The sequence below is a fragment of the Parasteatoda tepidariorum genome, chromosome 6 (genome assembly GCF_982258835.1).
Source record: "Parasteatoda tepidariorum strain Cologne lab strain chromosome 6, Ptep-v5.0, whole genome shotgun sequence".
NCBI lineage: Eukaryota > Metazoa > Arthropoda > Arachnida > Araneae > Theridiidae > Parasteatoda > Parasteatoda tepidariorum.
In genome coordinates this window covers 83,723,852-83,785,688 of record NC_141760.1, presented here as the reverse complement: position 1 = coordinate 83,785,688, position 61,837 = coordinate 83,723,852, and the positions used below count along the sequence as shown (strand labels likewise).

General features: G+C 28.1%; 1 long non-coding RNA gene across 3 annotated transcripts; it reads right to left on the bottom strand.

The window, feature by feature from the left end:
* Positions 1 to 2,802: 2,802 nt before the first annotated feature.
* LOC122269321 (uncharacterized) lies at positions 2,803 to 46,876 on the bottom strand. 3 transcript variants are annotated; one of them, XR_011636367.2, is made up of 4 exons: positions 42,686 to 46,876; positions 41,190 to 41,475; positions 34,874 to 35,095; positions 2,803 to 5,579 (listed from the first exon to the last, which is right to left on the bottom strand). It is a non-coding gene; the product is annotated as an uncharacterized LOC122269321 (long non-coding RNA). The 3 variants fall into 3 exon arrangements; XR_015434762.1 differs by lacking the exon at positions 2,803 to 5,579 and having other exon boundaries at positions 34,332 to 35,095; positions 42,686 to 42,762; positions 44,769 to 46,876; XR_015434761.1 differs by lacking the exon at positions 2,803 to 5,579 and having other exon boundaries at positions 34,332 to 35,095.
* Positions 46,877 to 61,837: the final 14,961 nt, after the last annotated feature.

Genomic DNA, 61,837 nt, shown 5'->3' with positions numbered 1-61,837 from the left:
TTTTTTTTAAAAAAATAGCTTAATTTTTTAAAAAAATAAAAAGCATATTTTCGTTGCTGTAAGAATGCAAGAAATTTTCTTAAATAGATATTTTGTGAAATACTTGTTTGGTTGAAAATTACATTGTTTTGAATAAATGTTATAGTACCTGGCCAAGCAATAAATCTGAATTTTACCAGGTGCTAGGAAGTTGGCCATTTAACAAATAAAATTTTTGTTGGACACTCGGACTCGGCTGGTATAAGATTTGATTTACACCGGATACCGGGATCACGCAAAGTCTTAGAACCCGGTACATCTTTAATATGGATATGTACAATTTTTGGGCGATATTGTAATTTTATTATCTTTATCAGGAAAAATAAGTCTACACAATATATCTTGGTATTTTCTAACATAAAGAAAAAGTTATTTTATCGCTGGACAATATTTTCGCTACTCGAAGGAAATCTATCGACATTCTAATGATATCACGTTCAATAATTTTTGTTATTGGTAGTCATCTTTGATAGTTGACTATATCAATGATAATAACGATTTTAACGTATTCATTAATTACATTGGGGAATGCATTTTTTGTTGCATTTACACAAATGTATGATCTTGCCTGATACGGGGATAAATATTTCAAATCTGAAATTACTTTTGGCCCTAAAGCTACAGATTGGTTTTAATAAAACCATTCGACTATTTTTTGTCGAAATGTTCAATTTTAAAAACGTTATAAGTAAAACTTTCAGATAAATATTGCAACAAACTTCTAGAGTAGTTAGGGACATCATCAGGCAGCATAGAAACCCATGCCCGGTAAGGCCATCGTATGAGGCTAGGGGAGCTTCTCTATTATTACTTTTTGAGAAATACATGAAGAAACAGTTCAAAATGGGGAAGCGCCCCTAACGGCGTATGACAAGATTTCCGGGCATGGGTTTCTATACAGTTTTAATCCTGATGATGTGCCCTAACTCCCCTAGAAGTTCGTCACAACAGTTATGAATTACACTGTTTTAAATAATATTTTTAAATTTGTACATTTCGACAAAAAATGGACAAAAATGCTGTTTTAAAAATAATTTGTAGTTTGTAGAGAAAAATCGGTTATAGATTTGAATTTAGTGATACAAAAGTATCTAAGATTTGTTGAAAAAATATGCAACAGAAACCAAAAAGTAAAAAGAAAAAAGAAAGAAAGAAAAAAAAAAGAAAAAAAATGTTTCCTAGTGTTTCTTGTTGAATTTTGGATAACATTTGCATCGGAAATATTCCTGATATTATTTAGAATCAATATATTCAATTTTAATTAAATTCAATATTAAGTCATATTCAATTTCAAGTTGTTGTAGTTGTAGCTCCTTTGCGCCGCACTAGAGCTGCGCAATGGGCTATTGGCGACGGTTTGGGAAATATCCCTGAGGATGATCTGAAGACATGTCATTACAATTTTGATTCTCTGCAGAGGGAATGGCACCCCAGCTTCGGTAGCCCGACGACCTGCACGCGAAGTCGAGCACTTTACGGTAGAACAATTTAACGAGGAACAATACAGCACACCCTTAGTCCCTACTCAGACTGATGCACGTGGTCACCCACACACACACTGACCGCAGCCAGTGATGCTTGACTTCGGTGATTTGCTGGGTACCGTGACTTATCGATCAGTCCACTGCGGGACATATTCAATTTCAACGATAAATATCGAATCTTATCATATTAAAGTGCCATATATCGTGATATACTGTAATTTTGTAAAGATATGTCACGTTATCAAAATTCCGATATCACCCATACAAATAACAACAGTAATAATGAAATTTTCAGGAGTTTTCAGCTCCTCCCTTTTAAAGAATAATAAAAAACATCAGAGCAATTTAAGTATCAAGCTTCTTGAAAAATTTATCTCAAATGGTTATATGAAAGGAAAAAATTACAATAAATCCAGTTTTTGTTTTGGTTAAACAATATATATATCCAAATATAAGTCTATTAAAAAGTATTTTTGAACCCAATAATTATTTAAAGCAAAAGACATTGAGTTAGTTTAATGAAAGATCTACTAAATCCCAGACACTGAAAATCCATTTAACGCTTGAACAATTCTTTTAATTTTACTTAACGTTATTCCCTGAAAGTACCCGTCAAATAGTGAGCCGTTTATTTAGTTAGAACGTCGTTTCCCAATTTTTATTATCTTCTTTTTTATCACTGAACTTAGATTTTAAAGAGTCGAAAGAAAAAAATTATCTTAAAAATTCAATTAAAGTAGGAATTTTCGATATAAGTGTAAAAGAAAGAAGATTTATACTGAGAAATGCAATTTCGTATGTTAATCAGTTTTTTAAATCATTTTATAAATACAATTTATTCGTTATTCATTAATTCTTATTTTCGAAAATAAGAATACATTATTAGTGAAGGAATGGTTTATAATTTCTATGAAATAAATTTGTGGTACATTCGAATTTAAAATAAGCTTCAACAGTTTTTTTTACATTTAAATATCTTTTAATAATTTAAAATAAAGCTCAAGAGAGTATTAAATTCAAATTACTTTTAATAATTTAAAGTATGCCTCAAAAGTATATTACATTTTAAATCCTTACAATAATTTGAAATAAGTTTCAACAGTTAAATAAATTAAAATTCTTTTTAATAATTCAAAGTAATCCTCAACAATTGTATTTTCTTTTACTAAGATAGACAATTACATGTACATTTCTGCTGCAGGTAAGCTCTTGAAATTTCAGATAGATAATAGATGTGAATAAATTAATAAATGAACAATAACATTAAAAACTAGTCTATTGCATTAAAAATAATAAATAACATTTTTGTCCAAAGTTGTTTGTAATTTATTGTTAAAGCAATAGTAACTAAAACAGTTGTTACTAAAACATTGTTACAAAATCAATTATTTCTAAAATATCGTTATTAAAACACTTTTTACTAAAAAATTGTTATTGAAATAATTGTTACTAAAGCATTGCTTACTGATGCAATTTTTACTAAAATCAATGTTACTCAAACAATATTTATTAATTTAATATGTGTATTAAGAGGTTGCCCTTTTGATAACTAGAAAATAAATAAAAGAAATAGGTACAATATTTTAAATGGGATCTATAAGTTAAAAACGTGATTCGAAATCATTAAAATAAAGGTTATAAAGTGTCTTTTGTAATGATTTTATTTATATTCTTAAAATGCCGACCAGGTGGTCGAGTGGTTAGCGTGTCTGACTGCGGAGCCATTGGCCTCGGGTTCGAATCCTGCTCAGGGCATGGATGTTTCTTTCTCTCTCTGTGTTCTATGTCCTTTCCTCTTTGTGTGAATGTGACCGGCCCTTTAAACGGGTTGTGGTTGCGTGACGTGGGTGACGTTGCTCCACCGCCGTGGCTTCGCCGTGGCTTCGCCACAGGTGCCCACTGGGTAACGGGAAGAGAGTAGCACTTCTGGCATTCCTGTGGCCAATGGGACAAACCCCAAGTGCCCGCCATTGAAAAAAATATTCTAAAAATTCTTGCAAGAAAATGAAGAAGTAAAAACACACATATTAGAAGTAGTTAATTAATATTTAAGCGTGAGAAAAACTAACCGCTCCACCAGAATCTAAAAAAATCATCAAAGAGGGAGGTGGATCTGAAAAAATTAAAAACTTTTCGATCCCTGAAGAAAAGAGACAGGAGTACACTATCTGGCCATTAATGACCGGACACCCCTCATTTCGGATACATGAGGTGATAGTATCAAGTCAGTAGGGCGTAGGGCTGCCACGCGCCCGAATCACAGGCTTTAACCCTTCTAGGAAGGCTATCCACTAGGTGTTGGTACACGGAGGCAGGTATTGCCCGCCATTCCTCCTGTAACATGGCGAAGAGTTGAGTGGTGGATTTGGGGCGTTGTGGTCTGGCCCTCAACCGGCGCTCCAACTCATCTCAGAGATGCTCAATTGGATTGATATCGGGACTTTGGGATGGCCAGTCAAGCTCTTGCACCCCCATTTCATCAAACCATTCCGTGATGGCATGTGCTTTATGAATGGCAGCGTTATCGTATTGAAACACAAACGGGCCATTACCGAACTGTTGCCACAGGGTGGGAAGTGCCGAATTGTCCAGGATGTCTCTACACCTTTCTGCGTTCAGGGTTCCACGCACTAACTCCAAGGGTCCAAGGCCAAACCATGAGAAACAGGACCGCACCATAATTCCTCCACCGCCGAACTTCACAATGTCCGGTCATTAATGGCTAGATAGTGTATTAGCAGAGCAGCTATCCAACAGATCCACTATTCTGGCAAAAGAGTATGGTCAAAGCTATAACAGTATATGGCGAAATTTATAGTGTTTCTGGCTCTATGGGGTCACCAAAACGCTCGTTAATTTTTACTGAAGCACCAAGGCGGTGATTTTGGTAAGATTTGCAATAAAAAAATGTTCTATAACGTGTGATAAAATTTGGCGAATGTGGTAAAATGTGGTGATTTTGTCATGATACCTAAGAGCTAGGCATAACAATCATTTATGCAATTAAATTTAATTTTCAGCTTTGCATTTTTTACTAATTGTGGTGTAGTAAAAATTACAATTTTGAAAACCAGAACTTCTAATAAATCGTTATCGTGAATGATTTATTTACCGTCTATTTAAATATTTCTAACCGGAATTATGTTTTTTTTCTATTTTTTTATACCAGAAATATCATTACAATACGAAAATTTTGACATTCATTAATCAAACTATTTTTAATAATTTCATATCTCCTTCTTTAGCTGTGATTCGTTGGAATTTGCAACCCATAACGTGCATACTTTTTTACTAAATATTTTTCAATTCTTAAAATATATATTAAAAGTTTTCATTGTAAAATACTTTCAGTAATAAAAGTGCTTTTATTTCTCAGTGACTCTATGACGAAAGAAGTTTTTGTAAAATTATCGCACGATAAGATAAATATATTTCAGGTAAAAAGAACCATAATTCTGGTAAAAATAATCCAAAATATACGGTATTTAAAGCTATCATACGCTAACGATTTCCGTTTATATAGTAACGGCTTACCCGAAATTTTGGTTTTAAAAATCGTTCTAAGAATAAGAACTTAAAAATCCTGGTTTACCATGCAATTGGTCTACATATAAAATTGAAAAGTAAATTTTCCTCCATTCACTAAATTTTAATACATTTTATTATGAAATTTTACCAAAATAATTACCAAAGCACTTTGGTAAAAACTACCTGCTTTTAGGCGTTCTTTTAGAGCCAGAAACACGACAATTTTTACCATATTCAGGTAATTTTGACTACACTTTTTCTCTCAATGTACAACGATTGATATCGAAGACATTTTTCTGAGCAATTTTAATTCAAGTAAAACTTTGAATTTAGAATTCTGCATGCTACAAAAAATATAAATTTCCAAAACATTTTCTGAAGTATTTTCCATGTGAAATAAATATAAATATTCTTTTTCTATTTAGCACCACTAGAAAGTTTAGAAGATACTTTGAAGTTTAAGTGAACTCTTCGGTCTCCAAAGAATATATTCTGAATTCTTCAAACTTGGAATTTGAGCCAACCATCCTTAAAAAAAGGAAGGGATAAAATAGAAATATTCCATAAAATAATCTTCTTTGTGATGTCAAGTGTGCATAATGCTATTCAAAACAACTCGCGAAAGAATATTCTAAAATGAAATATAAAGTTTAGTAAACTAAGCAAATATAGTATATCATCTCTCTTTTCTATTTTATGCTACACTCACATAGGCACTCCAGATCTTAAGATATTTCATTTAAGGAATTGAGATAATTTAAGAGTTGGACATATTTCATTTCGAGTAATTAATTTCAAATAAAATTAAATGAAAATATGGTTTTACCAAATGTATTTGGTATTTCTGTTCAGGAAAATCATATCCTGTTATTCTTCTTGTTTTGTAATTTAAGTAAATCAAAAGTTACTTTAACTTTTTGGGTGTTAGTTTATGCATTGCGTAAGAACACTTTAAAGCATTACAAGTGGAATTAAGCTCTATAGGTGTGTACGGAGAAAAAGATTCTGGTAAAATTACCGTACTGCATGGTAAAGACATTTCTGATAAAAACAATTCTGGTCATTGAAACCAAAATATACAGTATTTAAGACCTTCGTTTGGCATTTTTTCTGTTCATATGATAACAGTTTACCAGAAATTCTGGATTCTACCACAAAAGTTTTCCTTACCACACATTTAGTAAAGGAGACTGAAAAATTAATTTAACCTAGTAAGCGGTTTTTATGCTATTCTCAAAGGTATCATGAAAAAATTACCAACTTTTGTTACAACTACCAAATTTTGTCACATATTATTAAACCCTATTTTTTTGCTATTTTTACCAAAATATTTCCCAAAGCACTTGAAAGTTTTAACCATACTTTTTCTACAGCGTGAATTGCACCATTTTAGCAATAAATATATTCCTGAACATAATTTATTTTATATTTATAAATTATCGTTGCTTATATTTTTACATGAAATATTTAATTTGTTACAACTGTAGCTGTTACTTTAATTATATATATTTTATTTTTTTACAATTCATTTTATTGCGCAGAAGCTATTATAATTAATACGGTAGGATGATTTGCAAAAAACTTAATTTAAATACATTAAAGAATAATATTATTTAAAACTATTTTGCTTAAAAAAATTTTCAAACTGAGTTTTTAGCAAGTTAAAATAATATCCAAAACCTACTGAGTTATTTTAAAACTTTAATTGCTCTTTTTTGGTTAGAAATAGTTCACCGAGTTTTCCAGTTTTTGCAATGTAAATATCTCCTTTTGATAAACCATAATTAGCATATTTCAACACATTGGTGAATATAAAAAGTTGAAAAAAATGTTCCTCTGTTAGTTTGAAGTAAAATATTTGAAGAAATATTGACTTATCTACTTACTTGATTATGTAAAAAGTTATCTGAAAATTTTTTAAAGTACCGCAAGAAAATTGTAAAAAGAAAAGAAAAACATTTGCTGTTGAAAAGTTGAGATCCATCGGGTTTACTTTAACAATTTGTTAATCCAGGAATTTCAAGCAGCATACTAAATACCGTTTCTTGAAGAAGAAAAAAAACGAAAAAAATATAATCAACATGAAAACCAAGAACTAAAAGAACTTTGATCCGAAAAATCGATGAAAAGAATTTCGAATGCATATACGCACTTTATGTATGTTATTTTTGTTTCTCCTCGTACTGTACCAAATTCTAATTGTATTAATTATAGATTTTTTTATACAATCAATTTTAGAGCTTTAATAAAAAAACATTTCCATTTGAAAATACAAAAGGAAATAGTTTACTTTCTTTTGTTAACGATATGTGATTTGTTTTTCTTTTACCTTTTCAACAAATCTATACGAAATACTTAATAAATAAAATATTTCATAAGCTCTTGTCCATAAAATGCCAATTTTGAGAAAAATAATCATTATCTTTGTTCCATATGTTACGTTTTGTTCCACTGCTAATGAATTATAAAGAAAATTTTATCTTATTACATAGCTTTTAACAACTCTTTTGAGCAACAGGAAGGGGTGTTCAAAAATATTAATTGATATATTCCCGCAAAAAATCGATCCGCCACTGAAGCTTGACATAGGTATCTTGAACATGTAGGGTGTAAATTTGCTGCAACTATACTGAGATGTTCAATTGAATCATAATGTTTCCTTTCAACCTGAACGTTGGTGTCCTATTATAGAGTTTAAAAAAATACAAGAACACGGTTAATCACAGTAAAGTAATTAATCACAGTGGTGAAACAATAGATATTGTGCAACAAAAAGAGGTATAAAAATAGCAAATGTATATACACTTTTAGAAAAATCAGTTCAACTTAGAGACATAATATCTTAATAATAAAATTTTAGGCATAAAATTTTAAGCGGTTTTCGTCTCAAGAGAAGAGTGGAGATGTTATTTCCTTCTCTTTTGTTATTAAAGAAAACGATTTTTTTTAAGAATTCAAACGTTTTGAAACTTACCCTACATTTTAATACAAAATATTTTCCAATGCTGTACCGACAATATTTTTTGTTCCTTTTTGATCAAAATAAAAATTCGTATAAAACAAACATTTAGAAATTGAGAGTTGGATCGCTTCATTTAAAGTAGAACAATCAAACCACATTCAGAAAGAATGTTCCATAAGTGTGAAAATCGCGAATTTTATTTTATTATTCTTTCAGATTTTAACTTAGTTTTGAGTTCAATTTTCTGAAAGAAATATTTAAAGTATCAATAAAAGAATTAGTATTAAACAAAGAATAATAAAGCCATGTGAAAATTTCGGATTATATCAATCGAAAGTTCAACAGTTAAACAATTAATAATCGTCAACCGTAAGGGATAAACTTCTCGAAAAACGTTAGGAATGATCTCATATCTTGGCTATCAACGATCATAGATCTTTGTATGCCAAGTCTCATAATGTAATATTTGAACGAGTTTCAAAACATTTAACAGTGTAGGATAAAAAAAGGTTGAACTAGGTACACTACTAGAAAAAAATATCTGTGATATACATATATTTCTTAGATTAGGGTCCTATTGCATTTACTCTTAACTTAGAAGGATTTTTTGGTAAGCCTTAATCAAACATTAACAATAAGTAATGTTTGACTGATTAATTCAATATATTGTCGAAAATAAGTCTTATTGTAATAATATTCCAGACATATTTAATTCATTTTTACTTAATTAATTCTAGCTACAGACATTTTAAATTTAATCTATAAATAAGATATTTTCTTTTAAATCTATTTGTAATTTCTCCAATTGTGTAAGCATCAACCGTTTTAATCCAAGTTTTCCAATCCTGGCTATTAGGTCACTATAGCAACAAAGATATTTCTAAATTTATTTTACATTGTTTTTAAACTACGGCGAGATTTACTAATGAAATCAATTAAGGACATAACTATTTCATTTAAGATGTGAAGTCTTCTAAAATAATCATGCCCTAAATACGATTTTTTTTTCTTTCTGGAAAAAAGTTCTGAAATCGACCTAGATTCTTCGAGCACTGATTTGAGCTTACTATAGGGAGAGAGGACAAATTGAGTCTAACAGAAAGAAAAAAAAATGATGAAATTGGTTGAAAGGTAGGAAAAACTTGTCTGCGGGTTGGTTTCGATGATTGCCTTAGATGGGGGAGTGTTGAGTCGGTTGATTGCTTTCACTTATCGTCTGCGAGAAAAAACATCTGCTGTTCGATCCTAAACATTTCTTTTATCATGATTGTTTTCTTCCATTTACCCACTACGCTCAATGCTATTTTATGTGGTAAACAATACGCGGTTTTTAATATACCGTTAACTTCACATGTAATAATAAGAATTTGATTGATACGGTAGTTTAATTAGTGGAATAGTTGAGATTATACTTACGCTAAAAAATGAATTTAATAAAGGGATTTTATTTGATCATAGTTCTTAATTTCTCGTAGTTTTTTTTAAGTATTAATTAGGTCTCTATTTAAATTTATTTCTTACCTTAAAATAGACAGGTACAAAAATAGATGAATTATAAACATAATAGATTTGATAATAAAATACTTAAACAATTTAATTAATTATAGATTAATATAATAATGAAGGATAAAGAAAAAAAAAACGAGCATTTGAAGTTTTTTCTCGCATTTAAAGAAATGTTTTGACAATCAAATTTACATTAAGAAAAAGAAAGAGTTTTTACGAGAAAACAGCTTTAGCTTTGCTTGGGAATTCTCAACTTTTATTAAAATTTTCATGTTTAGAGATATAACTGTTCAGTAGAAGTATCATAAATTCTGTAAAACAATTCCGATTAGAAGGAGTCATTTGAGTTATTTTTCCAGGAAACTACATTTCCATGTATATTTTAAATTTTGTAAAAATTAACTATTTATCAATTTTTTTACTAAGAACTTTGTAATGACTGATTGATTTTGATTAAAAGGATTTATTTCAGTTACTTTTACGAAAAACTACATATCCAGGCTTATTTTAAGCTCTTGAAAAATTATATTTTTTCTCAATTTATTTTCTAAAAACTTCATAAGTTTCCTTCAAATTTAAGTTTTAAAATAACCCTAGGGGCTGATAGTCAATGTTTAACACCAAGAATGAAAAAATAACAATCACTCGACACTTGGTAAAGGTATCATAACTACATTTTTGCGATTGAAATCGCAATCACAATTTCAACCAGTTTCCTACTTGATAGAGAACTTAAATCTCTACTGGATATTTAAACTTGGATGATGCAATTTTTAGTTATTACTTGACCGCTAAAAGCTAAATTCTCTGTGGTTGCGAATATAGACAGCAACAGTTATTCGTATTCATTCATCTATCAGTCCAAAACGCTTTATGCTGTGATTAAGCATGTAAATAAGTATTTCATATAACATAGAAATTAAGTTATGATAGTAAATATATTTTTCTTTTTGTACCTAAATTTAAACGTTAATTATCAGAAGTAAATATTAAATTTATTAAATTATACTCGAAGCGAAAATTTTTAATAAAATTATTAAATTAAATAAAATTATAATGAGAAATAAATAGAATTAAATAAAATTCTAATTTACTTTAGGTGATGATAAAAAAATGTACGTAATTTGCCAACGTTTTTGAAAGGGAAAGGAACAACCAAGAGTTTTAAAAATTACAATGAAGAACTTCCCAAAATTCACTTAAAAATGATAATCAAAAACAATAAATTTATCGTCCAAATTGTAGCTTTTAGTACAACTGCAGTGCATTGCATCCATTTGATCAGTAAAAGTCACTATTTTGACGCACTGCCCCCAAATTTGCTTTTGTACATATTTCTTTTTGTGCCTAAATTTAAACGTTAATTATCAGAAGTGAATATTAAATTTATTAAATTATAATCGAAACGAAAATTTTTAATAAAATTATTAAATTAAATAAAATTAAAATGAGAAATAAATAGAATTAAATAAAATTCTAATTAACTTTAGGTGATAATTAAAAAAATGTACGTAATTTGCCAACGTTCTTGAAAGGGAAAGGAACAACCAAGAGTTTTAAAAATTAAAATGAAGAACTTCCCAAAATTCACTTAAAAATAATAATCAAAAACAATAAATTTATCGTCCAAATTGTAGCTTTTAGTACAACTGCAGTGCATTGTATCCATTTGATCAGTAAAAGTCACTATTTTGACGCACTGCCGCCAAATTTGCTGCTTTTTACCCCCACTAACATTAGAGAGTTAACTCTTTTTATATTTATATATTTCTCTGTGGTTGTAACTATAAGCAGCAACAATTATATGTATATATTGTTCAGTTAGTTTAAAATATTTAATATGAATGGCAAGCATATATAAACATGCATTATGTTCAATATAGATATAAATTTTCTTACGATCAGGATTATGTTTCTTCGTGTTCTTAAATTTAAAAATAAAGTAATTAAATCAAATGATTGAATTATTAAAAAGTAATTAAATTATTAAACATATTAGTGAAAATAAAAAAAATATTTAAAAGAAATTTATATTTACATTAACACAATTAATTTTGGTGCTTTGAGAAATGTGCTTAAAAAAATCATTATATCTTTAAAAATCTATATCTTTTAAAAAATCAATTAAATCATATAGAATTAAAATAAAAAAAATTCATATAAAAATAAAGTAAAATAATTCATATAGAAAAATACAAAATAAATGAATTAATATACAATTAAATTAAAAGAATTCATACATAAGGAAACTAGAAGAATTAATAAAGAATTAAAATTAAATAATTGATATGAAATTATTTCATGAATTAATCAAATGATTGTAATAAGTTACGTAATTCAATTAATTATAAACTCATTTAAAGCGTTAAGTTTATTGATTAACTGGTAGTTACGTTTATTACCGCAGAGGTGCGCTGAATAAGTTAAATGGCAGGAAACATTGCCATTTTTCCAAGTTTTGTGAAAAAACTTGGTAAATTTTCTATATGTTCTAGTATTAAAGTGAAAACTCTTTAATTCTTCTCAGGAATATTGTCTTAGTATTTTCTTGTGTACTCTCATATGATAAGAAAATATTTTGAATTAAGAAAAAGAGAAGAACTTTCTTTCATTTTTACATTAATTCTTCTCAGGAATATTGTCTTAATATTTTCTTGTGTACTCTCATATGATAAGAAAATATTTTAAATTAAGAAAAAGAGAAGAACTTTCTTTCATTTTTACATGTATTTAAAAATTATTTCATGAATTCTCAAATCATTAAGTGCATAAAATGTCAGCAAGAAATTAAGTTTCTTTCTAATTTAATATCATTTAATTTCGAAATATTAATTATTAATATCATTGAAGCGTAAATTAAATAGAAATAAAATTTTTTTTAAGTTAAAGTAAAATTAAACTAACATCCACTTTAGAACTTTTAAGTTTTATACTTTTGTTTTTGTTTTTAAAACGCCGGATGACTTTAACATGAAAAAATAAGAATTACAGATTTATCATCTTATTTTAATGTCATCATGAACCTTTATTAATTTGTAATGTAATAGTGAATTACAATACAGTTCATTGTGTTCATGCTCTAAAATGCTTAAAGTTTTATTTAAAAGTTAAAGTTTACTTGAAAATGATTTTTTTAAGAAAAAAGAACCTAGAGCTCACTTCAACCAACACTGCAAGAAATTAAAGTTGTAGTAAACTTTTGATTTCTTTTTAGAATTCTTCTTTTTTTCTTCAGATCTCAAGGGGATAACAAAACATGGAACTCAATTTCCTCAACCTAAGTCCACTAATAGTAGTTGCTTTTACTCTTTTAAAGAAATGGTTTCTTTCATTCAACAGAAGACAGAGAAGTAAATAAAAGTAAATATCCGTGTCTTTGTCTTTCCACGCTTGTCTTTTACGAAAAGGAATAAAAGAAGATTTAATTTTTTTGTGCCTTCTTCAAACAATAACTGAGCAATAAAGTACGGCTATGAATTCCAAGACTTTTTGACATTTATAAATATTTTGTTTGGTTTAGGGGGAATGACGATCTATATTTAGTGTTTTATAAAAGTAAATAAATTTAACCTTAACTTGTAGTTCAACGGAAATTCCAATATTTTTCAATCAATGTTGAGAGGTTAAAATAGAAACATGAATGAAGTTTCATCCAAGAATTGGATTTCCATGTATCCCTAAGATTCAAAGTGAAACTATTAAAATTTTTGCATTACATTCCTTAGCCATGCTAATTTATTTGTGCAAATTTCATTATAAATGCAGAAATAAAGCACAAAAGTGAATTTTTCCTTACTAAATATGCAGTTTTCGTTGTTATGAACATCAAAATATAGAGGCTAGCCTTAATCTCGAATAATCTTAATCACTTAGATAGGTGAAAATAATCTTAATCACTTAGATAGGTGAAAAATTTAAAAATTTGAAGGAAATGGTAGACTATATTCAGTGTTGAATAAAAATAAATGATTCTACATTCTTATAATTTTAACGAAAATTCCAATATATTTTCAATAAATGATGAGACCTTAAAATAGATGCTTGAATAAATCTTGATCTAAGGATTGGATATAAGAGATGTAAATTGAAATGATCAGAATGTTGACCAAGACATACCTTAGGAATGTCATAAATCAGTACAAAGCTATATTGAGTTAGGTAGTCATACACAAAAAGGAACTTTTTATTAACAGCTTAATAAACATATCATTTTGTTGCTTTAACATTTTTGAGCTTCAAAATATCGAAGTTTTCAGCAATCAACGTAATGATATAATTTGCTCTGCGTCTTAATAGTCTTATTAAAAGAAAATTCAAAAGATATATACTCTAAATGTTTATTTTGATTTTTGAATGTTCACATATACTGCTGAAACTGTTGCAACGAACCGAAAAAGTTTTTCACTCGTAAATAAAACTATGAAACTCTTTTATGCAAAAGAAAACAGTCTATGCAACAAAAAGTTTTATAATTATTTTTTACTTTATATTATTAATTTATTAATGGTCGAAAGATTTTTAAATCAAAGTCATGCAAGATTTTACATAAATTTCTACTTTATAATTTTAAATTACAGACTCATGCGTGGAGGAGTTTATTTAATAACGTAATGAATTCGATTAAAATCGATCAAGTTGTTTGAAATCTTAAATTTAAAAATGGCATATTTTAAATAAGATTTCTGTAACTCAGATTCCAAATATCATTAATTAATATTTATGTAATATAAATGATTATAAAAAATTAGTTTTTGGTAGTATCTGTCCATACACAAGATCTTTATTTAAAAATGCTTTGATTTTTTTAAGTTTATCTTTAACCTTCTGAATGTTTGGCTTTCCTTTATAAAAAATTAACAGTTTTTCAATTTTATTGAACTGGAAAATAGAGCGTAACAGAAAAATTTACCCAGTATACCCAGTTTACCAGTATAGTTTTACCCAAGTCCACTTTAAGATAACAAGAAATTAGCAAAAGATCAAAATACTTTAAAGAGGCTCGAATTTTTGAAACCTCCTCTTTCGGGATCCAATTTCCCAGATTTAGCCGCTTTCCATTTATGAAGTTAAAACATCTGAATTCATTGGAAAAAGATAGGTTTGTTCCGAAACTGTAAAAAAAACAGCATTTGGCTTCGTAACTGTAAATATAGACTACTCTATTGTAAAGAATTAGAATATTTAAAACTTACATCCTGAACCATAAAGAATTACATTTAGTGCTTAAAAATCCAATCCTTTACCCAAAAGTTATAGAAGTGTTTTATTTTTTCGCTAAAGGTATGTCATTGGAAAATTAGACATTTGTCTATTATTTGGCGATTTTTTTTTACACATTTGGCAGATTTTTAATTTCGAATACTAATAAAACTTCTTTTATACTACGTGGGTTGGTGTATCTATAATTTCTTTATCTCTTCCTACATTATACTAAGAGAAATAATACACAACATTATTTACTGAAAGACTATAAATATTTTTATCTTTATTTGTATAAGAATATCGCAGGTCAAAAGAAAACGATAAAAAAATGTCTCTCTTATACCTTAAGGTTGTGGGTTGAGTTCCCCAAAAAAATCTTAAGAAGTGGCAAGGGAATGTTTTGATTGACAGAGCGGCGAGATTCCAGTAAGGGAGAAATGTGCTTATCACACGCAAACACCAGATTCTAAGTAAATAGTCTCTTTTCCCTTGGAACATGCGATGGGGAATATAGTCGATTAAGGACATCCACCATATTCTATGTATTCCTTGATACTGAATTATATTTTCCAATCTCTTTCGATGCACGTTTCATTTGTAGTAATGCTCAGAATATATTATACGAGAATAACTGTTTTTCTGGTTTGAGACTTTTAAACTACGTCTATGAAATAGAAATGCCTCTATAGCAATATGTATACATAATGTATATAAATGTATCATAATGTGAGAACAATATTATTTCTATTACATGACTTTTAAACTTGTAAGACAAAAAGGCCTCTATAGCAAAGTTTCATGCATACATTATAAGTCATGTGCTTGCAAATAATCAGGAAGCAATTGTATTTCTGTTTAATTACTTTTAAACTAATTCTAGTAAAATAGAAATGCACCCAAAGTTTTGCAGGCAAAGTTTTAAAGGTATGCATTAAGTATGTTAATGATGGAGGAACAATTAGAGTTTTGTTTTACAAATTTTGAACTGTTTCTACTCAAATAGAAAGTCGTCTATGGCAAAACTTTAAGCGCATGCTTTAAGTATGTTAATGATGGGGAACAATTAGATTTTTGTTTTACAACTTTTGAACTTTTTCTAGTCAAATGGAAAGTCTTTTATTGCAAGGTTTTGAATTACATTAAGTGTATTAATGATAGGGGAACAATTAGATTTTTGTTTTGCAACTTTTGAACAGTTTAGTCGTCTATGGCAAGGTACTAAATGGATACGCTATGTATGTTAATAATAAGGGAGCAATTTGATTTTTATTTTACAACTTTTGAACTGTTACTGGTGGGACAGAAAGTCCCCTTTGCCAAAGCTATAGAAAACAGAATGTAAGTAAATAATGCAGGAAGAATTGAATTTCTGTTTCAAATTTTTAAGCTGATTCTGGTGATATTTAAATGTCTCTAAGTCAGTTTCCTGCTAATATTAGAAGTAAGAAAATAATATCGCTCTAATAATTAATCCATCTTCATATAAAAGAAAAGGTTCTGCTGATTTGTTTTAATGAATTTTGGGAATATATTTTGCTTTTTACTTTTACATTAGCGTTTAGTTCAGATTAGGATTGTTGAATAAAGTAGTATCCCATATCTTTCATCTAATCTATGCTTTTCTGAAATAAGTATTGAAGAGCCTGTGCAAGTGCTGACTCTGAGAGCCTGATTTGTATTTATCTTGAAATGGCATAGTCAAACAATTTCGAGCCATTATTCACTTGCTGGCTAGAGACGCACGACAATTCCAGATATCAGATGCAATGCAATTTTCAAACCTTAAACTGTGCCTTCTCACCTTAAGTATTTGATGCAAAATGTTTAAAAAAAAAACATGTATAGAACGATTGAAGCACATCCTTTCACTGAAGTAGAGGAATTTTCGCCATTTTCTTAAAACTTTCAAACATCAAAAATTAGGATAAAATCAACAACTTACATTACATATTCATATAAATTTTTACACAAGATGAGGCAAAAATTTAAATTTAAATTTATAAATGTTTTTTGGGAAGTAATTTCAGATTCATTTTACTGTAACATTTTAAGCAACTGCTTACAATAAAGGAAGAAAAAAAGAATTGAATAAATAAAACTAGTTTTAAGGTATCCTTTTTTTAAACCGAGTTCTGATATTTACCACCAGAGATTTATTTTCAATAATGGCGTTAAAAGCAATTTCGTGTTTGTCATAAGTGACAGTCATATTTAAAAGACGTCGTGCATCAAATTAGGGGGGAGTTTACTCTAAGAATAAGAAATACCTTAATGGAATATAAAAGCATTTTAAATAATGAAAGAAAAATATGACGTCTAAAAATAAGAAAAAAATTATTTGAATTTCAATATAGTTAATACACTTAGGAAAAGTCAAATGTATTTAATTTAAGAGAAGGATAACGAGAGGGAAACTTTATATAAATTTTTCATTTTATAAAAAAATTAAAGAAGTCCACGTTTTATTCATAATGGGAATTCATAAGTTTTAAGACTACAATTATGCATGTTATATTTTAATATTATATTATATTATTAAATAAATATTATACATTTAATATTTCTTTAGTTAACTAAACTATGACTATAAAGAGTTAACTATGTTTATCATAGATAAATGTAAGACACCATAATTTTTTTCAATGCTGAAATATCTAGATAGTATATAGATAACTAATTAATTCAAATGTTATAATTTTTACAAGTCACTTGCATGCTCAAAGTTTTGTTGAAAAGCAAGGGATGCAATAAAATGTGTTATTTTGATTTAATGAAGAAAATATTGAATTATTTATGACATAAAATATTTAGTGAAGCTCCTTAGAGCTTTTTTGAAAGTTAATTTTTAGAGGAAAATGTAGGAAAAAAAATCAGATTACTATTATTGTAGAGTTATAAATGCTTTCTTGTTTTTTTGGAGTCATAAGACTCTCTAATTATTTGTAGTACTGTGAAGAGACAGTTTTATGCGAAAATCATCAGTATATTCCGATAAAAAGCCACAGAGTATTGTGACAAAAAGCTATTTATTTTAATATATTAAAAGTAATTCTGATTGTTAACGTAGTACGTTCAAAATGGGCACTTTTAAATGTACTGGTTTGTGTTTTGACTACTTTGAATGTTTAAAGAAACTAATGCTTTGGTCATGAATAACAGGTTTAAACTAAACTGTGCAAGTAATGTTTAAAGGGAAAATACATAAAAAAATGTTTATACCTATAACTATGTTTTCTTTTTTCAATGTGTTTTTACGTAAGAACATGTGGTGTTAAATTTTAAATTATGCAAAATGATGTCTCTTTATGTTCTATATTCATTTGCATACATTACACGGAGAAAGAAATTATGTAATAGTATTTCTGGTATTAAAAAAATATTCTGGTTAATAAAACCAAAATATTCGTTATTTAAACAATTCATTGGGAATTTTTTTCGATCATATGGAAACAGTTTATCTGGAATTCTGGCATTTAAAATTATACTTCTTATTACTTACCACGCATTTAGTTATATAAAAAAAAAGCTTGATTAGTACATTTCAGTGGAATAAATAGTTTTAATGCCCTTTTTCTAATAAGTCGTGATAAGAATACTAAATTTCACCACATTTATTTAATTTTATCACCTATCATGAAACCATATAGTTAATCTTAACAAAGGTCATTATCAAAACGATTCGAAGAGAATTACAGAGCTATATGGTGATCCTATTAAGTCAGAAACATGGTACACATTCTAGTGGTTTTGACCATACTTTTTTTTCATTATACGCTTATTTGCAAGAAAAAATAGTCTATACGTTTCTGATAAAAACTGAAAACAAGGGGATTGAGAGAAAATTTTTAACCATTTTAAACAAAATATTCAGCATGCATGATATCTAAACAAGCATCAAGCAATATTTAAGATATTAAGTTAAGATTTTGAATTCAATATTTTTTGAACTATAAATAAAATATTTAATTAAAATTTTTGGTTTATTGAATTTTTTAAGTAAAAGGAAGCATACTGTTGGTTTAACACAAGCACCAGTTACAAGATTTTTCACATTGTCACTTGGGATACATATGCGTAAGATAGATTTAAACATGTAACATATATATCAATCAGGAAAATATCCTTTTCTTTTAAAATATAAATATTGAGTTTGTTTTTAAAAAACACAATATTTTACACTTATTGTTGACATCCGCTGCTATAAAAGATTGAATGTGAAATATGGACTGTGTATTATAGCTACGAAATAAATAAATCTCCGCAAATTTTAAATCTCATCCTATAACTCATGTTACATTTTTATAACCACTGTAAATTTTAAAAATATTGTTAGTAGAATTTGAAAAGGATTTTAGTATTTATGTATTCTGAAACATACATATAAACTTATCTACGGGATACTATTTTATAAACGAAGATAAATTACATGATCATAGACTCATTGCAAATTCTGTTCGCATTCTTTCAGATTCGTGGTAGTATTTCTGTTTAAACTTTCGTTTTTCTTTGTTCTATTTCATTCAAATAATAAATTGTTTTCAATTTTTTAGTTGTTTTAGTTTATAAATGGTGATAAGTATTGAACCTTATGAGGAAAAAGACATTGATAATTTTTGAACTGTCTTAAAACATTAAATTCAGAGCATGTTGGAGTTGTTTTATTTGTTTATTTATTTTTCTCATACCAATGTTAATTGATATTGTTCCTTTTCCGTTGAAAATGTCAAGACAGCAACTAGATACTTGCAAATGGAGCAGAAGAATACCTGATTAGGGCCAACCATGTTATTTAAAAATCACATGGTTGCGCCTAATCACGTAGTTCAGCTTGACTGATTAACGTTACAGAATTAGGCTTGATTTGTTATCACGCTGAATTAAGTTTCGGGTCAGATTCAGTTGGTAACCTGTAAGCGACGTCACGCGTGAGAGTCGACTCTTATTGGCTTATCGATCCTGGTTAAGCGAATGCCACGGTTAATCCATGATCAAGTCGCTTGCAGGTATCCTATTCAGACCATACGTATATCATCCAGGTCTGCTATCGTCAGGGACTACTTGGCCACTTTATTCATTTAATTTCAAACTTTGTAACTAATTTTTGAGGAAGAAGATTACAGACAAAATTTGAGTAAACGAACTGAAAATTACAATTGATCTTAAGACCCCGCTTCTCAGGGAATAAAAGTGTGGTCAAAACTATTAGAATATGATAAAGTTTACTGTGTTTCTGGCTATATTGAAGCATCGAAAATCTCAGTAGGTATTATCGAAGCACTTTGGAAATGATTTTCGTAAAGGTAACTATGAAATATATGGTTTGATAATAGGTGATAAAATTTGGTATTGGTGGTAATTTCAACATGGTACTTTAGAGCTAACCGTAAAAACCATTTATTCGGTGAAATTTACTATTCAATTTTGTATTTTTTACTGAGATAAGGACTAATAAGAACTGTAATTTGACTCATATGAGCGAAAAAAATTACCGAATGAATGGTTTAAATATACCTTATTTTCAGTTATTATTAACCAGTATTATGTTGTTTTTTAATCAGAAATGTCATTACCATTCAGTACGGTGACTTTATCAGATTTTTTTCTATAAAGTTAGTCTATAAAGTAGCATGTAAGAGTTATGTTTAATAACAAAACTAATAGTTTTTTTGAATTATTCTGTTGAAATACAACTTCAACTGAAATTATATCAAGATTCCTTACTTTTTTTATTGAATAACATAGTACAATTTCATGCATTTTCCTGTATTATTCAAATTTAGTTTACAATAAAGCAATTTCCCCCAACAGAAAATGCATTCCTTGTCTTTGGAAATTTTTGTTCTTTTTTTAATTTACCATTTCATTAACTCCTTCATTTCATTTCTTTTCTGAAAAAGTGAAAAGGGACATGATGATATGCTGGTAAACCTTATTATTTTACTGCAATTCATATCTTTCGCGTCTTTAAAAATAACATTATTTTTTTATCTAATCATTGTAACGTAAGGATGATCGTTAATTAGTTCTGTTCATGTTTTGTTATTTTTATTTTCGTTCAAATGAACGTAAAACGGAAATGGTATTTTTAGATCTGAAAATGATTTCCCAAATGCTTTAATTAATTGAAATAGTTCCATTTCAGTTAATTTCTTTCGATTGTAATGCAAATTACTAATTACTTTTCTTGGATGTTTTGCATGGTAATAAAGAATTAAAATTGCAGTTGCTGCTTCAATTAAATATAAAAAGAAATTTACAAAACTCATTATTTATTTTATGAAACTTTATAGAGAAGTAATAGAATTATTTGAAATACATTCCCTGAAGATGTATCCATCTTTTATTTTTCATTTCATTGATTTAATTACTGTAATAATTTTGCTTATAACAATTTTTATAATGCTTGCAAATAAAATATAAATCATAAACATATGGTTATAGATTAATATTTATACTTCGATTATTGTTCTCAATGAACGAATTCACTTAGTTCATTTAGTGAATATTTAATAAAGGTCAGCCAGCTAATCATATTAAAAATTTTATAGATAAGTCAAATAATGACTCGTTTATTACTTTTGTGAATAGTTGCGAATAGCGAATTGATAATAAAATCACGTTTATGCTCAGATATTACTCATCCTAAATCGACAAAGCTCTTTTACTAGTGGTAATTGAGTAACATTTAGCCTTAGATCACTACTCTTTTGAAGATTACGAATTACTATCCTTTCACTCCTCAATGAATAGTTATAATTGGTTAAATGATTACAGAGTGAACATTTATCCTTAGAACACTATTCTTCTGGAGATAACAAATTACTGCCCTTTCACTCCTTAATGAATAGTTATAATTGGTTAAATGAATACAGAGTGAATATTTATAATTAGAACACTATTCTTTTGGAGATCACAAATTACTATCCTTTCACTCCTTAATGAATAGTTATAATTGGTTAAATGATTACAGAGTGAACATTTATTTTTAGAACACTATATTTCTGGAGATCACAAATTACTATCCCTTCACTCCTTAATGAATAGTTATGAATGAGGAATTGGTTACAGAGTGAACCTTAATCCTTAGATAACTACTCTTCTGGAGATCACAAATTACTGCCCTTTCACTCCTTAATGAATAGTTATGAATGAGGAATTGGTTACAGAGTGAACCTTACTCCTTATATCACTACTCTCCTGGAGATCACAAATTACTGCCCTTTCACTCCTTAATGAATAGTCATGAATGAGGAATTGGTTACAGAGTGAACCTTAATCCTTAGATAACTACTCGTCTGGAGATCGAAAAATTACTGCCCTTTCACTCCTTAATGAATAGTTATGAATGAGGAATTGGTTACAGAGTAAACCTTAATCCTTAGATAACTACTCTTCTGGATATCACAAATTACTGCCCTTTCACTCCTTAATGAATAGTTATGAATGAAGAATTGGTTACAGAGTGAACCTTAATCCTTAGATCACTATTCTTCTGGAGATCACAAATACTGCCCTTTCACTCCTTAATGAATAGTTATGAATGAGGAATTGGTTACAGAGTGAACCTTAATCCTTAGATAACTACTCTTCTGGAGATCACAAATTACTGCCCTTTCACTCCTTAATGAATAGTTATGAATGAGGAATTGGTTACAGAGTGAACCTTAATCCTTAGATAACTACTCTTCTGGAGATCACAAATTACTGCCCTTTCACTCCTTAATGAATAGTTATGAATGAGGAATTGGTTACAGAGTGAACCTTAATCCTTAGATCACTATTCTTCTGGAGATCACAAATTACTGCCCTTTCACTCCTTAATGAATAGTTATGAATGAGGAATTGGTTACAGAGTGAACCTTAATCCTTAGATAACTACTCTTCTGGAGATCACAAATTACTGCCCTTTCACTCCTTAATGAATAGTTATGAATGAGGAATTGGTTACAGAGTGAACCTTAATCCTTAGATAACTACTCTTCTGGAGATCACAAATTACTGCCCTTTCACTCCTTAATGAATAGTTATGAATGAGGAATTGGTTACAGAGTGAACTTTAATCCTTAGATCACTACTCTTCTGGAGATCACAAATTACTGCCCTTTCACTCCTTAATGAATAGTTATGAATGAGGAAATGGTTACAGAGTGAACCTTAATCCTTAGATAACTACTCTTCTGGAGATCACAAATTACTACCCTTTCACTCCTTAATGAATAGTTATGAATGAGGAATTGGTTACAGAGTGAACCTTAATACTTAGATAACTACTCTTCTGGAGATCACAAATTACTGCCCTTTCACTCCTTAATGAATAGTTATGAATGAGGAATTGGTTACAGAGTGAACTTTAATCCTTAGATCACTACTCTTCTGGAGATCACAAATTACTGCCCTTTCACTCCTTAATGAATAGTTATGAATGAGGAATTGGTTACAGAATGAACCTTAATCCTTAGATAACTACTCTTCTGGAGATCACAAATTACTACCCTTTCACTCCTTAATGAATAGTTATGAATGAGGAATTGGTTACAGAGTGAACCTTAATCCTTAGATCACTACTCTCCTGGAGATAAAAAATTACTGCCCTTTCACTCCTTAATGAATAGTTATGAATGAGGAATTGGTTACAGAGTTAACCTTAATCCTTAGATAACTACTCTTCTGGAGATCGCAAATTACTGCCCTTTCACTCCTTAATGAATAGTTATGAATGAGGAATTGGTTACAGAGTGAACCTTAATCCTTAGATCACTACTCTTCTGGAGATCACAAATTACTGCCCTTTCACTCCTTAATGAATAGTTATGAATGAGGAATTGGTTACAGAGTGAACCTTAATCCTTAGATCACTACTCTTCTGGAGATCACAAATTACTTCCCTTTCACTCCTTAATGAATAGTTATGAATGAGGAATTGATTACAGAGTGAACCTTAATCCTTAGATCACTACTCTTCTGGAGATCACAAATTACTGCCCTTTCACTCCTTAATGAATAGTTATGAATGAGGAATTGGTTACAGAGTGAACCTTAATCCTTAGATAACTACTCTTCTGGAGATCACAAATTACTGCCCTTTCACTCCTTAATGAATAGTTATGAATGGTTAATTAATTATAGTTCCATGTTTATTATTAGATATTAGTTATCTTGAAGTGGAGAATATTTTTTTAAAGTTCTTCCCTAAAAAACTCAATACTGAACAATTTATTTAATCCTCTTTCATTGTATATTTGAAGTTTCTTTAAAGAGTTTAGTTCAGAAGCCAGATAATTATATTTTATAATCTAGAAAAAAATTATATGATAATAATGCATAACAGTTTGTTGTAGACCTGTTAGCGTGACATGAAACATTTGCAGTTTTTATGCACAAATTTGCCTTTATTTCCAAGGAAAAGTCTTACTTTTGATTTATAATGTTATTTATGCTGCTTACCAAAAGTAAAATCTAAATTTTAACTAAAAATGTTTTTAAAAAAAGAAAGTGTGATGAACTCAGTCAAATACAAAGCTAAGCTTTAGTGAAGCATTATACATTTAAGTGTTTTCAGAATTTTGATAAATACTGTTGTTTTTGGGTTTTTGTGTAATTTACTGAGAAAGCATTTCGTGAAAAAGTTTTTTTTGCTAAGCTCACATAATAACAATAGTAAACTTTAAAATATCAAAAAAGGTAAAGACATTATTCTATAACTAACTTAAATTCCTGACTACGCCATTTTATTGCTTTACCAAATTTGATGACAACATATCTACAAAATTACTAAAAATTATTAAGTTATTTCTCCTTAAGTAATAGAGAAACGCCTTGATTTCTCCCATTCTTTGAAATACGTTAGATGTACTGTGGATTTATTATTTTTATCATGCTTTCAAAAAGAATGTTTATAATTTTTCTTTAAAAATCAATACTGAGCATTACATTTTGTTCGATTTTATTGTATATTTAAAATTTTTAAAAAAATATTAATTCAAAACACAGGAGATCATATTTTTGATTTAGAAGAAAAAAAGATTTAATATTATTGTTTTACAAATACTTGTAGAGCTGTTTGAGTGAAATAATAAATTTGCAGTTTTTATGCTCAAATTTATATTTATTTAAAAAAAATCAAAATCTCTTAAGTTTACTTTAGGTTTATAATGTTGCGAACCCTACTTTCCAAAAATAAAGTTAAATTTTTAATTAAGGTTTAAAAAAAAAAACTATGCAGAACCCAATCAGACAACTTTAGTGAATTTTGCTGCTGACGATTTCTTACGTTTTTCTTCTGTGACATGAATTCAGTTAACAGAATCAGACTTCTAATCAAACATTTGTCATTAATATTTATTCTTGTGTATTTTTTCGGGGTTATGATTTTAATGAAACTAAATAGTTATTCATAATTTTAGCGAAAATAAAGTAGCGAGCAATAAGTATGATCAGAAATCGATCAACTGCCAAAACCATAAATGAAATTATTATTGATTTCCAGGATCACTCTCTGTAACTTCAGAAAGTTTACAAATTATAATAAATCTTGCACCAGTCCCACTGATACCCCAATTAGGTGAGTTCGTTAATTATCACCCACACTTAATTATGAAATGATAAGAGGAGTGTCAAAAGTGGAATAAATCTTGAGAGACGTAGTTTCTGTTTGTGAAAGTTATTAGTATCACATTTAGAGATCCGCCATAAAAAGTGTTTGCGTGGTAGCTTATGTACACAAATTCGTAATAAATTACTTGACTAGTAAAGCGTTTTCTTCTAATGTGTATTTAAGTATTTTAGGGAAGTCAATACCCACATAACTTTGAAAACATCGACTTATAAGACATTCGCATAATAGAAAACTTTAGTTTCTTTGCTCCAGCTCTTATTTTTTTTTGTTAGTTTTTTAAGAATTAAAATCTATTTATGCTCAAACATTGTTTCTGTTTCCGAATTCAAAAATCGAAGGGAAAAGGATGGAGGAGAAAATACAAAATATGCTACTAATCATAATTACTTAATTTTCTCAAATAAATCACAATGTTTATTATTAATTATACTCCACAGGTACGATGTAAAAAATTCTTGTTCTAATCAGCTATTTCTTACCGTAAAATTCATTTTTACATGAACATGCTAGGGAACAAAAAATCTAATATACCATAATTTCTGATTTAATAATTGCCTTAAAATCACTAACTCACTCTAATTAAATAAATATTACTGTTAAAATTACTGCTTAATATTTTACTGAAAGAATGAATTTTACGGTAAAGTACATTTTATAGGAAATACACTTCATACCGTAATTTGATCCGGAATTTTTAAAAGTGCATACATGATCGTCATCAAATGAAAATAGGAAAAAAATTGGAGAAATTTTTAATTGAAAACAAAAAAAAAAATCATTTTAAAATATGAAAAAAGTGTGTTACGGAAGATACGGGCATTTTAAGTAATACTTTCATACACCAGATCATGAACTATCATCATCATGTACCAGATCATGTAATCATGTACTAGATCATTTAAGAATTGCCTTCTAAATGATCTGGAAGAATTGTATTTGGTAACTAAGGGAAAATGCTCAACTTGAATATCTGTAAAATTAACAAAGTTTCAAAAGTAGTTTTTAAAATTTTTGAGGGAAGGCTCTGAATGATAAGGGGTTTTCTACAAATTTGTTAAACAAAGGTTTGATAACAAATGATAATAATCAACAATAATTGCCCGGAGAACAAAATATGATAGTTTTAGGAAAGAATACATTTGAAATAAAACATGATTTAATGGGAGATGATCTCACTTTTTATGCAGGTGTTATTTTTAATAAATCTTGTTTATGGAAGAATCTCTCAGTTATGGAACATATCACTTAATGCTCTTGTTATGGAAATTTACAGAAAAAAGTTTTTACCATTCAGAGCTTTCTTTTAAAGTTTTCAAAAACTACATAGGAAATTGCTTGAAATTTTTTAAGTTATTCAAATCAGACATTTTTCATTAGTTACCAAAGATGATTCACAATAGATTTAAAAAAAGAACTTTGAATATGTTTCGAAAAATGTGGATTATGAAAAAATTACTTTTAACGTGGAATCAACCTCAATTTTTCTGATGATATTTAAATCATATATTTTTAATTAAAATTTTTTATCAAATTTAAAAAATTGCTTTCCAAATTTTTTAAGAATGTATTTAATAATTTTGCAATCAAATAAATAATATATTTAATATATTTTTATAAATTATATAATTAGAAATAAAGCATAAAGCAAAAATAAATCTTTTTTTATAAAAAACATCTGTACCTCCTCGAATATTTAGGCTAGATTGACGAATCATTCATTCTTATTCAATTCATTATTCTAATTCATTCTTATTACAAGGTTACGGATACATTTTCTAGAAATATACTCTATTTCTTTCGTAATTTAATGATGGTACCTCAAAAATTAAAAGTTGTAATTTTTATTGATAAGTTACACTACCGTAACACCTCTAAAGTTATAAAAAATGGTCTAATTTCTTTTTTTGAGAATTTTGCAAAAATATAAAATTCTGAAAGTGCCTCTTCTTTTATTTTGGGGTATTGTAAATATGGACAGACCCCCATTGAGAACTCGTAAATCCTCCCCTTGTTAAAACAATTAAGCTAATTTTTATTTAAATTTATTGAAAAAAATATTAAAAACATGTTATTAAAGAGAAAAAAATATTATAATTATTCCAGTCATAAAAAATAAAATTCATTTGCATAAACCAATAGAAGTTTGTTACAATAGTTTTTTCCATATTTATCGGTTGACTTAGAATATTTTTACAGATAGCTTCAAGAAGCAACACTTGTTAAAATAAAGAAGAATATTTTTTTTAAAATAAAAAAGTGTTTTTTCCAAAATTAATCCTTTCCAAAACTCTTTCGTTTGAAGTTAAAAGATCTTTAATCAAAAGAAGAAAAAAAACTGAAATTGTTTTTATGATACCCGCAAAATAATCTTCAACTTTCTTAAGGGCGCACTTAAAATAAACGAGTAATAATATTGAAAGATAAAAGGGAGTGTTGTTGAGAGAAAACACTTATTATTTTGAGACCTCTTAAGAAACGTATTTGACTTTAAAATTTTTATTCAATTTTTTTTTACATATTTGTTCTTTGTGATCATGCCTTCCAGCAACAATATCTTTCTTTTAAAAAATTATTCTCATAAATGGTACATTTAAATATTTTTGAAACATTGTGTACATGGTGGTGAAAAGAGTTTGCTTTAAATAATTTCTGTTTGGTTATTATGATATCAATTTATTTTATATTTTAGGTGAATAAATTTTTTTGCTTCAAAAAAAAAAAAACATTTTTATTATTTTTATTTACAGTTTACCGACAAAATAAATATATTTTTAAGCACTGTAAAAAATTCCGATTCAAATTACTTACTGGCACATCAGTAAAATTCATTCTTACCGTAAAATATTAGGGGGACTGGAAAGCAATGTCGTTTCTGCTGTTTAATGGTGTTGAACATGGCGGTGAAAAGGGTTCACTTTAAATAATTTTTGTTTTGGTATTATGATATCAATTTACTTTATATTTTAGGTGAATGCACTTTTTGTATGAAAAAAACATGTTTATTATTTTTATTTACAGTTTGCAGACAAAATAAATATATTTTTAAGCACTGTAAAAAATTCCGATTCAAACAACTTACTGGCACATCAGTAAAATCCATTCTTACAGTAAAATATTAGGGGGACTGGAAAGCAATTTCATTATAACGGTTTAAAGGTGGTGAAAAGGGTTTACTTTAAATAATTTTTGGTTTATTATTATGATATCAATTTACTTTATATTTTAGGTGAATACACTCTTTTTGTTTTAAAAAAACATTTTTATTATTTTTACTTACAGTTTACAGACAAAATAAATATATTTTTATGCACTGTAAAAAAATTCCGATTCAAATTAATTATCAGTAAAATCCATTCTCACAGTAAAATATCAGGGGGACCGGAAAGTAATGTGGTTTCTGCTGTTCAAATATTTTTTAATCTTAAAATTAGTATAACCATGTAACTGAAATATTTTTGTGGTAAGAAATAAAGAATAACGAGTTGTAAATAGATTTTTGTTTTCGATTTAGTCGTGACAGTGAATTGATGAGTCTTACAATAGTTGTAAACCAAATATTTTTAAAACATTGTGTGAAGAGGTGGTGAAAAGGGTTTACTTTAAATAATTTTTGATTTGTTATTATGATATTAATTTACTTTATATTTTAGGTGAATACGCTTTTTTGTTTTAAAAAAACCTTTTTCTTATTTTTATTTACGGTTTACAGACAAAATAAATATATTTTTATGCACTGTAAAAAATTCTGATTCAAATTACTTACTGGCACATCAGTAAAATCCATTCTTACAGTAAAATATTAGGGGGACTAGAAAGTAATGTTGTTTCTGCGGTTTAAAAATTCTTTAATCTTAAAATGAGTATAACCATGTAACTGAGACATTTTTGTGGTAAGAAATAAATAATAATGAGTTATAAAAAGATTTTTGTTTTCGATTTATTCGCGACAGTGAATTAATGAGTCTTACAATAGTAGTAAGCCAAAAACTTTTAAAACATTGCGTGAAAAGGTGGTGAAAAAGGTTTACTTTAAATAATTTTGTTTTGTTATTATATAGATTTATTTTATATTTTAGCCGACCAGGTGGCCTAGTGGTTAGCGTGCCTGACTGCGGAGCCGATGGTCGCGGGTTCGAATCCTGCTCATCAGGGCATGGATGTTTCTTTCTCTCTCTTTGTGTTCTATGTCCTTTCTCCTTTGTGTGTGAATGTGACCAGCCCTATAAACGGGTTTGTGGTTGTGTGCCGTGGACGACGCTGCTCCACCGCCGTGGCTTCGCCACAGGTGCCCACTGGGTAACGAGAAGAAAGTAGCATTTCTGACATTTCTAAGGCCAATGGGTCTACGTCCCAAGTGCCCACCATTTAAAAAAAAATATTATAATTTAGGTAAATACGCTTTTTTGATAAAAAACAAAATTTTTTATTATTTTTATTTACAGTTTACAGACAAAATAAATATACTTTCATGCACTGCAAGAAATTCCAATTCAACTTACTTACTGACGCATCAATAAAATTCATTTTTACCGTAAAATATTAGGGGGACTGGAAAGTAACGTCGTTTCTACGGGGTTTAAATATTCTTTAACCGTAAAATTAGTATAACTATGTAACTGAAACATTTTTGTGGTAAGAACTAAAGAATAATGAGTTATAAATAGATTTGTGGTTTTGATTTAGTCGTGCAGTAAATAAATGAGACTTACAATAGTAGTAAAATAAAAAAGCTAGCCGTTAACATTGATTTTTAAGGAAAAGTATAAAATATTTTATGTTCGCTTTTTATAAATTGATATAAAAATTAAATAATTGGTTTAATTTAATTGAAATTCGATTAAGAATGATACAAAAATTTAGTTTAAGAAATCAAAGAAATTTTAAAAGCTAGGAAATATGTAATGCCTGTTGTAGCATTATATAGATATTATTTAATTCAATTCGAAATTTGCTTCCTGAAACCTAAATCAAATTATGGTCGAGTTTATTGAAATAAATTAAGACTCAATTTTCATGTACGTTGATAAAATTAAGAAAAATGCTTCGTTCTATAAAAAGTAAATGTCTTGAGGGATTTAGTAAAAATCTAAGAAGATGATTTAATTAGAAATATTTTTTTCTGATTATGAACCTCAAAACCTAAGTTTTGTTGAAAGGGTTTTCTATTTTTATAACTCGCTCACTTTTCTCCAAAAGCATTGAGTTATAATTTTTTCTAGCGAAAAATATCAAAAATAAGACGAGTAGAACCTTACAAAATGTTTTTGTTATTCTTACTTAATTCAGTATTAATGAATAATTAACGTAAAAATTATGCCCTGAAGTTAAAATAATATTATACTAAAATAAGGCTCTTTTTTCTACCGGACAAAAAATAAAAATTAAACTTTTCTAAATTATGGAAAAGGATGTCAATTAAGTAAATATAGTGAACAATATTATCAGTAAATTAAAATATGTGATTATTTTTCTAATAAAATTATTATTATTAGAATAAAAAAAGGGATGCCCCTAGATATTTCACTCTTGTGTCTTCTTACCCCAGTAGGTAAATGCAAATATTTACCTGGATAATACAAATAGGTAAATATAATACTGGGTTAATACTATTAGTAATTAATAGAGATAAGCATTAATAACGCTGTAAAAGTTTTTTACATGAGAATTTGTTTTAAATTGTTTATGAGTTTCATGTAAAATAGCAGTGTATTGAAAACAGAAAGTTTCTGCATAAGTATTTAAAGTCTCAGGAAACTCATCATAATTTCAGAAATAAGATAAGTAAAAATAAGTTAAATATTTACCTGCTTATAAACTGTATGCTTTTTCTGGCTCTGAAACTGCTGCTTTGGAAAATTACATTGGAAAAGAATATAAAAGCATTTAAACAAGACCGGAGAAAGGGAAAAGAGAATCGAACTCCAGCCGAATCCATGGTAAGCAAAGCCTTTACCCACCTCATGAATTGAGCTAGTATTTTCTGAGAGGTTAACTGAAGAACTACGTTCACCAGTTATTTGGGAAATTGTTGATGATTATGGTTACGTGTTTAAACTATTTCTAATAGATTAAGGTTAAACATTTAATACACATTTTGACTTGTATCAGCGAAAGAATTAGGAAAAAATATTCCATTTTTAAGTGTCTTTTTTTTAATTTTTTCACCGCAGCAGAATTACACAGGCTATGGCAAGGGGATTCTTTGGTTAGACAAGTCCCTCAGTGGACTGATCGTTAAGACGTCGTTCCCAGCAGATCACCGAAGTCAAGCATCACTGACTGCGGTCAGTGTGCTGGTAGGTGACCACTTGGATCAGTCTGCTTCGAGAAAGAGGGTGTGAGGTATTGGTACTTGTTAAACTGTTCTACCGTAAAATGCTTGACTTCGCGTGCAGGTCGTCGGGCTACCTAAAAGGGAGTGCCACCCCCTCTCTAGAGGGAGGATCAAAATTGTGATGGCGCGTCTTCGGATCATCCTCAAGGATGCTTCCCAGACCGTCGCCAATAGCCCATTGTGCATCTAGTGCGACGTAAATGGACTACGACAGAAACTTTGGTTAGACCGTGAGGACATATATCAAATAAATAGTAATAATACTCCTTTGGAGAATTACACTAGAAAAAAAACCCGGTTTTTATTGTGTCTCAGTTAATGAAAAACTTACGTATATTGGTTTGAAGAAGAGTTTACGTACTTCAACAGATATTTTTGCTTTTCCCTGTATTTTTATAGAAATTTTTTACAGTGTTGGCAATTATAACAAATTGATTATTACATATGATTAAGAAATGCTGCTTAATATCAAGGAATATCAGTGAATGAAATCTCAATCAACACCAGGATACGAACCCGGTGAGCCAGATAACGAGCAAGAGGATAAAGTACTCCACATAGCTCAAAATGAAGAACATCCTAAATAACGTTTGATCTAACGATCGGATTTTTGCGTTCAATTCTAATGTTTCGAGAAGGAGGCCTCAAATATGCCATTTAATTGCTGTATAAGCAAAATCAGACGCTAAAACGTACTTTTTTTCTCCATCGGATTTGGATATTCGACTACAAAATAGAGGGGGGAGACTTATTCTGGACAATATGGTTCCAAAAGTTTCATCAGGAGAGCTGTACAAAATTTGGAACCCTAAATGTTAATTTTGCTTTTTGAGAATTTTGCTACATCTCTAGAACTTTTAAAGCAATTTAAAAAATTTTTGCCCTCGATTATAAAATTAGTTTATTTGATAATTCCAAGAAAAAAGAACTTTCAGTGGATATTTATTATTTTATTTAATTACAATTGAAAAATTTTGAATCTTGAGGTGTACAATTTTTTACATCAATTTGAAAAACGTAATTTTACATTGAAAAATGCAAATTTTGATTGAAATTGGTCAAATAGTTGAAATCGAATTTAAAATAGAGAATGAAGAATCGAATTTTAAAAATACAAATTCTTATAGAGAAAATACGGGGATAAAATCATATAAAAAATGTTGAAACCCCTAAAATGCTCTGAGATTCCACACAACTGAAACAGAAGTTGCGACAAATGTTTGAATTTTCACGTTTTGTCTGAAAACACGGGATTTTAGAACGAAATGGTAGTCAAAAATATAAAAACTAAGATACAAAAATATAATATAGTCAAAAATATTCAAAATTCTGAAACGTCAAAATTGAGAGATTAATTTTAAAAGTGCAATGATTAAAAAATTAAGATTTTGAAATTTAATAGGGAGAACTCTGTAACTCAGGAATGCGAAATCACATTTAGAGTTTTTTTGTTTTTTACTTATTGGTTTTAGTAAATAATTTTCTACGTTATAATATTTATTAAATAAAATTTTTGTGATATTTCCTGTACGTTGCTCCAACTAAATAAGAAAAAGCGTTAAGTGAAAATACAGATATTCTTTTCTCGTTTCTTTAGTACCGGAAATTTAATTATCTCCGATCCAAGGAAAAATATTTTTTCTGCCAGTTTCAATCAATTTATTGGAGCACGTACAGCAATGATATCTATAGCCATTTATAACAATTTAGAACGAATGTAACTATTTTTAGCTTAATATTTGATAAGTAAAGGTAAAAATTGCATTGGTCTTCGCAACATACGATGATATTTTATTATAATTATTCCCATAAGCATTTTTTTACCGTAAAAAATATTTATTATTTCAAAAAAATAGAAAAACTCAAAGTAGAAGAGTTTTTTGAAGATAAAATTTATTTTCAATAAACATCAATTTTAAATATAAAAAATAAAATTTGCGAAGCATAAAACCGTATGAAAAAAAAATATTTAATATCAAGTGTAACAAACAAAAATTGACAACTTCATTAAATATAAGAAAAAAATAGTATTGGTAATATAAAAATTATTATATGGTATTTTATAAAAATGTTCTGCTTTTGCTCATCAACGCTCTAAAAATTTCGGATAAAAAAAGGATTAAAATTACAGGTACCTTAAGTACAGCGTCGTCAAGTCCATTCAACTATAAAATCCCATTCAACTATAAATTACCGTGAAATTTTATGCGGTAATTTTTACAGTATTGTTTATTTAACTGCAGTGATTCAGTTATTTTACTGTGTTGCTGTAAAAAGTAAGGGATTTTTGGGATTCAGATTGTTTGTTCCATAAAATGTTATTTTGAAAATGCATTTTAAGGCAAGAGGTATTGGTATCCTGAATGTCGGTTACTTTTAACCATAATTTGATTTGGAATCTTTTCAGTATTTATTTGTCAACGTCTAGTTTTGATCTGATTGTCATCTAATTTTGATGATGAAATGTATACGAAATAAACAAGGTAGTTAAGTTTTTCTGTCAAGTATCTGCAATAAATAAAGCTTTTTTCATCATAGTTCTCAAGTTGTTCGAATCCATTGCCTTATTATATCGCATAATCCTCCAATCATGAAAAATAATAATTAAACGCGATCCACTATTACGTCATCATGATGAATGTTTCAAATTTTTTTTTCGCTCCAATAGTTGTAGTTATAGTTCATTTACGTCGCACTAGAGCTACACAATGGTCTATGGGCGATGGTCTGGAAAACATCCCTGAGGATGATTCGAAGACATGCCATCACAGTTTTGATTCTCTGCAGAGGGAATGGCACCCCCACTTCGGTAGCTCGACGACCTGCACGCGAAGCCGAGCAATTTACGGTAGAAAAAAAAGAGAACCAATACTGTACACCCTCAGTACCTACTCAGACTAATACTAGCTCTAATAAAATCAGAGCCTTTGAGCAGCAACAGTGTTTCAACAATAGTTATTGTACCTACAACATAGTAAATGCACCTATTCTGCCCATGTTAATTTCTGTGTATTTTTGTCAATGTTACATTTATATTTATACTTCTAAAGTTAAAACTTTTTTTATTACTTTTTATTAAAATTATTGAGGCTGGCTTGTGTAAATTCATGTAACGTCAAACCAATAACATCTATATATTAATTATCTGAAGTCTCTTATCTCAATAGTTAACAAATAGTTAAGTAACAAATTGTTACACCTACTGATTCAGTGGGGTGCTGTTTTCATTTGGTCTCAAAGGATTAACATTTTGCCATGCTTTGAAACAAAACTGCATCACTTTTTTTAAGTCCTCCAGCGATAGAATGGAAAATCTCTTGCATACTTCTCCATGGCTGTTACATATCATAGATACAGTACGAGAGCTCTTTCATCATCATTTCCTTCATAGTTCTTCTACACAAAAGGACGTGAACTCGTGTATCCTACAATAATTGATCACTTTATTTAGCGAAGAAAACTTAATATTTGTAAGGTAAGCAAATGTTTACATTCTCTTACACTCCGTAATATTTCTATAAGAAACTTCAAGTAAAAAAAAAAAAAAAAAGAGTTGGACAGCCCCCAAAAAATAAATAACTAATATTTCCTATACATTTAAAGCACTTCAATAGATTCAATAGATTTTTATAAAAATTTCAAATTTAATCAATAAAAATTCAAAGTTTAAGAGAGTATTAATAGAAAATCCCCCCCCCCCAAAAAAAAAATCAGTATAGTACAAAAATTCAAATGAATACAAAAATAAGTAAAATAATCTTTTGATACTGTTTTGTGTAATTTGAATAATTAAGCATACTATTTACATTATTTTTTAAAAATAATACTTACAAAATACTTTTGCATCCAAGTTATTTTTATTTTCCTTTCAAACGTTAGGTATAATTAGCAAATAGCTTGACAGTAATGAGCGCATAAGATACAGTATTTGTTCCTAAAACCTGTTTGAAACTTTGCAATCTAGGTAAAATTGCATTGAAATTTTTCTGATGATCTCTAGTTTCTAATTTCCTATCAAAGAATAAGGTTTTTAAAATAATTAAAAAAGAAAAAAGCTCTGACTAACAACCAGAGGGTTAAGAAGCTTGCAGGGCCGTTCTCCCTGCATGAGAAATAATCGCAAGCAAATGAGAACCTGATAGGAAAAATATTTTCTTTCATGGAAAACTCGCCAATCAAATTTTTATTCGTTTGCGAAAAAATCGTTAGAGAGTGGTAGTGAGAAAGCAATGAATCGGCATTGGGAAAAAAAAAATCTAAGATCCTTTTATTTCCCTCTACGGAACTAATAGTAAACTAATGCATGCTTTCAGAAATGTCTCTGTTATAAACATTGTATTAAAATGGAATATTTTAGTAAATTAAACGTTTTTGTGGTGCCATCTTCGAAATGTATTATTTATTTTGTTCGAGGTATTATTTTTGTTTGCCTGATTTCCTTCTTTTGTCTTAGAATAAATCGTCATAAAAAGAAAAAAGAAAATTTTTTTTTTTGAAATCTTTTAAGAAAAGTGACACTTAAAGGGGCAGAAAAATTAGAACCAAAAAAGAACATAAGCATTGTAGTCATCGTAATCACATCCTACGGATGCTATGAGACCTGTCTTCAGATTTAAAAAAATATAATAGTTTAATAAAAAAAACTTGGCGTAGGAAACAAAAAATATTGGGAATTTAGTGGCTTATCTTATTTTGAAATTTAAATGGGACAGTTTTCCTTCCATAGTGATTGAAGTGACAAAAAGATGATACCGGGTGGCTAAGAGCGACAGATGGGATAAATATTAAAGATATCCAGAAATAGATAGAAATGTACTGTTTATTTTTTCTGCTATACTTACAAGATATTTAGTATTCTAAAATCTCAATATTAATTCAAATTTCATCAACATAGGGTGCAGCTATCTGAGAAAACTCTAAAAGAATTTAAAAAACAAAAAACTAAACATAATTTGCAGCAATAGCATAGTGCAATCTCAAAGCAAAATTGACCGTAATCTGTGGATATATTACACTTGAAATGATTTGTAATGCACCCGAAGAAATTAGAACATTTGGAAGCTTTAAATTTGGAAAAAGAATCTGTAATCAAAACTTAAATTTACTTCATTATCTGGTGGATATAAACATTTTGATCAGTGTTTCAATTTCGTAGGTGATTCAGGAGTTCGATACATTTTGAAATTAAAAAATAAAAGAGTTAACATACTATTTATTTTGTTTGGGGTTAACTTAAATGCCATTCCCTAAACTTTAAAAAGTATTGTAATAAATAAGGGCTGAAAATTCCAAGGGAGTTGGCAATGGTTCAACATTCCAAAAAATAAGCGCATAAATTTTGTTATTCTCTATATGCTTTTACTTTACCAGTAAGAATTATTCACCTAAACAGCGAGAGCACGTTAGTATGTGTTAATCAACATAAATAAAATAAAAATTGCGTGTTTAAATATACAAATTCTTAGAACAAAATAAAGAGCTGAAATATGACTCTTGTTTTTTGCATCCTTTATTTTACGCATTTCTAAAGAATTTGGATAGTTGCCAGGTTAAAACTATTTGTGACGAGAAAAAAAAATTATATTATTATTTTTTAAAAATTAATTTTACTAAAATAATTATTTTACAGAATTCTGAAGAATTTAGATAGTTTCCAGGATAAAACTATTTGTGATAAGAAAAAAAAATTATATTATTATTTTTGAAAAATGATTTTCAATAAAATAAAGATGTTCAAACTTTTTTCAACTAATTTTATTAATGTTCATCAAAATACCTAAATCTATATCGTTAAAACAATTACATTTTATTAAAATAATCTAAAATTAATTTGAAAAATAATGTATTTTGAATTAAAAGGTGGATTACATACTTATTTAATGTATTTAAAAATAACCTCCAACTTTTGTAGACTGCAAAATTTAGAGCAAAATCCATTGCTACTGTAAAATTTTACCGAACAAAGAATCTAATATGCTGCAATTTTTTCTGTAAATTTACTACAAAATCACTGAATCAGCGCAATTAAATAAATATTACCGTAAAAAACGGTACAAAATTATATGGGCAAACTAGATTGTACGGATGATGCGCCTAGGGTACTGTTTACCGTAAATTGATCCGGAATGTTTTACTGTTTTGATACTTCACCTTAGGTGTTACCACCATATAACACTTCTGCACTCGGTCGTTAAAGTTTCAGAAATAAATTTTTTTTCTATGGGAATGCTCTTACACTTTGACATTCTCAATATATTAGGCATTCTTTTCCTTGTTATTTTAGCCAGTTTTTCATTATGGAAAAAGAGAAGTTTGTAAAAGATTTAATCGAAAAGTATGAACGTTTTTCGCCATAATCTCCGAAACCGAAAAAATGTTCAAGGAATTAAGAATGTTAAGCTCAGTAAGAAAACCTCAAAGTCAGAATTAAAGAGCATTCCGTACAATGAATTTAAATATGGTTTCTGAAATTTTACATTATCAACAATTACATACTCATTTAATTTAATATATGAATACATAAATTTAATATAATATATAATAATATAAATATATAAATTTAATATAATATATAATAATATAAATATATAAATTTAATATAATATATAATAATATAAATATATGAATTTAATATAATATATAATAATATAAATATATAAATTTAATATAATATATAATAATATAAATATATAAATTTAATATAATATATAATAATATAAATATATGAAATTAATATAACATATAATAATATAAATATATAAATTTAATATAATATTTAATATAAATATATAAATTTAATATAATATTTAATATAAATATATAAATTTAATATAATATTTAATATAAATAACTTTTATAGTCACCTATCGGAACTGAACTGAGTACAGAAGTACTACATTGCAGCACGTTAAAAGTTTTTTTGAAAAATATGAATTAAGTATGTAATTTACATAATGTTTTCATGATTCATTAGATCAGTCCTGGACATTTATATAGCTGCACATTTTAGGAGGCACTAAAAAAAAGACGAATATCAAAATGTAAGAGCTGCAAAAAGTATAAAAATTAAAGTTAATTATCCTCTTATCAATCTTATCAACAAATCTTATTTAAATAGAGTTTCGAACAACATTTATATTTTTTAAACTCACTTTACGATACATGCACAAAGTAACTAAGAATGTGCTATGTAACTATTTTATATGGTTTTTCCACTTATTTAAGTTTAAAGTTTGTGTATTTATGCATTATTTTTTAAGATTAAATAACTTTTTTTTACTTGATTGGTTTTAAATTTAACAGCTGAACAGTAACCGAACAAATCGCTCAATTGTTTTGCCAAAGGTAAAAATAGCATTGGATTTAAGAAGATTATACAACAGGATGAGCCACAATTCTTATTAATTATTCAACTAAAATAAATTAATCTTATTTATTTTATTTAATTTGGTTTTTCACTTATTTAAGTTTAAAGTTTGTGTATTTATGCATTATTTTTTAAGATTAAATAACTTTTTTTTACTTGATTGGTTTTAAATTTAACAGCTGAACAGTAACCAAACAAATCGCTCAATTGTTTTGCCAAAGGTAAAAATAGCATTGGATTTAAGAAGATTATACAAAAGGGGGATGAGCAACAATTCTTATTAATTATTCAGCTAAAATAAATTAATCTAAACCACAGAAAATCTTAAGAAGGTTTTTGGTTTAATTCGCGAGAACTGTAGTTGGAGATAACTGTTTTAAAATTACTAGAGATGAAGATACCTGGCATTGCGAAGCTCATAAAATGCGAAGAATTGATATGATAGCTAGGGCAGCTATATCGATTAGATAACACAAATCTCTTAAAACAACTCAATTTCATTATTCCTGAAAAGTTGTTTGCTTTTTTTCTTCTTCTTTTTTTAAACAATAATAAGCAAATAATAAGAAGAAAAAGGCCAAGATTGCTCGTTTAATTTGAGGGTCATTTCGAAGGGAAAATGGTTGAATCTTGTTGCTAATCAGAGCAAATGGTCTAAATTACTCAAGACGCTCTTAGCTTATGGCTGGCTGTTTTACCGCAGAAGGAGATGAATATAACTATAACTGTTTAAAAAGCACACGTATCTTCTTATACAGTTTTTATAGTTTCAAATAATTTAAAGCATTATATATCAAGTTATAATTTTCTCTTTAGGCGTTTAATTAAAATTCTATAATTAATAAATAAATACTGTTTACGTTTAAATCAGGCATTTAAATGAAGGAACTATTATTCTAAATTAATATTTGTTTGCTTTTTATTAGGACTAAAACCAAGTCATGTTCTCTCTTGAGAAAACTATTTGACTTGCAGTATTCTTCTCTTTTAGCGTCCTTAATTATTCTAGGTAAATTGGGAAGGTTTCGGAATTATTTACTGAGTAAATTATTAAAACAAACAGTGCTTTACGAACTTGTTTATTTTTTTGCGTTCGTCATTAGTGTTTAATTTCGAAGAAACGTAAGTGTGCTGATAAAGAAAAACTTGAACTTCATTAGAAAATTAAATATTTAAGGCTAAAAAGTAAATATTGTGCAATAAAAGGTTTATTGACAGAATAAAAAATGCTTTCAGTGATTAATATAATTTATGAAGTAGAATTTCGTTTTTAAAAATTAATATTAAATACATTACAGAAAGGAATACTTATTATAAGTTTAATTATTTTTTATCGGTTCAGTTAAAAAGATCACATGAAATATGACTTTTTAATTTTTTATAGAGGCATTTTTTTCTAGAATTATGTTAAAATATTTCTTGGTTTAAAATAAATTTAGAAAAATAAATTAATTTAGCATATTATCTAAAATTAATTTGGTTTTTAGGACATTTTGTTTGGAGGTAAGGTAGGTGGAATTTTCAAAATGATACGTTCTGAAAGAATCAGCCACAAATTTGTGCTTATAAATAACCGAATTTATAAATTCTGTGTTTCTAACTACAAATAAGCTCGTTGAGAATTGATCAAATAAACGAACTCATAACGCACAAAACAAAATAGCTCCCCTATGTTGCATTCTAAGAAGTCCCGTATCAAATTACGGTAAATTGAATTTTAACCGGATCATGTTACAGAACAAAAAGTCTGATGTGCCGTAATTTATATAGTAATAATTACTGTAAAATCACTGAATCACTCTAAATAAATAAATGATGCTGTAAAAATTACGGTTTATTTTTTTGAGGTTAACATATGGATGCACCATAAATGCCAGTACATTGCAAGGTAATTTGATCCAGAAGTTTTTGAAGTGTGATCCCTTCTTAATCCCATGCAAAACCTTTTCTGTTTCTACATTTATGTCAGTAAAAGATCTACTAAAAGGTGGATATTTGCATTTATAAAAACAGGATGTGGACTCCAACTTGCTTTCTCATGTTCAACAGAAATTTGAAAACACATATAGACGTATCATAAACTTTTCTATAACTGACGCTGGTTTAAAATTACAGCTACTGGCATTCTAATATTTTATGTTAAGGGTACTTACCATACTATTCATAACAAATAATATTCATAATAAAGGCTGTACATAAGCTGTGATTTCTCAGGGAATGGAGCAAAGTGAGAGAGATTCGAATCTCAACGAAGGCTGGCTGATTCACAACCATCTCTTACTGACCACAGTGATGACGTAAAATATCCTCTGATGGATCATAGGATAGTCGGGCTGACCGTGAGAGGTTTTTTTGGTTTTCCTCTATTGTAAAGCAAGTGCAGGTTAGTTCCATCAAATAGTATCTGTCCTAACGCTTGAACCCAATATACTGTAAACCCTAAAAAGGACGGCAGTTTCAATGCTGGTGATAAAATAAAATATTCATAAGAAACCTTGTAAGTTCGATAGTTTTTGAATGAAAAGAAATGTGTATATGATTTTACACATTCACTAAAAAGTTTCAGCAGAAATAGTAGTTCACACTGTTTTTTTTTTCTAGTACAAATTTGCATTAATTTTGACACACTCATAAATCACTTCAGAAATACATAATTTCTTCAAAATTTTAAGTTAAAAAGCCAAAACAGTGAAATAAGAAAGTTCAGCAGGCTTAATATACCATTAGTACATAGTTTTAAACTTTTGAGTTAAAAAATTAATTGTAATATATCTTGATAGACAGTTAACTAATTTACTTTAAAATGCATTTTTCTCTGTTTTGCTTAATTTCATATTCAAAATATTATTTTAATATTATATAACAATTTATATAAGTGTTCTGATTACAAAACTTTTCAAGATATATAATGATATTTTCTAAAACTTGCAATAAAGAAGTTGTTTCAATATTTTTCATTAAAAAAATTATTTTCTTGCTACAGTTTTTTACATTTCTAATTACATTTCTAAGGAAGTTCCGAAAAGTATAAGAAGAAGCAATAAAGAAAACTTCCAAACATTGAAAAGACATATAAGCTATTTTTCTTCCAAAATTGTCATATTTCATGTCAAAAATATATGCTTGGGGAATCTTTTATTCCTTTCTGGCAATTTAGATAAATTGGCTAAAAGTGCATTTAAAAAAATTCATATAATTCAGAACAATCATTAGCAAAAATGTGAACTGTGTCTTAAAAATATATCTTAATCTTTAAAGAAACAAGATGAAAATGTCACAGTGCTTTGAGACTTTCAAATATATTTGTAAAAATGGCTTTAGAATACCAGCAACTGACGAAATATATGTTTAGCAGAGTTTTAAAATAAGTTTGGTTATACACGAAAGAAAAACGTAAGTTTTGGTTAAAATATTTTAGATTTCCTTCATTTTGGTCAAGGTCTTATCGATTTTTCAGACTAGACTATTTTTTTCCTGCTTAGTTTAAATAGATTTCTTTTAAAGTTGCATGTGTTTAGTATGCTGCGTGAAGTACATAAACACGTTATTTACAGTACGAAAGGACAACTTGATGATTATGAACTAAAAAAGAATTTTTTTAATCAGTTTATTTTTTGAAAGATTCTTAAAAACTAAAAAAAATACTTACATGTCTATGATCGTTGACAAACGAAGCTGTTTTTATCGGTACCAAGTACGCTCGATTTGGAAATATACTTTTTTAAACTAAAACAAAAATTATCTTTTTGAAGTTTTGTTTTTCATCACATCAGTATGCTACAATGAATAAAGAGTATTTAAAAAGATAATAAGATTTGTTATTTTTGGAAAAGTAATGTCAATTATATAAAAAAAGAAAAAAAACGATTTTTCAAGTTTCACTTTGTTTTTTCTCCTTTCAAATATTTACGAGAAAACAAAATAAGACTGAGTTGCGTGAAAATATTTAACAATTAAAATATTTTAAATATTGTAAAGGAACACCGATAATTAAAATAATTAAAAACATTTTCATTCTTGATTAAAAATTTACGAATTCTAAATTTTGAAAAATATTTTAATGTTTAAACAAGAAGTTTTCGAATTTCTTTTACAAATTAGTTTTAGTTCCATTTCATAATTGATAAAAAAAATACTATTTCGCAATTAATTGAATGAAATACAAAACTGTGCAATCTTAGGAAAATTTATAAATATCAGTTAGTTAGTTTTCTTCATTCACATTTATTTCTATTACTCAAATCTTTTGTGACATGCATTAATCAATTAAATACATTAATTAAGAACGCTAAAATCTAAAGCGTGATTTTATGCTGCTAAAAACTTAATTATTCTTAAACAAATATTTATTTGTGTTTAAATATTCTGAACAAAATCTGAAAATCTAAGCAAAAACAAATATTTGTTATTATTATTTTTTTTTTGATTTTCAGATTTTTAAAAACAGATTCGAGAAATTTTCAAACAAAATTATTCCCTTAATTTTTTATTGTTTGGCAAAATGCAGTAATCATTTATTTATTACTAATTAATATTAAATATGTCTAATTTCCAGTGAAAAAAAAATATTTTTTTTAGGGTTAAGAGTTTTTCCAACTGAAAAATGTAAATATCCTAATATGCCTGATTAATTAAAATTCTGATTTCTGCTTGATCCTTATTGTTCACATAATGAATTGGAATTTCGGAAAACTGATTAAAATTAAAACATAACAAGAATAATCACTTTCAAAAATCTGTCCTTTAATTTTTTAATAAGTTCACTTAGACCATAATATAAGTTAACTTGGGAAACCACCGATAGTTACGTTATGACTTTTGAAAAAGAGTGCACTGTAAGTGCACTCTTTTAATAAAGAGTGCCTTCTGTAAAGATGATACTGAACATGATAGCTTTCTTCTAATCTGCCATGACATCATGTCGGTTTTTTTAAAAACTTATTACCTGGTTTTAAAACCGTCTGCAATACGTAACGTGTTATTGCATTGGCAAACAGGTTTCTCGGGATCGAATCCTGTTAACGACTAATAAGTTATTCAAATCTTCATTTATAACTCTTCATTCTTTGCTGCATTAATAAACTCATTCATTATTAAAATCACTTATTATTATACTCACTCATTATTAAACTATCAATTTTCCCATAATCCTTTTTACACATTTAAAAATTTTTACGAGACCAAGTACTGACAATTTTGAGTACTGGTTCATCTTATCATATATTTTCAACAATATTTTTTTACAGTGAAGTTATAGCTTTTACTGTTAAAATAAATTGTAGTTGTTCTTGAACACAGTTGTGGAGTGATGTGGAAAATTATCGTCAGAACTTTATGATTGGGCTATCTTGGACACAGTGCAGAATGTACACAGTGTGCATTCTACAAAACTCAGTGGCGTGACAGCCCATAGAGGGCCAAGGCCTATTGTGTCCATCTCAGTTTTCTTGACCTTGGGGTCTGAAGTGCAGTAGCAGATGTTCCAGGAGGTCAGCTGAACGCGGAACCCCCAGTGTTTAGTTCCCAAGCATGCTTGGTACTCATTTATCGACCCACTGAAGGGATGAAAGGCTGAGTTAACCTTGCTCGGCCCGAGGATCGAACCAGAGACCTGTGCCACGACAGCGCGAAGCGCTACCGCCCAGCCACCGGGCCTCAGTGGGATCATATTAGTATGATTTTTAAAAGTGGGATTATAGTACACACGGAGGAAAAAATTCTGCTGAAATTACCGTATAGTATGGTAACGATATTTCTGGTAACAAAAATAATCGAAACTATCATCATCATCATATTTGACTAGACAGCCCAGGATGGACCAGTGCCTTCCTTTGAATTCGAATCCACTTCTCTCTACTTTTGACACTTGTTCGCCAGTTTTTCTCCTTTAGAGTAAAGAAATCAGTCTCAACTAAATCCAGTCATCTCAGCCTGGGTCTACCTCTTTTCCTGTTCGTTAGGGGTTTGTGTAATAGGATTTTCTTTAAATTTGAGTCATCATTCCTTCTGAAAATGTGAGCTGCCCAGTTCAATCGATTTATTTTTATGAATTTCACAATATCTTGCTCTCTGTAGGATAGTAAAGATAATCGAAACCACAATTCTGATAATATAACCAAAATATATGGTATTTATAAACCATTCATTTAGTAATTTTTCAACTAATGTGGTAACATTTTATCGAAAATTCTGTGTCTCAAAATTATAGTTCTTATTACCAAACATTAAGTAAAAGATGCAAAACTGAAAAGTAAATTTAACCGAATAACTGGTTTTTGTGCCATGCTCTAAAGAATCACGTTGAATTTTCAAATTTTGCCTCAATTACCAAATTTTATCACATGTAATAATTAGGGGTTAATTTAACCAAAATCATTAAAGTACTTAGATAAAAAATGACCGAGCTTTTTGGTGTACCCATAGAGCCAGAAATACGGTAAATTTAGCCTCATTCAGGTAGTTTTGATCCTACTTTGTTTTCTCAGTAAATAAAATCTGATCTTCGGAATTGATATCAATTGTTTTTTAAAAAAACTAGCAAGGCAATTTACAATTTAATAAGAATCTACATATTAATGTTAAAATACATCTTGCATTTGGAGAGCCTTTTTATTATTTGCATTTTATCGCAAACAAAGCAATTAGTAAATTTAATGACTTAGTATAATTAAAGTACTTAGATTAAAAATAACCGAGCTTTTTGGTGTTCACATGGAGCCAGAAATACGGTTAATTTAACCGCATTATGGTATTTTGACCATACTTTGTTTTCTCAGTGAATAAGATCTGATCTCTGGGATAATTTATATAATTTTTTTTAAGAAACTAGTAAGGCAATTTACAATTTAATAGAAATCTGCATATTAGCGTTAAAATACATCTTACAGAGCCTTTGTATTATTTGTATTTTAGCGCAAACAAAGCAATTAGAAAAATTAATGACTAATCAGAATATCGTTGTTAAAATACATCTCGCTCGCGGATTTTCAGTAGAAATTGGTAAGAAAATTTGCATGCATGTACAAGTGAGGAAAGTATTATTAATTTCACGCAGTTGATTAAAATTTAAATTCTTGAAAAGTGATTTTTGAATAAATCAAGATTTAGAAGTATATTCTCGATCAGTCAAGAAACTTGCGAATTATTACTCGCCTACATTTGCTTCTGTAAATAATTGAGATGCTTCTGTTTCAACGTAAAGTTTAGAAACTCATTATTTGAAATAACTTTCTATGAAAAGTATGAAAATTAGCATTTTGTTTTAAAAATATTTAAAAGACATGCATACAATGTTTCGGTATGCGTTATAATAAATCTAAGCTCCCTTCATTTGCATTTCCTATTAGATTTTATGTTTTAAAACTTTGAAATTCTTATGTTTGTTAAGCACGTGAATTAGAAAATAGCTTTCGTTTCTATGTAAAGATAAAATAATCTGAATTCTGAGCATAGAACCCCAAGCATTCCAATAAGCATTTGAATTTCAAGCTTTTTAAATACATGCATCTTAAATATTTATTTAATATTGTTTCCTTCTATCTCAGAAATGTATTTCAATTCGCTGAAACAAAATAATATTTTCAATCTAACATTGAGGGAAAAAAATATGATCGAAACTAGCAGAATATGATGAAACTTACCGTATTTCTGGCTGTATAAGAACATCAAAAAGTTCGGCATTTTTTAGTAAGCGCTTTGATAATGATTTTGGAAAAACTACAAATAATATATGACTTTATAATATGTAATACAAGTTCGCAAACACAGTAAAATTTGGTAATTTTATCATGATACCTTAGAGCATGTCATAAAAACCATTTATTCAAAAAATTATTTTTCAGTTTCATATTTTTTATTAAATGTGTGTTAACAGGAATGATAATTTTGAAAATCAGAGCTTCCGGGAAACCGGTAACACATTAACGGAATAATTAACAAATGAATGGCTGAAATACCGTATATTTTGCCTTTTAATACAAGAAAAATGTGTTTTTTTAATCCGAAATGTCATTGTGGTATCGTACCATAATTTTGTCTTCATGTACATAGTTATGCTTCATAAAAATATTATACTCTATTATTCATTTAACAACAATGAACTGATAATAATTTTTATATTTTGTGTTTGGAGTTAACATAATTCATGGAATATTTTAAGAAAACAAGGTTGTCAGAAACATTTATTTAGGATAAAAGCATTCATTAAGATTTGCAATATTTGGTTAAAAAACTTTGTGCTTTATTTTCTTAGACTGCAAAAAATGAACTGCTCCAACTATGTTCTTTCATCTACGTACATGCAACAAATCACTTATTTTATGTCAAGAATTTTTTTTTTTCATTTTTCGAAAATTTACATATTTATTTGCCTTCAAGCAACATTGCACATCAAAATATTTTCATTTAATGCATCCTAGTCCTTAAAAGAATTTATTTTAATACATCATGTTCAGTAAAAGAAATTAAATTTATCTTATCCACTCAAAGAAATTAGATATATTTTATCCACTCTAAAAAATTGGATACATCTTATCCATTCAAGGAAATTAGATATATCTTATCAATTCAAAGAAATTAGATACATCTTATCAACTCAAAGAAATTATATACTTCTTATTCATTCAAAGAATTAATAGATTGCATTATGCTCATTAAAGGAAATGAAATAAATCACCTATTTCATAAAAAATTGATACGATTGCTTACTTAAATAAACAAGATGCTCTCTCAAAAGGATGATACAAGTGAAATTTAAACTTACAAAAGTAAATAATGAATTCATAGAAATGAATCAGGCAGAAGTTAATTAGTTCAACATATTTATATGGAAAATATTCATTATGTCCAAAAATTATAACTCATTTAATTTGAATTTAAAATTTAGTTTTTGACGTAATTTTGAGCACGGAAAATTAAAATTTATAAGGCAAATATAATAAAAAGTCTTTCACCAAATACATTTAAAGATAATTGATATTTCAAAATTAATGAAATTCAATACAAGAGTTATTACAATATCTTACCTACAAGATTTACTTTATACAAGTTTCCGCAAATACTTATAGATCTTAACTACAGATTTCAATTTGTTGTTATGTTACAGGTTGTTTCATTTCTTTCAAGTATCAATTCTCATGCCTTGTTTACTCTCATAGTGAATATACTAATATTAAGTTCAAGAAATTTGCAAAATCAAAGCTGATTAAATAATTATTTACTATGTGATTTCATTTCGTTTCGCAGAAAACCTTTTAAGATAAATGGAGGTAAATGAATTTCGCACCATAATAACTGCGAGTCTTAAATTACAGTACTGGTAAGAAAATACTAAATATATGTTGCTATCACTGTAATCACATCAGATGAAATTAAAAAAAAAAGTTATGCAAGTCGTTGCGGATGGAGATGGGATGGTTCTCTGTAAAAATGTTTAGTATATCTGAACAACAAAAATGTCGGCAATTTCGCAGAATAAAAAAAAAAAAGCTAAAATGGGTTAAAAAGAACCCAATTTGGGTTTGAAAGATTCGTAGGTATGAGGTTACCAATTTGGGTTCATAGTGAATTGGATCATGAAACAAGCCTGATTTGAATATCGCTGTATACCTATTTCGGAAAGAAAAAGATAACCAAATAGTGTAAAAAGCAATTTGTGTTAAAAGGTTGTTGTGTATGCTACCCAATTTGGGTTCGTACTAAATTGTATAAGTGTTTTGGTTATAACTATGTACCCATTTTGGGTATCTCAACAATAATTCTGGACGCAACTTGAAATTCATTTTTGGCAGTGTTTAATATCAAATTTGGTTATCGTAACACCCGATCTGAATAAACCTTAGAACCTATTTTGAAGAATACTCAATACACATTTTAGCTATGTTTACACCAGCTTCGCATAATCCTGAACATCTTTTTTCTTGACACATTAATTCTCAATTTGGAAACCTTTAAAAACCTGTTTTAGACTAATTTCACTTCTAATTTGGATACATTTAAACATCTTTCTTCGAAAATTTAATATTTATGATTATATTATCGGTATTTATGATCAGTATTTATGACATGTACTCTCTTCTATGCCAATCGCTTACAATCTTGATGGCTTAGTTGTACGCGGAATTGTCTCCTCAATTGTAGTATTTTCTTTCAAAATGAATAATATTAACTCTGACTTCTCATTACTGTTAATCAGCTTGTAAAAAGGGGGAGGGATATGTGAAATGATACAGTAAAAGATGTTTATAACACAAGACTAAAAATTGATTTTAAATTAGATAAATCATTTCACACGGCATTAAAACTACAAAAGAAAAAACAAGCTTTGAAAATATGAATATTAACACTTCAGACTAATTTAAATAGATAAATATATGACATTTAATTATTTATTCCCTGAAAGAAATGAAATTCTAAACATTAATTTATGATCCAACTGGTTATCAGTGTAAAAATTCCAAATTTTCTGCATATTAATTGCTATTTTTATACTACAAATTAAATTTAGGGTGACTTAATCAGCGATTGTTCAATTCAAACAAATATATTACAAAAAATGAAATATTACATTGGAGAAAATGTTAACTTGATTCTTTACAACAATAAAGTTGTAAATATCGAAAAGTATGCTTTTGCAGTATATAAACCAACTCAGAATGTTTAAATAATATATTGTAAACACGATAAAAGTTATAAAAAAAGGAAAAGATCATACACTCACCTTATTGTCTAGTAGTCACAACATTCGATTGCTTGAAAACAAATATGTCGAAGCCAAAAGAATGAAACGAGTTCCGGTGACAGCATCAGAGCTAGAATCCATTTTGGTTTTCGGCGTTGCCCAACTGATATTGTAAGCTGGAAGTTCTCAAACACGTGATTGTTTTCCGCCAATTTGGAAAAATCTTATACCCATTACGGGTTTTATTGCCTTAATTACGTAAATTACGCCCATATTTGAAGTTTGGAAAGCTAATATAGACATTATTTCATATTGGGTTCCAAAATAAGTTTCATTTTTCACTGTGTACTTTACACCAAAGTGGTGTAGGGCCAAGGACAATTCTTGGCGTAGTGAAGCATCAAGAATGTTTTTGTAAAAGTATGGTAGCTGCCACCATTTTTCGGTATTTTGTAACACAAATATTTATGATTACAATAAGATAAAAAACACATAAGAGTCAGTAAAGTAATTTTTGCCAGGCAATATATGAAGTATAACTTACATAAAGTAGGGATTTAGGATGTGTTCATGTACATTAATACTTGAAATAAAATTAGTTCGTAAATCAAACACATGCATAGTACAGAGAGAATACTAAGTAGAATTCGAAATATGCTTAACAGAATCGAAGTGGATTGAAATTATACGTTAAAAAATCATCTGATAAATTTTACTGCGACTTAGAAACTGAAATAAAACTATTCTTATTTCACAATTAAAATTATGCGTACATAGTTTGACAGTGAACGTCTGTTGCTTTTTATGTATAGTAGTAGAAGACACAACCACCATCACTACTCAAGATATATTGTAAAAATTTTTCAGACGATTAAAAAGTGCTCCAAGATTATGAATTTTCGATAGCAAAAATATTTAGCGTTTGACGTAAATGCGAGTAAGTTTTGTGTCAGATTTTTCCATTATAAGTAATTTAGATTTAACACATTTTAAGTGTTTATGAGCAAATTCAATTTATAATTTTAATGAAATGAGATTAAAAATATTGTTTTAAATAGTGGCAAAAAATCTAAACTTTAAGAATTTCGCAATATACAAAGCAAACATAAATTTTTTCTTAATGTGTTTGAAATTTAATTTATTTTATTTTCTAGATACAATTTTAATAAAAAATAATATGTTATAAAAAAGAAGCCGTGTAAATAGATTGTTTTATACGTTTAAATCAAATCATAGTTTAAAATGAAAAACGTTTCTCAGTTGATTATAGTTGCATAAGGATTTCTCTTTTAATACACATTCTAGTACAAAATATTAACGGCACAAAATATAAATGTAATCACTTGAGAATAAATAAAGCTGAAAAATTTATTCTTTATATTGCTACAAAATTTGAAGAATGCTAGACTATTTGAAGTATTCTCAACTCTAGTATGATTTTTATTCTGAATACTTCAACTAAACATGCGAGCCTAGACATTCCAAAAGAAAAATTAAAACATTAGCAAAAATAATATTTTCGGTGCAAAAGTTAAACAATATACTTTTCAAACAAATGTCTACAAAAATAGATTTGTAGAAAATGTAAACAATTCAGAAATTTAATAATTATTCAGAAGTAATGCTTCGTGCATGATTTTTATTTAATTAAAAGAACAAATATCTATAAAGCAAGAATTTACTTGAAAGCTAATATTTATTTTCTAACCGAGATATAAGTTATTTGAAAACTGAATTAATAGAATATGTAATTTCATAAAAAAATTGATCAATATTTGAAACTTCCTTTTACCTGCAGTTATTTTCACTAAATAAATTTTCGATAATCTAAGTCTTTACATAATTAAAATTTCCTTATTTAAATAAACGGGAAAGAAAAAGAAATACATTTCTAATGTTTCGTTTTCCAATTTTATAATTTATTCTGTCTTAAATATTTTTTGACGCTTAAATACCAGATTGATTCGTAAAATTTTAAATTTAGTTGATGAATAAATGTCCTGCATGCAAGATAAAAATAAACTAAGAAAAATCCGTTTAAAACAATTGAATAAATATACCCACCCATTTCTGAAATAATGTAAACTACCATTATTTTCTCACTATGCAAAATATTGATTAAATATATATGCAGCTAATTATTTAAAACTTTTTCCATTTACAAAAGAAATATAATCCATTGCTGAAAACATTCAATTGAAAACTAGATCAAAATAAAAAGGTATATAATAGTCTACTTCTCAAAAATAAAGCAAAATGTTATATTTGATATAATCATTTATCAGATTTCAAAACTCAGTTACAAACCATTTGCATGCTCATTATCCGAAAAATCCATTTATTTTGAAATAAATGCAGCATTTTAAATTGATGTTAATTTTGAATATTTGTAAATGGGCACCGTCTACAAAAATTAATCGCAATCTTTAACAATTATATAACGTTAGTAGTGTGTTAATTTTAAATTATTCCTTGTAACAGTTGTGTGTAAAATTTGTAAAGATGAACTAACTGTTTTTATTCCTTATCTCATGCTTGTACTGGAAGGAAATGTTATCTAAATTCGGGAAATCTTTTTCATTCGCTTTTACATAAGACGCATCCTTCGAAATGCTCTAAGTAAACATTTCATCGAATTGAAGTTTTGGATTCGATAAAATATTGTTGTTGTTGATGTCACTTGCCAATGCTGTCGCTGACATCATAGATCAAATTCGCGATCTTCTTCTTCCTGAAGTGCAAGTACCCAATTTGGTTAATTTTTTATTTTTTATTTTTATATCCGTCGTTGAACAGCCAACCCAATTTTTGGCTTTACGACTACTAATGTTCAACTCTGTAGCCTTGTAATTTTGAACCAATCCAGAAGACAAGGAAACTCCTGGATCAGTACCCCCAGAGGTATTGGTTTGTTATGGGAACATGGAGAGCTTTGCGACTCTACAGATTTAACGTGCATCAATCACCATTTACTACAGAAGGAATCTTTTGCTTTCGGGGCTCGAACCCACGAACTCTTGGACATGGGTCCAGTGCCCTACCAAACAGGTATCCCGGCCATATTTCTTCCCGGCCATATTCACTTGTAGATATTCATTTAAATGTGATCTGAAAATTGACTGAGCTTAGTAATAAACCCAGATCTCAATGCTATAACGTTAACATGCGAAGCACAACCACGTGATTACATAAAACCATGTGATTAGTTACAAGTACCTAAATATTAAGCGTTTTGAGTCAGCTGCAGAAAATGAATACGGAAAGCCTTGTTCTCAAGAGTGTTCTTTAATTTCTGTTTCATTCCGCCATATGTTACAAACTGTTTTACATTTAGGAAGAAAAAATATTGATTGGAGTAAAGATAGAACATTTTTCTACATGCCAAGACTCACTAAAGACTATAGCGCCACGCAAGAGGAAACAATCACTTAAAAGATTTGCAATGTTGGCATAAGAAGTAAATTATTGTTTTTGTTTATGCCATCCTTTTTTTTTGTATAAAAGTCTTTTAATTGATATAAAAACACGTAGGTAAATGGTGTGGAAATAAGAAAAGCAAGTAAAAAGAATTTGATTTTCGTGGCTTAAATAACAAAAATTATCCGAAGGAACCAATTATGTAGATCAGTGTCTCCGAAAGTGTGGTACGCGTACCCCCAGGGGTACGGAAACAGTTTAGGGGGATCACGCGTTCGTTCTTATGCGAAATATCTTACAACAAACAAAAATTTCAAAAGTTTTATTTTGAAGCAAAGCTAGCCAGGAAAATTTACGATTACGTATTTTTCAGTTGGTTTTTTTTTGCAGAGTAACAGTTAGTAATTAGTGGTGTCAACAGCCAGTTGTAATTTTTAACTTTTGTGCAATTTTGTTATAGTAAAAAAATATATTCATTTTTTAATCAGTGGTGCGAAGCGTCACAAAAAATTTAGTAAAGGTACACAAAAGTCATAAGTTTGGGAAGCACTAATGTGGATGACTGGAAAATCAAATGAATACATAAAAAACATATAAAATACAGCTCTTTTTTTAAAATTGGTTTATAATATTTCACTTACCAGTATTAGCTATAAAATAAAATTTTATTTACAATAAATATTTCGTTCACAGAAGTTTCTGCTTTTTCTTTCAACACAAAAAATGTCTGTTGAAGCTTTTAAAAGCTAAAATAAGACCCAGCGTTGACTTATGACTGACGACGTTTCCTCAAGAGGTGTAAAATTTCTACCAAGAAGGAAAACAGCTCTATCATCGTGACATAATGGATTCAGAGAATAAAAAAAGGTGTGGTGGAAAATTATTGGTTTCAAATAGATGGAAAACTTAAATGGATGATTCAAGCAGTAAGAAAAGGAAATACAAGGAAATCCACTTTCGCTGGCTGTTAGCATTCATTCTACGCTGCTTAATAGAAGAAATATCAGGGCATCAAAATTTATTGGAATAAAAATGAACAATCATCTCGTATTTTCAGTTTTATATGTATCATTTCTAATTATGTATTATGCCTTGAAAATTTTCGATATTTGCTTCAAAAATTATACAGAAGAAAACATTTCTTCTGCATTCATGCAAATGCTTTAATATTGTCTAATTCGAGTGAGGGGATTTTAAATCTGAAATTAGTCTTGCTACTGAAGTTACAGATTGTTTATTAAAATTACATTTTTAGTCTATTTTTGTATTGAAATGTTTAAAAATAATATAAACGTAATATATAAATGTAAATATATATAAAAATAAAATAATATAATTGTAAATATTTATAAATGCAAAATAATAAAAATGCAAAATAACATAAATGTAAAATAATATAAATGTAGAATAATATAAATGTAGAATAATATAAATGTAAAATAATATAAATGTAAAATAATATAAATGTTTAAATGTTAATTTTAAAAACGTTTTATATGTAAGAGAATGCATTAACGATGCAAAAAAATTTAAGAAGAGTTATGGCACATCATCAAGATTAAAATTGCATGGAACCCCACTCATGGAAATATTAACAAGTAATTTAAAATTATATTCAATTAATTTGTTTTATAATCAGTGCTGATTAGTTTCGTCTTCTGATAAAGCTACATATATTAATATTTATCCGCGGATACATACAGTTTTTAAGCAAGCTAAAAACCGAAAATAATTCCTCACTGACAAACAGTTTCGTTTACGAAAAAGTGGTAAAATTACTTAAATGTTATTTATTAACTTTTAAATTAGAATTCCACTATGTACTCAGAACATCAAAAATAATAATTTAACAACAGGGATATTTTTTTTGTATTTAGTTGATTAAAGTTCACAAAGTTATCACAAATATTTGGCTGGAAATTAATTATTTAAATTTAATGTTTTCAAACTATTTCACACATAATAAAAAGCGATGAAAATAACTAAAATATAACTATAATTATCATTAATCGTATTGGGCATGCAGATGATAGTTATTCTTGATAAAATAGTCATTAGGAACTTTCTGATTAAAGAGATTATGTTAAAGACACCATTTATGATATTGAATAATCGTACCATTTATCGTATTAAAGTAATTATTTTAGAAAATTATTCATAGTTGTGGTAAATTATTTCAAAAAATAATAAAAGGGAGAATTAGTTAAAAAATAATAATAATTAAATTAAACCACTAATGCTACAGCCCTGAAACTAGGTTATCCAGGATTTTAACCAATACCAAAGGTACTTCGAGAATTCAACGTTTTTGTGTTACATTAACAACAATTTATATTGAGAATTTGTAATAAAATAATAATAGTAATCTACTCATAGTAAAAAATTTTCTAAAAAATATGTATTATTTTTGTCCATAATTGTATAGAAATTATCGGTTGTTTATCCTTAATTAAATAGTTACGAATATCCCTAAAATGATTTCTGTCATTCGCCACTAGGAACACTTCGACAGCTTAAAAAATGCATTTGTTTTGTTTTGTCTAACATTAATAGTGGGGAGTTGTTAAAAAGAATTCACAGTGGGAAATTGTTAAAAAAAACATTCCTAGTAGAAAATTGTTTAAAAAATAATTATTTTTATGAACAACCGATGCCAAAAACACTTCAAAATCTTGAACTTATTTATGCTATTTTAGCTACCATTCATAGTAAGAAATCGCAATAAAATAATAATTGTAAACTGGTGAGAAATAGTTACAAATGTATTAAAACATTATATTATTGTATTGAGTGCACAGGAGTCAGTGGTTTATTCTTAATGAAATAGCTACTAAGATCTCTGAATGATTTCTTACATATGTCATTTAGAACCACCAATGCTAGAAACTGCAATGCTGAAAATGCAATGCTCTCAAGAAAGCATTGTTGTTACATCAGCAACCATCAATAGCGGGAGTTTCACCTAAAAAAACATTCACACTGGTAAATTGTTAAAAAATTCATAGAGGGAAATTGTTAAAAAATAATTATAATTAATATAAACCGCTGATTCCAAAAATTCTTCAGGCATTTAATAAACGGATCTTCGTTGCAATGGCAACCGTTAATAGCGGAAAATTATTTAAAAGAAACATTCATAATGGTAAATTGTTTAAAAAATATTCATAGTGGGAAATTATTAACAAATAATTCTAATTATTATGAACTACCAATTCCAAAGAACACTTCAGGAATTTCAAAACAAAAGTTATTATGGGAAATTGTTAAAAAAAACATTCATCATGGTAAATTGTTTAAAAAATAATCATAGTGGGAATTTTTTAAAAATAATAATTACAGTTATTATGAACCACAGAGGCCTAAAACACTTCAGGAATTTTAAGAAACGCATTTGTTTTGCAATTTCAGAATGTGTAAGAACAAAAGATGTGGCACAAACGTAATTACAGATTGCATGTTATCTATCGTGTAACAAAAACCTCAAGCATCGGACAAAAAAAATTTGAATATTTTTTTAAAAAAAATTCTGTATTTATGTAATGAAGTAATTTTGAAAATTTAATTTTAATTCATTCATTTGTGCTAATCATTTTTTAAATATTTTTTTTTTCTTGAGTGATGCTATCATATTTAAAAATAAATTAGTTTTGAGAGCTTTTAAAAAAAACACAACTTTAAAATAAAAGGAAAGAAGTTTTCTAAAATATGTTAGGCTTCAAAAATATCATTGATGGAATTCCGTAAAGAATGCTCATAAAAATTCAGAACAGAGTCTTTATAAATCAGATATCATCTCTTTTCCAACCGCAAATCCGCACAGAATATAAAGACTTTTTAAATAATCTTATTTATCGTGGAGTCGTGAGGAGGTTATTATATATTTTTTTGTTCCGAAAGGATCAGGTGTGTTTATTTTTTGGGGGTTTAGACTGACAATACTAAGAAGGATAACTTTATTTTCTTTTCATTCTTAATCTAATAAATTTTCTCCACTCTTTTTTTAAAAAAAGTTAGTGACACATTTTAGTTTAATTTAAAAATTGAGTGACGTGTATTCTAGATGGGTTTAACACATTCTTTATCTAATAGAACACAGAGAGGGAATCTCTCGGTGATTGGTGATGAAAAGTAGTGCATAAGGCAGTTGCTAAAAGGTTTATTTAATTAAGAGAAATTTTGGACTTTTTTTGTAAAGATTTCACCGCAATTACCGTGCAAAATCATTCTGTTTTGAACATATAGAAAACTTGCCGCGGAAATGTAAGCGTCAAAATTGATCTGATATTTTAGGCCTTTTTTTATTGAATTGAATAATTAATTGTATGAAACGACATAATCCAATGGAAACTGAAACAAAAAAAAAATTAAAATGCCAACTTTTTTTTTTAAAATTAAAATTGATAAATTGAATAGCCTGTTAAAAATAATTTAGTGACAAATTTTAGTTGAATTTGTGAGGATTTAATTTTAGACTATGTCAACCTTCATCTATCAAAAGGTACCTCAACATAGAATCAAGTTAACAAGTCTTATATACTAGTAAATTGATATTTAATATTTAAAGTGGTAGTTACGCCATATTACTCCCCTTCCAGAATTTTATCTGTGATAGAATTCGATGAACGAATACCACTGGTTGATTTATGCAGTTTATTTATTTATTTATTTTTTTTTTGCCCGTTATATTTGCACTTTTTTTTATGGCATTTCGCTCATTATTTTTTTTTCAATTTCTTTTTATAGCATTTCGCTCATTATTTTTTTTTTCAATTTCTTTTTATAGCATTTCGCTCATTATTTTTTTTTTCAATTTCTTTTTATAGCATTTCGCTCATTATTTTTTTTTCAATTTCTTTTCATAGCATTTCGCTCATTATTTTTTTTTAAATTTCTTTTTATAGCATTTCGCTCATTATTTTTTTTTCTTTATAGCATTTCGCTCATTATTTTTTTTTCTTCATTTCTTTTGTTTATTGACAGGGAAACTTTGTTTACTTCACCGGATTTGTTTTTTTTGATCAGTATATTTTTAAGCAAAACAACTGTTTAATGTGGACCATCCACGAATATTGGCAAGTTCTTATCACGTCCGCAGGTCACCATTGTGGGGTTTTATTTATAGACTATGTCAACCTTCATCTATCAAAACGTTTCTCAACATATAATCAAGTTAACATTTGCTATATACTAGTGAATTGGTATTTAATATTTTTAGTGGTAGTTACGCCACAAATTTAAACAGTGACGTCTTTTCTGGATGGGTTTAGCGCCCATTCCTTATCCAATGGAACACAGAGAAACTCGCGATTATTGGTGACGAAGGGTCTCACATGAGTAGGTTGTTAAAAGGATTATTCAACTAGCGGAAATATTAAAATGTTTTTGTAAATATTTCAGCGTAATTATCGTGCAAAATCATTCTGCTCTGAATATACAGAGAACTTTACCACTGGAATGTTAACATACAAATTAATTTGATTTTAATGCCTTTTATTCAATTGAATAATTAGTTGAATGCCACGAATAATCCAATGAAAATTGAAGCAAAAATATATTTATGATATAATCCTTTTCTCATTTCTTAGAAAAATGATAAATTCGCGGGCTTGTGAAACATAATTTAGTCACATATTTTTGGATGAGTTCAGCACCTTCTATGTCTAACAGAACACAGAGTAAAAAAATCTTTAGCGATTGGAGATAAAAGGTAACACTCAAGTTTTGTGAAGTAAGAAGGTTGTTAAAATGATTATTCAATCAGGTGAAATTTTATTCTTGAAATATCTCACCGTAACTGAAACGCAAAAAATCATTCTTCCGAATATAGAGATAATATTTCAACAAAAATGTTAACGTCAAAATTAGCATGATTTTTTTAATGCCTTTCGTATTCAATTGAATAATTAGTTGAATAATCCAATAAAAAAATGAAGCAATAAATACATTTAAAATATAAACTTTATCTTTTTTATTAATAACTGATAAATTCGGGGACTCAAAACGAGATTTAATTTATCAGAACAAAACCAACACCTCCTAGAAGAGAGAAGGCCTCCGCACGGTTACCATAAACGAGAAATCCGATTCTTTAAAAGTTCGAACGTGATGACATATTTCGTATTTCTTTCTTCTCTGCACAGATTAGTAGCCCGAACGTAGTATAATATTTGTTTTTCTCCCGTTATGCATGCAGTTTGTGCTCGTTGCGATGAACTACTAAATTTTCCGTTGCAGAAATCTACTTTCTTCTAAGAAGTGTTAAGAACGCGAGGACGCGAAACAGGAAAACCTCTCAGTAGGTTAATAACAAGAACCTGTTACTAAATGTTCATTTCCCACGGATTCTTTTGCTCTTCGATTTCACTAATTTTCTCCAGGTATTTTTTTTTTTTTTAATTTTGTGTAATTAACAATAGAAAGGCGGAGCGATCTGTTTGGTCCTTTTTATTTCTTGCTGTTGTGTAATACTAAAAATAATTGACTTAAAGTAATGAAATTTTCTAGCTAATTTTAATATTATTTTATTCTATTTAAATTTCTTATTTTGTCATTTAGGTTTTTTTAGCCATACAGTTGTGTAAATATCGTGACTTATTCTCGGAATGATGGCAGAAACCGCAGTGGGCTCTAAAGAATTTTTCAATTCAGAAATTTATTGATTCTTGTAATCTCTGTAATCCATCGGCCATAAGTATGTCAATTTTTGGTGAAGAGCTGATTCTTGAAAGAAAGTATATAGTCTAAAAAATTATAGACTTTAAATAATTCCGGATCAAATTTTGGCATAAAGTACTGGCACTTTGGGTGTATCCATTTTACAGTAATACATTTTACATATATCCATATGAAATCAATTTTACCGTAAAATGCATTTGTACTGTAACATATTATACCGTACATTTCACAATAATATTTACTTAATATAAGTGACTCAGAAATTTTATGGTAATTATTACTGTAAAAATTACGGTATAACAGATGGTTATTTCTTCGGTCGCAGCAATTGTGTACAGTAAAAAATTTCGCATTAAACTACGGTTTAAAGTGCTGGCATTTTAGGTGCATTATCCGTAAAATTTTGATTAGTTGCTAATTCAGGTATAAACAATGCCACTATTTATCAAGTGCGACATCGCTTGCAGGTAACCTATTGTCAATCTACAAAAAATAATTGTTCCCTTATGATTATTGCAAACACTTCAATTGATAAAATATGAAAAAACTTCAAGGATATCAAGATTATTTTAAAACAATAAGCGAAATGCATTTACTATTTTAAAATTGTTTTCACCGTTTCCTTTTTTAATAGTTGCAATTCTTTAACTAGAAAATCAAATACAATGGGATGCATTTTTATTTGATTGTATTTTGTATTTTAAAACGATAGTTCGAAGTCATTCAAAGTAGATAATTGAGAGATATCTTAAATACAGGGTTATTCATAGTTTCATCCGGGGTTTCGAAGCGTTATAGTTAAAAAACGAAGAAAAATATGGCAAAAAAGAACATATGAAATTATTCCGAAAGTATTCAAGTTTCAATTTAAGCAGTTGCCGGTAGATGGCAGTAACATGTACCACTGAAGCCAGTTGTAGTAAACATAAGGTTGTAGTAAACAGAGGGAATTATGAATAACCCTGTACATTAACGCATGTTTAGAGTTAAAAATCAAAAGAATTTAAAAAATGGAGCATATGATTCCCGGGGAATTTTCGAACATGTTGTTTTTTAAAAAAAATTCATTTATTCATTTCAAATAAATGAAAATCATATTTTAAGATAAAAATAAATTGCTTTTTTCTAAGTTTGTTTCATTATGGTATACATGATAATGAAGATGGAATCTCAAATGTTTATTTTCTGTATTTTTTAATGCTCGAATTGGCAACGTTGATTCTACGTTAAGAAACACAGAGAGTATAGAAAAAAAGGAAAAAACAACTTTGCCCCTGACTGGGTTTCTTACAGAATTTTTTTATAGAATATTTTACAGAGGGATTTTAGTAGTTACTAAAACAGTTTCGCTATTATTGTTAATGTCTGTATAATAATCTATAAACATAATACCTATTTCTTATCACAAATATAATTAATTTATTTTTATATGTTCTAATTTTTTTATTTCGAATTAAAAAAACGCTGTTTTTTTATATTTGAAATTGGAAATGAACGTCTCAATCACATTTCAGTATTTAAATACATTTGCAAGCATATGTAAAATAAATTTTAGTTTAAATATAATCTATGTCTCGCTGCAATTATAGTGCAATCAATTATGACAAATCCCATGAGAGTAAAGAACGGAGAAATTTGGGAAATATATCTTTCCCCTTATTGATTCTACTTCTGACATGAGGATAAACTAATTTATTACAATTAATGATTTATTTAGAAGATATATAGTTTTACCACTGAAAGTTTTTTTTTTTTTTTCGTTTTGAAAAGTCTATGTATCGTAGGCTAATTAAAAACTTTGGCTTTTTCCTAACAACCCTCATTATTTTGCAACATGTCAGATAACTTTTCTGCAAATGGAGATAGAACATACTTTATACTATACATGAATAAGGAAAAGCAACATGCATAAAACACAAATAAAGATACTGAAATGGACGCATGGACATAGTGTAGTTTCGGTTCTAAAGACGAAAAAAGTTTCTCAAAGTCTAAATACAGTATTAAAGTAGAAAAGTAGTGCTTTAAGAG